This window comes from Cottoperca gobio, chromosome 1, assembly GCF_900634415.1.
Source record: "Cottoperca gobio chromosome 1, fCotGob3.1, whole genome shotgun sequence".
Taxonomy (NCBI): Eukaryota; Metazoa; Chordata; class Actinopteri; order Perciformes; family Bovichtidae; genus Cottoperca; species Cottoperca gobio.
The window spans coordinates 11708713-11766522 of NC_041355.1; the positions used below are offsets into that span (position 1 = coordinate 11708713).

At 41.4% G+C, this 57810-nt stretch overlaps 4 protein-coding genes across 4 annotated transcripts; 1 reads left to right on the top strand and 3 right to left on the bottom strand.

Moving 5' to 3' along the window:
- Positions 1-5627: 5627 nt before the first annotated feature.
- pane1 (proliferation associated nuclear element) lies at positions 5628-10849 on the bottom strand. The gene is made up of 6 exons (XM_029435186.1): positions 10695-10849; positions 9454-9530; positions 8752-8850; positions 7927-8006; positions 7653-7744; positions 5628-6635 (listed from the first exon to the last, which is right to left on the bottom strand). The coding sequence occupies exons 1-6, from the start codon at positions 10749-10751 to the stop codon at positions 6486-6488; spliced, it is 555 nt and encodes a 184-aa protein (XP_029291046.1). The 5' UTR covers positions 10752-10849; the 3' UTR covers positions 5628-6485.
- Positions 10850-11716: 867 nt separating this feature from the next.
- On the bottom strand, positions 11717-20053 carry LOC115014469 (putative RNA-binding protein Luc7-like 2). The gene is made up of 10 exons (XM_029441331.1): positions 19416-20053; positions 18856-18950; positions 17897-17995; positions 17117-17227; positions 16861-17004; positions 15465-15641; positions 15085-15275; positions 14966-14995; positions 14114-14269; positions 11717-12869 (listed from the first exon to the last, which is right to left on the bottom strand). Exons 1-10 carry the CDS (start codon positions 19474-19476, stop codon positions 12620-12622), a joined length of 1314 nt encoding a protein of 437 aa, XP_029297191.1. The 5' UTR covers positions 19477-20053; the 3' UTR covers positions 11717-12619.
- Positions 20054-32960: 12907 nt separating this feature from the next.
- Positions 32961-35261, top strand: smdt1b (single-pass membrane protein with aspartate-rich tail 1b). The gene is made up of 3 exons (XM_029443483.1): positions 32961-33151; positions 34654-34812; positions 35007-35261. Exons 1-2 carry the CDS (start codon positions 32990-32992, stop codon positions 34789-34791), a joined length of 300 nt encoding a protein of 99 aa, XP_029299343.1. The 5' UTR covers positions 32961-32989; the 3' UTR covers positions 34792-34812; positions 35007-35261.
- On the bottom strand, positions 35262-42849 carry LOC115015862 (TRIO and F-actin-binding protein-like). The gene is made up of 14 exons (XM_029443472.1): positions 42716-42849; positions 42231-42384; positions 41810-41887; positions 40978-41010; positions 40740-40808; positions 40465-40554; positions 40166-40260; positions 38512-39148; positions 37692-37926; positions 37364-37475; positions 37030-37189; positions 36734-36850; positions 35749-35835; positions 35262-35625 (listed from the first exon to the last, which is right to left on the bottom strand). The coding sequence occupies exons 1-14, from the start codon at positions 42847-42849 to the stop codon at positions 35479-35481; spliced, it is 2148 nt and encodes a 715-aa protein (XP_029299332.1). The 3' UTR covers positions 35262-35478.
- Between the last annotated feature and the right edge of the window lie 14961 nt (positions 42850-57810).

Here is a 57810-nt window from a genome sequence, read left to right on the forward strand (position 1 = left end):
GTTTTTCAAAGATTCTTTTGTTTCCTGTGACAAAGAGCCTACGAAATTATATTACGTCAGTGTTATTGATATATGATAGAGGCTGCATATCTATTGTGAAATGTGCCATATATATATATTTAATATTGATGTATTCGTAACAAATCACGATCATAACAGCATAAAAATGACTTCCGCTAACAAAAATCGATCGCTGCGGAGAGAGCATCCACTTCGGCAATGTTCGGGCGATGACGTCACAAGTAGAATACAGCCGCCGCCAGTGTTCGTCTGCGTTACAGCCGCCGCCAGTGTTCGTCTGCGTTGAAGCATCCAGCAAAGACTGCTGTCAATTATTACGAGAAAGAATGGACAACAATCGATCGCCAAGGATAATTGTGAAGCGATGTGTTGTATGGGGATGTGGGGCCGTCTCCAAATCTAGCTTTCTGTGGCCAAAAGATGATAAAATGTCGCGTTTATGGACAAGACCAGTGTGTCGATGAAACCGACGATTTGTGGGCAGCACAGATCGTGTTTCGAACAAACTATGCTCGCCAAGGAAATGAGATTCAAAAAGAATTTAAAACTGAAAGCAGATGCTGTGCCTACAATACTGCCGAGACCCCAGCCAGCACAAGCCAGCACGCCGACTCAAACATGTCCGCCGGTGCAGAGTCCTCCATCAAAGAGACGACGAAATGCATTCACCAAAAGGGAGAGAGCGAAGGTAAGTCGTGCTACTTGTTTACTGTATTTATTGCTTCAAGCATAAAGCCATAATCGGTCTAGGCCTACTGTATGTAACGAGTTTACAGCAGGCCCTAGCCCAGGGGTCGGGAACCTATGGCTCGCGAGCCATATATGGCTCTTTCGATAATGCAATATGGCTCGTTTAACATTTTTTAACATGATTGTCGCTGCAAATAATTATATTGTGTCATTTTAAAGTAAAAACATTTTGCAGCGGATTTGTTTTTAGTTCTCCCCTCTCTTTCCTCCGCTTTGTCTCTGGCTGTAGGTTAAGGTGTGTTAACACGTGTGTGCGTAGGGGGCGGAGCCCGCCCTTCGCGAAACCGAGCAGAGGAGAAACTGCACAAAGCAAAGCAGTAGACCGGGGGTCAAACTCAATCACAGGGAGAGACAAACACGGTCCACATGTATTGAAGAGGATAGACATATTGGATAAAGTGCAAAAAGATATGGAACATATTTAAGTCAACTGCAAACGGATTGCTGAGCAGTTCAATTTAAATATCTGAGCTGCAAAGTCGGCAAATGCGCTCAGTTTATGAGCAGAATGCTGTCGGGAACACAGCGGTGGAGATGGTTTGTCAGTGTTTGGAAACACGCTCGTTATTCTTAAAAAATGCACGCATAAAGTTGCATTCAAATTTATATATTTTTATATATGGCTCTCAAGGAAATACATAAAAAAATATTTCGCTTTTATGGCTCTCCCAGCCAAAAAGGTTCCCGACCCCTGCCCTAGCCGATATGCGTGTTATTGTTTGTAGTATTAATAACTTTAGCTAATTACACTTCATTAGCTTAATTAAGTATAGATTCAATGTTTATAACAGGCTTCCCCATTTTATTCTGTAGTTTGAGTAAAAGCGTGAGTCTATTTAACTTTTAACTATCACCCTATTATTACAGAGGTATTGAAACATTGGTGAATGAAGCCACTGACAGAACTGAGGATACCTGTATGATCAGCGACCATCTATTAGACATCCACACTGGGGAGGATGCTGTGTGTACACCAGTAAGTATACAGACTGTACGTCATCTGTACATTACAGTTGTAGTACCAGTAGACCTGCACATGACGTGTTAAACATACAATCACATGTACATAATTCATATATGTGTTTAATTTGATATCATTGCTCTCTCAATCAATTCAACCACATCTTTTATTATGAATGTTATTAGATATTTTCTTTACGCAGACATATAAACATGCAATACAATTTCAAGCTGGTTTGAAAGATTTATTAGTAAAGTTGTGTTTTGTACATTTCAGACATGTCAGAAAGAAACATATATATATATATATATATATATATACATATTATATATAATGCTTGATTATAAAACATATTTTTTGCAGAGTATGTTACTGAACTCTTGACCGAGACTCAATGCTTTGTGCCAAGACAATGTTGATGAGGAACCTTTCGAAGTCCCAGCTCCACTCAGCAGTCGGTGGAAGAACCAAACAAGAGAGATGCTGCTGTGCTGTATAGAAGCAGATTCAATCACTGAACTGACATTGTGTTTTGTTATTGACTCTAATAAAGTGCTGATACTTGAACGACGTGTAGTTGTCAGATGGAAATGTAGCACAGATCTTTTGAATGGCACATGATGGCACTCTGTGGTTCTTACCAAGTATTCCCCAACAAAATCTCACCAGCTGGTGGTATGCCACATAGCGATACATTCTGTAACATACAAGATAATACATGTCAATGGTAATCACTTCAACCTTATTTATCTATTTATTCTGTGACTGTGCCAGAGTGACCATTCGACTTCCCATAAATACATCAAAGTTTCTGAGCTCTACACATTTGTGCACACAAGTAACTTATTCATTACGTGGCTGATCACCTGCTTGTTGTCTGTCCCTCTTCCTCTTCGAATACCTTTGGTAGGCTGTCTGCAACACCCAAACATCCAGACACTTTGATTTGAATCCTGGGTGATCTGTTATGCAGGTTATGTTTGCACCATGTCCCTCATATTCATTGAATTCCTCCATGACATCCTTTTCTTGGCAGCAGCTCTTCAATTGCTTCCATAATTGTACAGTTTTCACATGTACACCTAAATGTACAAAGAAGAGTGGTAAGGACATGTACACAATATGCAATATCCAGAAAAAAGGCCAATATTAACGTCTTCTTAAGTTCATACTATGTATAGGCCTGTGTTTCACGACAGGCTCGTAAGCAGCTCATAAGCCTGTTATGGTCGTACGGAGGTCGGATCTATCTAGTAGCAACTCTTTACCCGTTTCACGTAAGTCTCGTAAAGTTACGACATCGTAACTTCCATGAACATCTGGTAAGTGTTCCGGCTACTATAGGCTATAGTGACCGTCTATATATATATATATATATATATATATAGACCGTCTCACCTCAGTATACAGACTATACTTTATAAACCAGCGCTCTTCCTCCGGTCTGTTTGTGAGCTAATAGCTAATGTTTTATATACAGCCTCGTAATATATGACGTTTGACATCAGACACAACGATAGAACCTCAACCGCAGAAACTGTGAGAAAGAATCAAGTTATCAAGTTATCCAGCTTTACAGACGTCGATGTGTCCAAGTGAATATTTAGGGATCGAGCAATTTGCGGACAACTAGTCGGGTTCATAACAATTCAAGGAAACCAAGCTATCGATAGCTTGCGATCTATTTACGATCGAGGCTCATGTTACGTTTTATTATGATGTATTTACTATATATTGAGAAGTTCTATTAATTATAGTCAGATGTATATATCTGTCTGTGTTCTGTTGTCGCACAGGATCGCCGCCAAATCCAGGATCACCAGTCACCATCATCCGCATGTTTCGCTCCCGTCTGTGTCTCCATCTTGAACACTGTGTCTCGCGCTGCTCTGTTTCCACCACGTTAAACTCGCCCGCATGATCTAAATCCACGACACCGGCATCCTCTTCAATAAACTCCTCTTCTTGAAGGTGCAACGAGTCTATTGACGACTCACTGTTACTCGATTCTGTCAAAATATCCGAGCCAGAGTCCGACTTCGCCACGTCTGCCTGTGCTGTCTGTGTATTCAACTGGTGGACTGTATTCTACTTGTGACGTCAGAACACGGCGTTGGGTGTTTCCGGTAGCGGCGATGTAAACATCGGTGGTCGACATACTAAATCATGATTTATTAAATACTGCAATCATTGTGTCATAAATAACACATCATTTTAGAACACAAATAGCATTTACTATCATCAGTAGAAATTCATGTTTATCATTTCGTAGGCCCTTTAAATCCCAAAATCAGAGTTTTTTGTGACACGTTTCTTCATTTCTTCAGATCATGGCTGACTTTGACATGGTGCTGAAGTATTGGGGTCCAGTGGAGGCAGACTACGTGGGAGTCTGGTCCTCAACCGGTCAGTGGCTCTGACAAGATAAGATTACTCTGTCCTGTAGGTCAGCTGGTCATATTCTCACATTGGAAAATAAAACGCAGTGAAAATATGATTGAAGAGTTAAGTGAAATAAATAAAAATATCCCTAGTAGTGTTTACAAAATACTGTCTACATTCCAGAACCAGCTGACCTACAGGACAGAGTAATCTTAAATCTAAAACCAGATTCTGTCACAAGAAGCAAACGAATCTTTGAAAAACAAAGTTCCCTGATACATTTTCACACCTACTGCTCCTGCTTTGTTTATAATCACTGTTGCGTTGATGGGCAAGTCATAACTAGAAAGAGGCGTCAAAATCACCTCAGAAGCCCTCACTGACTGTGTGAAGTAACCTCAGTGTAGCAAGTGAAATCCAACTGTTGGTGTTGATGCTCTTGAAGCTGTCACCTGGTAATAAAGAAAATGTTTGTATTTATTGTTTTATATGTTTTACTTCATAGACAGTTATCTACCAGCTTCGGATGCTGGACTGGCTTTCAGACTTCATGTTGTAACAAACACCTCGTATCTCTCTCTCTTTTTTATTATTATTTATATGTGTATCATGGTTTTAACAGATTTGATGTACAACTCTATTACCCTTAGCACTGAGGACACAGCAGGGGACTAATAAAACAGGCTCATCCAGTGTGTTTTAATATTAAGCAAAGAAATACAACTTGGAAGTTTGCCTAAAAAAAACGAGTAGAGCAAAATAAATGCAATGGTAAAATGTGAAGAGTTTATAGATAAATTATGTCAGTATTCACCTACATTCAGTCAGAGGCTACCATACAAGGACAATTTGGGGTTCAGTATCTTGCCCAAGGACACTTCAACATGTTGACTACTGACCTCCTGAGCCACAGCTGCCAGATTGTTCTTAGTCAAGAATCGTGGACAAGATTAATTTCATTCAACTGAATCACAATCCATGTTTATTTACTGCGGAGTTACAGGAGTGCACACAACAACATATAAACATACACCATTAAACACAATCCAACACAATAGTGCTGCAAATAAAGATTCATTATGCTGCCTATGATCTTATAGTAATGTTTAAATGAATGGTGGTACTGCAATGATTCTCCTTTCATTGCAAATGTTGTTTGTTCATGTTTACAGAAGATCAAACCCACCCCCTTATATAACTCCTTAACCGTTTGTTGTAGACGCTTGCGGCAGGCATCGGCAGTTTGTTTCATTAGTGACGATGTTGCCCGCCCCTATACGTTTACACGAATTTGAAAGGTTTGCAGTCAAGAAACAAAGCTCTTAGTCGTTCGGAAATCACTGTAAACCAGGGCCTCTAGTGGCGAATTGCTTAAATATAATTTCTATCAATTGAAAGTATTAGTCCAACCAAGATAAATGACAAGTCTTGCTTTTATTGATCTTAGACTTCTTTAATTTCCTTGTATTGAAACTCAGTTTTCCTGTTAAAAGCATCCAATAGATGGTTCAAATGTCTGTAAACCATAAACAAACAAACACACACGCTACAAAGTATATACATAGAAAGCAAACTGTACTATATTATAATTAAATATACTATGAAATACAGAAATATTCTGTAATTTTAAATGAAACCTTTTTCTTTTTTTGCCGATATACAACCAGCAGACTGAGATTTGTTGATACAGCACAGTATAATTTACCTAATCAGCCAGAAATAATTATAACCACGTGTGGGTACACAATGAGTGTGCAGTATTTAATGAATCAAACACAAAACAAATGGACATTTAATGTAGCTCTAAGCCAGTCCGTAAGATGACTGTTTGAAGTTCAAAAGGTCACTGTATTGGTTTAAATACTTAATGTCAAACTATAATTAAAAACAGAAACAGAGAGTTTAGTTAAAGTGATCCTCTGCTGCAGAGAAGCCTTTTGACTAAACCACAGGTGTTACGAATCACAATAACGACGTCTCTATTTTAAGTGTCTGAGTGAGTCATGAGACAGTGTGCCAGTATGAATACCATGACACTGAAGCAGCTAATATTATTCTATCATTTGTACCCGCTTTACAACTGTGACATGTCAAAATGTCTTCTGTGTTCTTCACAGATCGGGAAAGATGCTGAGTTACAATACATTTGTCTCCAATATTAAATACAAGACATATTCATTATAACCCAGACTCCACAAAAGCCCTCAGTTCTGATGATCCGCAGGGAGAAGACAGAAAGTGCCGCAGCTGAAAACCACGGCACAAACATGTAATCTAAAGCGAATGAAGGAAACAACATGCTGCCGTGTTGTGGACTACCACAAATAAATATACACATGACTTCCCAGTTTTCCTCCAGAGGAAACAGCAGCTAATCGAAGCTCGGCTGGTCGATGTCTGGGGGCACAGTGCAGCGCGTCAGGCTGGACAGGTAGAGAGCAGTAGTCATGGGAACAAGGCCGGCCGCCACCTTCAGGATGCTCAGCAGCCGCTCTGTAGCATTGGTCACACCATCTGGTGTCTGGAGGGGAAAAGCATCACACAAGATGGATTTTTAAAGAAACAGAAAAACCCACTACAGAGACATTTGGTGTTCACAGAGACCCCCTAACTAAGAAACACTCTGCGACATAATCCACGTTCACAAATAGCTTCAGCTTCAGGGTTCAATTTGAGACCTTTTTAATACAACAAAAAGTGCAATTTAGTACCTTATGGTGAGGGCTGCACAATATATTGCTTCAGCATTGACATTGCGTCACATAGTCACACAGCAGCGCGTGTGATGTTGGCAAATTAACTCAAACTTTTGCTGCTTGATACAAAATGGAAAATCCACACAGTTCTCATTTTCCATTACTAATTTACAAAAGAAGTCCGTCTGTTAGAGCATAATTCACTAGGATTTAAGGGTTCTGGGATACACACTTTGTTGCTAGTGAGACATGCAGGCGCTGCACTGTTGTGAAGTTGTATGGAAATATTCCGGATACATAAAGGATGATGTTGACCAAAAACAGGCACTGTGTTTTCATCTGGTGTAAAGTATATATATCGCAATGTCAGTTTTTTCTAAATCGTGCAGCCCTACATGTAGCCCCTTTTATGATCATACATATCATTTTGTGATAAATTGATTAATAATCCAATAACCATTTATGTGCTTTTCTAAGCAAACAATGTACAGATTCTCTAATGTGAGGATTTGATGCTTCTTCTTCTTTGTTGTATATGATAGTAAACACAGTAGCATTGGGTTTTAGACTGTTGCTAGGGCAAAACAAGATATGAGAAAATTACAACAGCCAACAGCCATTTCTCAATATTGTCTGACATTTTGTAGATGAATCTAGATCAACAATGGAAATCACTAGTTGCAGCCCTAATACCTAACATTACCTTCTAAGGCTTTTTTTTGTTGAGGAATCGTTCCTACTGCGCCATCAATAGCAAAAAGCCATGTCTAGCCCTCATGCTTCACATAAATGTGTCTTATGTTAAACCATCGTCAATGTTTGTGACAAACGTTTATACAGACCTGGTCCTCTGCAAACAGCAAGGGGCAGTGCAGCGATGCAGCCAGCTTTCTGACAGCATCCAGGCGCTCTGTGGGGACCGCCGTGTTACGAGCTACGAGAGACAGATTCATTAGAGGGCAGCAAGTCAGAGAGAGACACACAGGGTGCTAAGTTGGTCATTTGAAAAATGTATGCTCAGTTTCATCCCTTTGCTCCTGTTGTGTCCTCCTTCATGCGATTCAAGAAGCTGAGGAGAGCAAACAAATACTTAAAGAAAGGAACCCGCTGCCATACCGTTAGTGACCATGAAGCAGACCTTTCCAAGGAAATATCCAGGGTCCAAAAATTTCAGGGAAGCTTCTGCTGACTGGAAACTGAAAAAATCATAGATGTCACACAATTAACTATTTATGTCGTATATTCAGGGTTCGTACAGCTTGTTAAGAGTACAATTCAAGCACTATCAAGGTAACTAAACCAAAATCTTCCAGACTCTCCAGCCTTTATCATCACATCTAAATTGTTACTATAGTTGCAATTGTAAAAAATAAAGTTTACAGAAATCCTATACACCCACAGGAATCAATGTATAATGTCAATTTGTATGTTTTACCAGCTGTTGGTTTAGTGATTGTGTGTGAAACATCAAATTAAGCATGTTTTAAGTAGTATATTCAAATTCAAGCTTATTCCTAACGGTTCAAAATGAGCATTTCCCAAACTGTCAAGACGTTGTACGAACCCTGTTTATTTTTAAAATGTCTTAATATTTAGAAAGCCCAGTAATTAGTTACTGATAAAACATAAAATACATAATCCAAACCCAGTCTGAGAGGTTAAGAGCCATTTTTCAACAGAACGCTAGAATCAGGCCTTGCAGTGTAATACTGTAAAAGTGTTGACATCACATTTTGATTTGTAGACAGAGTAATTAAGAAACACTGAATAGTTTGTAGTAAACATAGCAGTAGATTCTAGTTCAAATTTCTCTCATAAATAAATGACACACTCCTATGTGTCACATACAAGTGGAATTCATTGAGTTTTATTCAGGCAAACTAAAACTACAATGCAGAGGACATATTTTACCTGTGTAAAATTTGAAGGTTTGAAGGTTACCTGAGCTCTGAGGTCAGGTTGATGATAAACGCCACGAGGTCTATCCTCGGACGGTCCTCCTCATTCTCCAAGGGCAGAGGCAGACTCTTAGCTAGTCTCCTGATGGGTACAATATGAATATGGTCACTGACATGTAGCAAACAGAGGCGATGTTCACATCACATCAAAGATTCCCATGTTTACAACATGCATGTGTTCATGTCATCAGGCAACTCAAGACGTTGTTTTAAAGGTTTAAAAATACTATGCATTGACAATATAACACTTTATGTGTAATATTAAGCTGTATTATTAAGTACTAAGTCCAATATTGGAGCTCTCAGAAAAAGTGTCCCAGCTGGAAATGGAGGATTTTGAATCTCTTATTTCTTTTTTACATATGTCACACATACTGTATGTACACAGTACAACACAGACAGTGAAATGTAGACTCTGCATTTAACCCATCTACGTATTAGTGGGCAGCTACTATACAGTGCTGGGGAGCAGTGGGGGGTCCGGAACTTGGCAATGAACACAGCAGAACAGTCTTGAGCTGAAATTGTTAGTGAATAATTTTGTACTGTTGCATGGTTAAACATCAGTATTACAAAATACAACAAGCTTAGTTCCAATACCAGGATAGCAGATGGTGTGCTTAATGACCATTTCCTGTAGCAAACAGCTGACCCCAGCTATTTTAAAGGACGGAGCAGTACTCACACATTCACAGTGGCAGCGGTCTCCTCCACCAGAGCGTCGGCTAAACTCTGCTGAAACTGCTCCTCACTCTCCACCAGCTGGAGGAGAAACACTCCAAGTCAGCACAAAACTGGATGATAACACTTTACTGCACCATAACACACTGCCATAAAAAATAAAAGAATACTCTTAACTCCATACAAAGATGCATTTTAAATGAATTTGAACATGTGGTTGAAATGAACAGCCTAATTGTACTCAATTAGGTACTGGTACTTTGCTTCAGTGTTTACATTGTGTGCAATTTCTACTCCACTATATTTCAGATAAATTATTTTTCAAACAGCATACGTCTTCATTAAATATAATGTAATGTATTGTAACAGAAACGTTGTCACTCAGATCAAGTACAACATTAAAATGTCACACATTAATGCATAAAGCGCTGACCCCAAGGTTGGGAACCACTGCTTTAGGGAACAGGTGAATGGTTTTGTTTTGTATCTTTACTTGGGTAAAAGTAGCAAAACTCCTGCATTAAAAAGCTTAAGTAAAAGCAACACAATATACTTAAAGTACTCATTATGGTGATATGGTCATATTACTTAATTATAATTATTGATGCATTCATGTGTACATCACTTTAATATTGCAGCTGATAAAAGGTGGGGCTGATTTTAATTACTTTAGATGCTGCTGGGTAGCTATAATATATCGTAATTTATTAGTGATTTATATGTTATATTAACAATCTAAATCTGCAAAGTAATTGGTAATTAAAGTTAAAGTTGGAGCAAAAAGTACAACGTTTGCCTCCAACATGTAGTGGAGTAACTAGAAGTAATAAAGTAGCAGAAAATGGAAATACTCAAGTAAATTAAAAGTTAAAGTCTTTGTCAAAATTGTACTTAAGTACAATACGTGTACTTAAGTTACTTTTCACCACTAACAATTTAAGTGTTTTAAACGTGGGTACATCAATTAAGTGAGATAGTCAGATATAGCCTCCGTATAATAGACTACAAGCATTATAACTGTGCTTTGTTTAGATACAAGTAGGTCTTTATGTCAAGTTAAAGTAAAATATCTATCCAGAACAGACCATTAATAGTAAATGTTCATTTGAACAGTAGCTAGTCCACTTAAATGACTTTAACACTTCTATTCTCCTTCAGCTCAGCCTGAGAGCAGCTAAACAGACCCGGCATCGTACCCTCTCTGTAGCTTTCTGCAGTTAAAGCTGTAATAAAACATAAACTCACCAAGATGTTCGCTGTGTTCAAACCAGGCAGCTTACTAAACGGATTCAGCACCGACATTGTGATAAGAGAAACACTTAAACAATCCCCGTGTCGTAGTAAAAAGTAAACAAACCCTGGCTGGTCATTTCATGTTCACTCGCGCTCCTTTTCAAAACGTGCGTCTGACGTCATGACGTTTTCCCTTGACGTCATGACGCTTTCACTTGACGTCATGACTCTTTCACTTCATAGCCAGTTGTTTTCTGCCCCCTACAGGCTGCTGGGTGTTTTGCAGATCACTCATGTAGTGCTGCATCAGTAATTCAGGACTTGAATGCAGCTGGTCTTCCTCTCCACAGGGAATTATTAGCTAAAAAGAAACCGCAACTGTACTAGAGTACAATTTTAAATGACGTGTCCATTTTGTACTTGTGTGTGTGTGTGTATATATATATATATATATATATATATATATATATATATATATATATATATATATATATATATATATATATATATATATATATATATATATATATATATATATATATATATATATATATATATATACACACATATACATATATATATATATATATATATATATACACACATATACATATACACACACACACACACCATTTACTATACTGAACTACATTTGGAGGCACATACTTTGCAGATTCTTAATGCAAAATATGATCGACTGAGTTATAAAGGTATTTTATGAATTAAGCCACCCAACAGCACAGAAATTAGGCCCACCTTTACCAGCTGCAGCATTAGCAATGCATACACAATATTGCATCAATAATTATAATGCAATATTATCCTGAAAAGGGCAGTTCTGCAAAATAACTTTGAAATGCAGGACTTTTACTTTTAGCCACGAACCTACAATGAAAACAATTGGTTGGTCTAACAAATATTTTTAACAAGCCAAAAACACATATTTAAGTATATTTCCGTACTAGTGATAAATGATAGGAGCAAATAGCAAAAAATAAATGTAACCTTTAAAAAAACAACATATGAATAGAATATTTGAATAGAAGCAGAACATTTTATTCACTTAATGGTGGCACAGCAAAGTAGATTCATTCCCCCAGTACATCCAGCTTGTATCACAACAAACAGGACACAAGTCCCAGGGCCTTTAAGTGTCATTATGTAAATATGCACATTATCTATATGCATTCACATGTCAGGAACTGAGTGGAAATATTTGGATGACTTCTTTTGGGGGGGGGGGGGGGGGGCAAATGGGCAAATGAATTTATTTTCAAAGTATGAACTCATCACTGCAAGTTAAAGGCAGGCTCGGGGATGTGTGTCGGATTTCCCAAATGAGATTGTTATAGTTTGAAGGCAGCAAATAAAACACAAACATTAGAAGTGCCTTCAGTCATTCACAGCTCATTTCAAACATTACTGCAAGGGATGCCACATGAATGAGGTTAACCCGCGTAAATGAATCCACAGCTACTGAAACCGATTGATTCCTAATGGAACAGGAAAAACATTATCAACATTGAAGGTCCAACTAATAATAAAAAAATAACAGCACTTCATGTGTGTAAAATAAAAACAGACTCAAAAGTAGGACTGCTGTATCTTCACTCACTCGTCACTGTCAAAAATAACTGTACATAAGATAGACAAGATGGCATAAAAAATGACTGCTTCCAGGTCACACCAGCCTCATATTTCAGTCTTATAAAAGTTGGATTTGCATCTCTCCTTGACCACCACCACAGAAGTTGTTCCCTCATCCCCATGTTAAGTTTCCACCATCCACCCCGGCTAATGTACATGTCCCACGTTTAACATGAACACATACCAACACACATTCTCGCGCACACACACACACACACACACATCTCTCCATGCTCCTTTTTAGTAATTCATATATCCAAATCAAAGACTTTGGAGGCGTCCACTCCCGTTCATATCTCGCCGGACTCTCGCTCCTCGGAGCTGGAGCGTCGGTCCCGTTCCAACGACAGGGATCTCTCTCGTTCCCTGCCCCTGGCTGTGTCCGCGGAAGGGGACTTCTCCCTTTCCTCCCTGTCCTCCCACTCTCCACACTCCGCCCTGTCCTCGCGCCAATTCTCTCCGGCGGCACCCTCTTTTCCCTTCTCTTGGGACGGCGAGGGCTCTTTGTCACGAGTGTGAGATGATCTGTCTCCGGAGGACCTGAGGAAAAACAAACAGCCACAGATGAATCATTATGAATACTTTTGATTCGAGTTTGACATGTTTTTTGCAACAGGGAGGGAAAGCTAAGAGTTATCGGGTGCGTTTCCATTTCCTGTTTTTATGAATCCATGATCGCAATGTTAATTTATCGAAACAGATGAGGTGAAGTGAACATAACGCTGCCGGTACCAAACAGCCTTGGCAAACGACACTCAAACGTGCAGAGGGATTTTTTTATTTTTTATAAAGCTCAGCTAGCCCAGAGAATATTCAGCTAAAAACAGATCTGACATGGTTTTGCCCTCATTGTTCTCTGTGAAGTTTGCTGGAACTGATGCCTGATGTAGCCCTGGTGCCTTTTTCGTGGAGTGGTCACTGCGCCGGACTCGTCAGCAACCTGGTCATATGGTAATTTGCTCTGCTTAATTTGCCGTGCAGTTAACAAACCAGTCATAATGTTGTTTTAATGAAACCTCAACTCCTTGCATTTGCTCCGGGTGTTCTTCACCACTGTTTTGGAAGGAAAAAACGAGTGTTTTGTTGACTCTGCTGCTATCAATCACACTACTGTCCCTTTTTCTGCAGCACTGTTGCTTCACTTGTCTTCAAATGTTCTTGTAAAGTTCATATGTCCATTCTCCTTTTGTTTATGATTATGTACCTCCTATTATATTTAATGTTAATTTCTATCCTTATAATGCTACTACAAACAAATTTCCCCACTGGCGATCAATAAAAGATGTATATCATGTCAGTTCAGGGCACCGAACAAGTTTGCCAATTTGCACCCTTGATATACAGAGAAGCCTAAAATCCGCACATTTGAATAGCTGGAAGTAGTGACTGTTGAACATACCTTAGGGATTAGTTAATTATCTAAATAGCAGTTTGTTACGGTTCTTGACGATCGACGGAGTAAATAATCAATTATTGTTTCAGAAATTAACTAATTAATAAGCACCTGAATAGAGTCCTGCTGGAAGCTGACTCCATTTTGCTTTTCACGTCAGGTGAATGTCAACAAACTGGAATCTAAATATTCACATTAATTGACACTGCTGAGAGCAGAGACGTTGTATTCATGAGTTTTGAAGGTAAGGTAAGAATAGGACAGCTGATATCTAAACACTGGTTACATAAAGTCACTCGTATGTAGTTGAAGTTATTGTTAGTAAAGGAGGTCCCTCATCCCATGCTGATGATGCGTTATGTAAGTTTCAGTGATGGATAAAAAGCAACACCTCTTGCTTTTGCGCCTGTGAGAGTGAGAGCGTGAGCGATGCCTGTCCTTGTGCCGATGTTTCCTCTCTCGCTCCCGATCCCGATCCCCACCTTCTTCTCTGGAACGAGAGGAGCGGTGCCGTCTTGAATGATGGGAAGACGAAGTGCCGCCGTCCCTAGAAAAACATTTTGATGGGAGAACAAAACCGGTTTTACGGTTAGAGTTAATAAATAAAATAAACAGGTAGGATGCATATATAAAAGCTATAGCTTCTCAGAAAAAGGCTTTATACTGAAGCATCCTGATGCGTCTTGTCTTGTTATTCATTTAGTTGGTAGATGACGGCCTTCACAGCAGCTAGTCACTAAAGACATGGCACTTCTTTTTCAGTTCAGGTTTTTTTTAAACAAAAACAATATTTTATATTTTGTTAGTGGTGGTCTTAATTTCAGGCAAGGGAACCCAGAAGTTAATTTCTTTCAGAGCCACAACTGCGACTGCTTTTCATAAGTGAAACCCACCAACACTACGACCACACGCAGTACTCAGTTTTGATTTACCAGATGTGGTGCATTAGTGAGTGTTCTGTACTCGAGTAAAATTTGAAAAATATCTCACAATGTTTCAAATATCAACACATGCTGCGTCACAGCTGGCGTAGTATACCATTACACTTGTCAATATTTTGTAATACTAAAAGTACTTCATAAAATGAAAGTGTATGAATATTACAATGGACACACACTAAAAAACATTACAAGCTGATGTCTGAGAAGTTTCTACGTATAACTACAGTTTACAGCCGTATGTTGCACCGCGAGTCTGTATATTTTGTGACAAAATCAAGTTATTCTGGTGAAAGCAGACATACCTGTATCGTTCTCCACTTCTAGATCTCGACCTAAGACAGACAGAAACACATCAGTTTCCCGATTACACCAAACCTTTTCTTTGTAAGCAATAACAAAAGGAAGTCAGACTGTTTCTTACCTCCTACGCTCCCGCTCCCTTTCTCGTTCTCTCTCCCAAGTTTGCTCTCTTTCACGCTCTCTTTCGCGCTCTCTTTCGCTCTCCCTTTCTTGTTCTCGCTCCAACTCCCACTCTCGCTCTCTTTCGTCATCTCTTTCACGTTCCTCTCGTCTTCTCGTTCGCATTCTTTCTTGTTTCTCTATTACTGCTTTCTGGATAAAACAAATAAACAAATAAATATAAGTATATATGTATTAGCACATAACTCAAAAATATCATCAGCTGATTCTGTTCCATGTTCAGTTCAACACAAATATTGGAACATAACTGAAATTTCTTATTAACAATAATCATGCAAATTAAAGTAGTTGTGGGCGTGCTAGTTCCAGTTCTCCCCTTACCCTTAGCTTTTCAAGCTTCTCGCGGATTTCAATGAAGCCGATGTGCAGTTTCCCTCCAAAGTGGTCAGCTAGACGACGATCGTTGTCGTGAAGACCCAAGTATGCAGAGCACACCTCGCACACCCGGAGTTTTTGTTGTTGAAAGCTGGAGGCTGGCATTGAGTTTCTGTACACATCCTGCAACACAAAAGGTTATGAGAATGTGGAGCATGAAATAAAAAGGGACTAAAAGATATTCATTTGTATTTCATCACGTCTGCATGATGGAGCCTGAACTTGATTGTAAGCTTTGTTAGGGAATACGACACCTATTAAAAACCAAGGCACACTTTGTCAACTCAAAGTATTGATTTCTGTCATTATCTATTTTGGGAAAACCGCCTTTGATACCATTAGGTTAATAAAAAAATAAAAAAATCGACAGCGCGACACTGATGTAATGAGGGGTGAATCGATTCCCCGAGTAACTCCATTACTAAAAAATCATCGTTTATCAACACCGGGGCACGGGTTTGCGGTGGCGTTATCAACTGTGCGCAGATTGATTTTGCGAGTGAAACTGAAGGTGTCACAAGCAATCCCAAAACAACTATTTATTTTCGATACTCGTCATTGTGTGTTTCGCTGGACAGCACGCATCCAAGAGAGAGAAATGCAGAGAGTGAACATGTGGAGAAAAAAAAAGACAACAAAAAAAGTGGAGAGAAAAACACACTTACACCTACAGTTTATGGAACGCACTTATTTCTGACGAAATAATGTCACTATTGATAAGACAACAGACATCCTTGTATTTGTAATAGTGGCTATAACTCCTGTAGCGGGTTTTGTGCCGACATGGTTTTATCAGTTTGGATGAGTCATGCAGCCCCAGTCCGCAGCAGCGCGGCACAGAGGAGAGACAGATCTATGTGCTGCGAACATTTTAATACGTCGTCACAGTCCGATCAGTTAAAGTTATAGTACATTTACAGGAGTAGCCCATAAGACGTGTACCGCTTTAAAAAGTCATTCGAAATTATTAGTTTTTATTAATAAAATGTTTTATCTTTGGAAAATGTTTGTTTTAAACCCCAGAATGTTTTGACAGATAATATTACTGTATGCCATTTAGGCAATGAAAATGTTGATTTTTCTAAAAGGAAATGTTTTAGTTTTTACAACATTAGAAGAGACCCATTTTGTTTTCTCTTTTCTATATTTACTATTGCTTTTTAATAAAAGCAAAAGTATTTCTTATTTAATTAATTGATGGAATAATCGGTAGAATACTCTATTACTAAAATTATTGATAACTGTACGGTCTGAAACTAATATTTCAGGTCAAGTTGGTGACATGCAAGTAAAAATATGCATCTATCCTAACACAATAAACTAGTCACAACTAAGCTCTGACCTCTGCTTCTTTCTTCAAGCCCCGGGTCTTCTCCACCATTTCCAGCACTTCCTGGGCTTCGTCTACGTTCCCCTCGCCCCCGAGCTGCTCTGCCCGGGCCAGCAGCTTCCCAATCTCTTCGTTCAGCTCGTGGACACGTTCAGCCTTTTTATAGCAGGAGAAACAGACAAAATATAAGTTATAAGTTATAAAGAGCACAGCATTCATAAAGACCTGATGATAATCTCAAGAGCAATGTCAACAGTGAGTTTGTCACCTTTGCAGCCACTTCAGCGCTGATTTCATCCTGCGTCTCCGCTAGTCTCTTCTTGGCCAGCTCGGTCCTGCGGTCGCAGTCAGCGATGAAAGACTGAAGGTGTTCAGCAGCCTGTGAGAAAACACAGATAGTGTTAAAATAAGTGAGTTTTCCTGTGTGTAAAATACACATGTTTAACAGAATAAACTTTAGTAAGTTCATCTTAAAACAAATCTGATATGCATGCATAATTTCCTTTATACCAAACAATAAACAAACTGAAATCTCATCAGAACTTTGTAAAATGTCAACTTGTTTATTGCTAGTACTAAAAATATAAAACGTAGTCACTGCCTGCTATTGTGTGTGAAAAGAGTTAATCTGCTATGCTCATCCGGCTCTCAATCATCCTTTAAATTAGACCACCAACTTTTTCTGCAGTCAGTCACAATTCAAAAGCACCACTTAGATCAAACTTTGACATGCTTGGAAACGAGCATAGCACAAATAGAGAGCGTAGCAAAAGTTTGTCTCAATTATAAGTTGGACACCTAGTCAAATCAATTTAATTGCCAAATACCAAAGTTTGTCACAGACTGCTTTACAGTGAATCATACGACTAAATAAATTCCACGACAGAAACTAGTCTGATGTGCCATGCTTCATAACATGAAATCTACTTCATCAGCTGCTCTGGAAAACAGTCCAGGGACTGACTGAATTGGGTGGGAGTGATCAACAACTACAACTTTATCGAGAGCTATACATGAAGGTGTGTGCGTGTGTGTGTATACTACTCACATCAAGTTCGAAGAAGTACTCCTGCTCCTTAGATGCAATCTCGTAGTCTGCTCTGAGGGCCAAGTCATGGACTTTCATACACTCTCCCAGATCCATTCTCTGCAGAAATCAGAAAGACAGACAGACATGTACTGTTTGTATGCATCATCAATTCATCATTAATTCCCTACTGTTAAAATGCCTGTGTTAAAATCAAAGTAGGGATTGCACATCCTTTGAAGCAATGTGCTGCAGCTTTACGTCTTTGACACAGACTGGTTTTCTTTACAGTGTATACTATATGGTTATGTACAGTGTTGTCACAAGCACCTTTTTGCGTTTGTTTGTTCTCCAGCATATCGAATTTAAACTTGAATAGTCATTTTGAGGTTAAAAAGCTGACTCTGCTTTAATTCAAAGCTGTTTGCATTCACATTAGTTGAATTTACAGTCTCAGTTTGAGGGGACAGAAAGTAATTGGACAAGTTAAAAGTTATATCCAATTTTTTACAGGACAAATCTGGCTGTAGTCAGTGATCCAAGCAGCAGCTAACATTTGGTACAGCTCCTAGTGATGTAGTGACAGTGATGCCTGTACTGCAGCTATCTTTCTCACTTTCAGGGATTTTTAGCTTCAATCTGACCACAATGAAAAGTAGCCTCTTGCCTGTGTGTTTACGATCACGGACATGCTGCATGGTCATGAAATTAGAAGAGATCATTCCTAAAAAGATACGTCCTATACTGTTCAGTGCACTGCTAACACACAAATAAAAGTCACATGTGTGTAGCCTTAAAGCTCAAAGGCAGCACTTAAAGCTTGTAGTCATTGTACCAGTTGAAGTTAAATGTGATTGAGTATAGCCAAAAACAATGACAGCAGCTGTCCAAATACTGACTGCAGTGTAGATGATAGATGATCATGCTCTCTGTGCACATGTATGTGTGTGCACATGTATGTATATCAAAATGATACTCACAGTTCCAGACAGTATATCATGAGGACATGAATCCAGGAGATGACTTTTGCAGACTCGCTCATCTGAAAATTTGATTCTCTGCCGCATGGAATCACCTAAATACAAAATAAAACCACACAAGCAGAAAGAGGTGTTGACTAGTCAGCCAGTCCCCAGAATAAAACATAGCACAATACGTACTAAATCTAAGACCTGCGATGAATGAGTCCCACAACTGATACCAGTAAATCCTAAAAGTTAGCTGCTCGGATAGTCTGTTAAAATGACAACAGCTGGTGGCAAGAAAAGAGCCCACTGACCTTGATTAAACACAATGCTAACAGGTTATTCATGTTTTTTTTTAAGGAGGAAGATATTACCAACAACTTAACTTGCCATGTACACTCAAACACAACAGGTAGCTAGCCGCCTGGCTATCCTCATGTTAGCTAGCGTGGTTCGCAAAGCATGCCTCACTGTCACTGACTGGCAAATCGGTTAGCTTCCCGGCTAATGGCTAGCAACAACACAAACTCCTGTCCTGATCCGATCAGACACCGAGCTCATACGCAGCTGCTCACCGTCTCTCCCCGTCCCCATGAGCTGGTCCAGCATCGCTCGCATCTGAGCCTGGGCCGACATGTTTCTGAGTGTTTAGCTAACTCCCCGCCAGCAACAGTCTTCACACATGCAGCCTCCTCGAAGCAGGCCTCGGCGGCTCCACCACCAGCAACCGAACCACGGACAACTTTTCCCACGAGGAGAAACAGCCCGAGTCCCGCTGAGGCGGTGAGCTAGTTGTGTGTAATGTTAGTATAATATACGGGTTATCAGAGCACTTTAACAACCGATAAATGTGACTTTGTAACGGTGGACGGCTCCGGGTCGGTTGAACAACGTCTGTTTGAAAACTGCTGGAGTCCCGTGGTGGTGTCGCGTGTCGAGTTGAGAGAGCGGTGACTGGATGTAGACAGGCCGGTGGGTGAGCTAACTAAATATCTGTAAAGAAATAAGAAACCAGTTTTTCTGTAACATTATAGTCTCTGGCTGAATGTCTAGCCAGTCGGCTAGAAGCATAGGTTTGAAGTTGGCAAGTTTATTAAACGTCCTTTCTTCCGCCTTTCCACTTCCCCCCTGTGCGCGTCGCCGCGGAGCGCGCTCTAGTCATTCCGCCTCGAGGAAGTGCTGCAGTCAGCCTCGGCTCGCGCACAGTGCCGTTGAAAGAGTTACGACACTCCTTGATCTCACCGCCACCCGGTCACGTGGTTCATGTAGCGCCATGTAGTTCCATAGTTATATTCGTTGCAATTTTCGGTGAATATTAATGCAAAATGTGCATTGATTAGTAATCAATGATTACTACGCTGAATTCACTTGATAGATATATAATATAAGGAACAGCACCACTTTTTTTCCAGGAAGTGGCGGAGAGACATTTAATCCGTTTTAAATTTACATTTACAGTAGTTTATGTATCCATTAATATGTTTCTAGTGCTTATATGGTCATAATGTATCACCTCCTAATGTTGGTTGTTCCTTGCTCCTTGTTACGTGCACGATAAGTGAATATAAACATTCAACTTTAGTGTCATTGTACAACGTACAGGTAGTGTGACAACGAAATGCAGTTAGCGTCCAAAGGTTAACCAGAAGTGCGAAAACACTAGAGTGCAGAGCAATGTACAGAGTATAGAATGAACTGTAAAATATAGAATAAATATATAATGTCGAATAAAAGGTAAGTGGAAGATATGAGCCTCTCTGGGAACCATCACCTTATCGTGGTGGAGAGGTTTGTGTGTCCCTATGAACCTGAGAGCTGTGTTGAAGCTACGTGGTGCCTCCCATCCATCCATCCTGTGGGCCCACCACTCATGGGAAAAACCGCTGGGGTCGGGTGCGCTGTCACATGGGTGGCAGTGATGGTCAGGGACCTCGACGGACCAGACCTAGTAAGGATGCCACCTGGGCGCCTCCCTAGGGAGGTGTTCCAGGCACGTCCAGCTGGGAGGAGACCCCGGGGAAGACCCAGGACTCGGTGGAGAGATTATATCTCCTCACTGGCCTGGGAGCGCCTCAGGATCCCCCAGTCGGAGCTGGAGGATGTGGCCCGGAGAAGGGAAGATTGGGGTTCCTTACTGGAGCTGCTGCCCCCGCGACCTGATCCCGGATAAGCGGTAGACGATGGATGGATGGATGAAAGATATGAATCAGCAACGGCACGGATATGAAAATGCTACGCTAGATATTATACCATTACAGTATTACAGAATATTACTGAATATTAATATATGAAAGATATACATAGTATGAAACGTGCAGCAATTACAGTGGGCAGTGCAGGTAAAAGTAAAACATATTTATTGTGCAGGTGCAAGTGAACAAAATCTGGAGGTAGAGGAATACAGTCCGCGATAGTATATAGAGGGGTAAATATGCAATGGTGGAAAGTAACAAAGTACTTTAACTCGAGTACTCTACTTCAGTACAAATTTGAGGTACTTGTACTTTACTTGATTGTTTCTATTGTCTGCTACTTTATACCTCTACATCTCAGAAGGGAAATATTGTGCTGATTTTGAATGTTTGTGATAAACTGAAGTGTTCCTTTTATTTGTTGAAAAAATTATTCTACGGCCAATAACATTTTAGCTAACTGTCACTATAATCTCTCTGGGAACCATCACCTTATCGTGGTGGAGAGGTTTGTGTGTCCCTATGAACCTGAGAGCTGTGTTGTCTGGAGCCTAGTGCTCCTGGTAGGGTCTCCCAAGGCAAATTGGTCTCAGGCGAGGGGCCAGACTAAGAATGGTTCAAAAACGACTTCATGAAAGAAAGGGAAAGGAAAGGAGAGACCCTGCCCGGAGGAAGCCCGGGGCCCCCGTCTGGAGCCAGGCCCAGAGGGAGGGCCCGACAGCGAGCGCCTGGTGGCCGGGTTTGCCACGGAGCCCGGTCGGGCACAGCCCGAAGAAGCTACGTGGTGCCTCCCATCCATCCATCCTGTGGGCCCACCACTCATGGGAAAAACCGCTGGGGTCGGGTGCGCTGTCACACGGGTGGCAGTGATGGTCAGGGACCTCGACGGACCAGACCCGGGCAGCAGAGGCTGGCTCTGGGGACGTGGAACGTCACCTCTCTGTGGGGGAAGGAGCCGGAACTAGTGCGGGAGGTGGATCGCTACCAGTTGGATCTGGTGGGGCTTACCTCCACGCACAGTCTTGGCTCTGGAACCGTACTCCTGGATAGGGGTTGGACTCTATTCTTCTCCGGAGTTGCCCAAGGTGTGAGGCCTCGGGCCGGGGTGGGGATACTCACTAGCCCCCGGCTGAGCGCCGCCACGTTGGAGTTTATCCCGGTGGACGAGAGGGTCGCCTCCCTACGCCTTCGGGTTATGGGGGGGAAAACTCTGACTGTTGTTTGTGCCTATGCCCCAAACCGCAGATTCTGAGTATTCGGCCTTCTTGGAGACCCTGAATGGAGCCCTGCAGGTGGCTCCAGTAGGGGACTCCGTAGTCTTGCTGGGAGACTTCAACGCACACGTGGGAAACGATGGAGACACCTGGAGAGGCGTGATTGGGAGGAAGGGCCTCCCTGATCTAAACCCGAACGGTCGTTTGTTGTTGGACTTCTGTGCTAGTCATGTTATGGCCATAACAAACACCATGTATAACATAAGGATGCTCATAAGTGCACGTGGTACCAGAGCACCCTAGGCCAAAGGTCAATGATCGATTTCGTAATCGTATCATCTGATCTGAGGCCGCATGTTTTGGACACTCGGGTGAAGAGAGGGGCGGAGCTGTCGACTGATCACCATCTGGTGGTGAGTTGGATCAAGGGGTGGGGGAAGACTCTGGACAGACCTGGTAAACCCAAACGGGTAGTGCGGGTGAACTGGGAACGTCTGGAGGAAGCCCCTGTCCTGGGGATCTTTAACTCACACCTCCGGCGGAGCTTTTCAGCCATCCCTGTGGAGGTTGGGGGCATTGAACCTGAGTGGGCGATGTTCAAAACCTCTATTGCTGAAGCTGCGGTGATGAGCTGTGGTCTCAAGGTCTTAGGTGCCTCAAGGGGCGGTAACCCTCGAACACCGTGGTGGACCCCGGTGGTCAGGGAAGCCGTCCGACTGAAGAAGGAGTCCTTCCGGGTTATGTTATCCGGGAGGACTCCGGAAACAGTTGCAGGGTATCGAAGGACTAGAAGGGCGGCAGCTTCTGCCGTGTCAGAGGCAAAGCAGCGGGTGTGGGAGAAGTTCGGAGAAGCTATGGAGAAGGACTTTCGGTCGGCACCAAGGTGCTTCTGGAAAACCATCCGGCACCTCAGGAGGGGGAAGCGAGGAACCATCCAAGCTGTGTACAGCAAGGGTGGGACCCTGCTGACTTCAACTGAGAAGGTTATCGGCCGCTGGAAGGAGCACTTTGAGGAACTCCTGAATCCGACTAACACGCCCTCTATGGTTGAGGCAGAGCTGGAAGCTGATGGGGGATCATCGTCAATTTCCCTGATGGAAGTCACTGAGGTAGTCAAACAACTCCACAGTGGCAAAGCCGCAGGGGTTGATGAGATCCGTCCAGAAATGCTGAAGGCTTTGGGTGTTGAGGGGCTGTCTTGGTTGACACGCCTCGTCAACATTGCGTGGAAGTCTGGGACAGTGCCTAGGGGTTGGCAGACCGGGGTGGTGGTTCCCCTATTTAAAAAGGGGGACCAGAGAGTGTGTGCCAACTACAGGGGTATCACACTTCTCAGCCTCCCTGGTAAAGTCTACTCCAAGGTACTGGAAAGAAGGGTTCGGCCGGTAGTCGAACCTCTGATTGAAGAGGAACAATGCGGATTCCGTCCTGGTCGTGGAACAACAGACCAACTCTTTGCTCTTGCAAGGATCCTGGAGGGGGCCTGGGAGTACGCCCATCCGGTCTACATGTGTTTTGTGGATCTGGAGAAGGCGTATGACCGGGTCCCCCGGGTGATACTGTGGGAGGTGCTGCGGGAGTATGGGGTGAGGGGGTCACTTTTGAGGGCCATCCAATCCCTGTACGGCCAAAGCGAGAGTTGTGTCCGGATACTCGGCAGTAAGTCAGACTCGTTTCCCGTGAATGTTGGCCTCCGCCAGGGCTGCGCTTTATCACCAATCCTGTTCGTGATTTTCATGGATAGGATATCGAGGCGTAGTCGTGGAGGAGAGGGGTTGCAGTTCGTGACCTGAGGATCTCATCGCTGCTCTTTGCAGATGATGTGGTCCTTATGGCATCATCGGTCTGTGACCTTCAACACTCACTGGATCGGTTCGCAGCCGAGTGTGCAGCGGTTGGGATGAGGATCAGCACCTCCAAATCTGAGGCCATGGCTCTCAGCAGGAAACCGGTGGATTGCCTACTCCGGGTAGGGAATGAGCCATTACCCCAAGTGAAGGAGTTCAAGTACCTCGGGGTCTTGTTCGCGAGTGAGGGGACAATGGAGCGAGAGATTGGCCGGAGAATCGGCGCAGCGGGGGCGGTATTACAGTCACTTTACCGCACCGTTGTGACGAAAAGAGAGCTGAGCCAGAAGGCAAAGCTCTCAATATACCGGTCGATCTTCGTTCCTACCCTCACCTATGGTCATGAAGGCTGGGTCATGACCGAAAGAACGAGATCACGGGTACAAGCGGCCGAAATGGGTTTTCTCAGACGGGTGGCTGGCGTCTCCCTTAGAGATAGGGTGAGAAGCTCAGCCATCCGTGAGAGACTCGGAGTAGAGCCGCTGCTCCTTTACGTTGAAAGGAGCCAGTTGAGGTGGTTCGGGCATCTAGTAAGGATGCCACCTGGGCGCCTCCCTAGGGAGGTGTTCCAGGCACGTCCAGCTGGGAGGAGACCCCGGGGAAGACCCAGGACTCGGTGGAGAGATTATATCTCCTCACTGGCCTGGGAACGCCTCAGGATCCCCCAGTCGGAGCTGGAGGATGTGGCCCGGAGAAGGGAAGATTGGGGTTCCTTACTGGAGCTGCTGCCCCCGCGACCCGATCCCGGATAAGCGGTGGACGATGGATGGATGGATGGATGTCACTATAATCTAACTACTAGATCTTAAAGATGGATTTAGATTAATGAGATTTCAGCAAATGCGTTAACATGTCAGAAAATGCAGTCATTTCATTAACTCACCAGTGTGCTTGTGAAACATTGAAAATGAATGGGGTCCAAAGTTGGAACTATCAGTGTTTGGAGCTCCACGACACGCGTTACTTCCGGCTTTCCATACTTTCCCGATTACAACTGAAGTCGTACTCCTCCCTTTCAACGGCACTGCTCGTGCACAACCATGGTTTGGTGACGTTACTAAAAACGTATTTCTATGATAAGAATGATATGATTGTAAAATAGTTTTTAACCTCTTTATTTTATATGGACAATACTACATTCACACATGCAAATGGTCTTAAGGAAAACACACATACAACATCTCAAAATAGAAGACGCTTATTGACACATGTTTTTAGTTGAACTAAAATTGAACTAAAATTCTAAGAGGTCCAGTTAGAGACAATTTCTGCGAGCAAAGGTCCAGAGTATCATAATGTCTAACTTCCATTATGAATTAGTGTGAGATATATATTGAAGAAGCCTAGTAGCTCTATCAACGTCTGCACGTCATCAACAGCTGACTGTCAAATCTAATAAAGAAAGTACAATTTTAAAACATGTCGACAATATTTCACTTAATATTTCACTATACAGATATATAATACTGTAGATATGTATAATGTTCTTCTCGGGCTGCATTTAAAAATAACATTGAGAAAATAAATAAAATAGCTTTTTGTGCATCTTAAAATAAAGTGCTTAATCTTAAAAACATAAAATAAAGTGTAGCAGCAGCTTGAGTTTCCCTTTTTCTTTAATTGTTTCAGATAGATGGATAGATGGATACTTTATTCATCCCGAGGGAAATTTAGGCATCCAGTAGCTTAAAATACATTATACATTTATTAACATTACACCCCCCCCCCCCCTCCATTAAAAAGTAAGTACAAATAATGAATGTGCTGTGCAGAGGGTGGTGGGCGTTGTTCAGGATGGATGACAGTTTATCAAGGGTCCTTCTCTCTGCTACTGTCACCAGGGAGTCCAGCTCTGTGCCCACTACAGAGCCAGCCCTCCTCACCAGTCTGTCCAGCCGCCCAGCGTCCCTCTTCTTGCTGCTTCCTCCCCAACACACCACAGCATAGAAGAGAGCGCTGGCACCACAGACTGGTAGAACATCAAGAGTAGTTTTTTGCAGATTTTGAAGGACCCCAGCCTTCTCAGGAAGTACAGGTGACTGCCCTTTCTTATGAAGAGTGTCCATATTTGCCGTCTAGTCCAGCTTGTCGTCCAGCTGCAGGCCCAGATATTTGTAGGACCTGACCACCTCCACGTCGACCCCCTCGATGGACAGGTGTGGCCTGATCCTTTGGAAATTCACCACCATTTCCTTGGTCTTGGAGGTGTTCAGCTGCAGATGGTTCGACTTGGACCACCTCCACCAGGCTCCTGTACTCCCCCTCTTGTCCATTCCTGACACAGCTGACGATCACAGTGTCATCTGAGTATTTCTGCAAGTGACAGAGCTCAGAGTTGTGCTGGAAGTCAGAAGTGTCGAGGGTGAACAAGACAGGGGAGAGTACCGTCCCCTGTGGCGCTCCAGTGCTGCTGACCACAGTGTCGGACGTGCAGCCTTTCAGCCTGACGTACTGTGGTCTCTCTGTGAGGTAGTCCGTGATCCATCTCACCAGATGTGAGTCCACCTTCATCTCTGTTAGCTTATCTCTCAGGAGTAGGGGCTGGATGGTTTTAAAGGCGCTGGAGAAATCAAAAAACATAATTCTCACCGCGCCACTCCCCTTGTCCAGATGAGAGTAAGCCCTGTGTAGCAGATAGAGGATGGAGTCATCCACACCCACCTTCGCCTGGTATGCAAACTCCAGAGGATCTTGTGCATGGCGGAAACTGGGGTCTGAGGTGATGGGGCAACAGCCGCTCCATGGTCTTCATCATGTGTGAAGTCAGTGCAACCGGTCGGAAGTCATCTGGTTCCCTAGGGTGTTTCTTTTTGGGGACAGGGATGAGACATGAAGTCTTCCAGAGCACTGGGACCCTCCCCAGCCGCAAGCTCAGGTTGAACATACACTGAAGGGGCTCCCCGAGTTCAGCAGAACAGGCCTTTAGCATCCATGGACACACTCCATCCGGGCCAGCTGCTTTACTGGGACGCAGTCTCTTCAGCTCTCTGCTCACCTGATCTCTGGTGATGGTGGGGGGAGGGGTGTTACATTATCCATGGAGATGATGGGGGGGAGGGGGGTTGCAAAGTCCCTGGAGGCAGCCTGGGTGTCGGTGTTGGGGGAGGTGAGGGCAGGGGCGGTGGTGTGTAGGGAGGTGCTGGGTAGGCCGCTGCAACAGCTGGGCTATCAAACCTGTTATAGAACAGGTTGAGCTGGTTTGCTCTCACAGCATCCCCTTCTGTTGTGTTGCTGCCCTTCTTCTTGCAGCCTGTGATGGTTTTCATGCCGTCCCAGACCTCCCTCATGTTGTTGTCCCGCAGCTCTGCTCTACTTTCCTTGTATATTCCTCCTTTGCCTCTCTCAGTTGAACCTTGAGCTCCCCCTGCACGCGCTTCAGCTCTTCTCGGTCTCCCTCCTTGAATGCCCTCTTCTTCCTGTTAAGGATGTCCTTGACATTGCTGGTAATCCAGGGCTTATTGTTAGGGAAGCAGCGTACAGTTTTTATGGGAACCACAACATCCATACAGAAGTTCAGGTAGTCAGTGATACAGTGCGACACCCCCTCAATGTCCTCACCATGTGGCTCTTGCAGGACGTTCCAGTCAGTAGACTCAAAACAGTCTCTCAGAGCCTCCTATGCCTCCGGAGAACACTTCCTAAAGGAACGTGTGGTTGTAGGTTGTGTCTGGATCCTTGGTTTGTATTGTGGTTTCAGCAGCACTAGGTTGTCATCAGACTTTCCCAGTGGGGGAAGGGGGGTTGCAGTGTAAGCACCCTTTACATTAGCATACAGGAGGTCTAATGTCCTGTTCTTCCTGGTGGGGCAGATTACAAACTGATGAAAGTATGGTAGTGTGGAGTTTAGTGTCTCCTGAGATGGCAATGAAAGCTTCTCGGTGTTGGGTTTGCAGTCTAGCGATGGTACAGTGAATGACGTCACACGCGGTCTCTGCGTGTGCACGTGGAGGGATGTAAACACAACACGCCCGTCTCATCTCCTCCGGTATGGGGTGGGCTATGCCGGCTTGCGCCATTGTGCGAAGTGAAAGCAGCTTCTCCCTTGAAAAAACAAGTTTCCCGCCGCTTTGTTGCTTATCGTAAAATACAATATCCATAGGATATATAGAGTTCTGTACTACATCCATCCATCCATCCATCGTCTACCGCTTATCCGGGATCGGGTCGCGGGGGCAGCAGCTCCAGTAAGGAACCCCAATCTTCCCTTCTCCGGGCCACATCCTCCAGCTCCGACTGGGGGATCCTGAGGCGCTCCCAGGCCAGTGAGGAGATATAATCTCTCCACCGAGTCCTGGGTCTTCCCCGGGGTCTCCTCCCAGCTGGACGTGCCTGGAACACCTCCCTAGGGAGGCGCCCAGGTGGCATCCTTACTAGATGCCCGAACCACCTCAACTGGCTCCTTTCAACGTAAAGGAGCAGCGGCTCTACTCCGAGTCTCTCACGGATGGCTGAGCTTCTCACCCTATCTCTAAGGGAGACGCCAGCCACCCGTCTGAGAAAACCCATTTCGGCCGCTTGTACCCGTGATCTCGTTCTTTCGGTCATGACCCAGCCTTCATGACCATAGGTGAGGGTAGGAACGAAGATCGACCGGTATATTGAGAGCTTTGCCTTCTGGCTCAGCTCTCTTTTCGTCACAACGGTGCGGTAAAGTGACTGTAATACAGCCCCCGCTGCTCCGATTCTCCGGCCAATCTCTTGCTCCATCGTCCCCTCACTCGCGAACAAGACCCCGAGGTACTTGAACTCCTTCACTTGGGGTAATGGCTCATTCCCTACCCGTAGTAGGCAATCCACCGGTTTCCTGCTGAGAGCCATGGCCTCAGATTTAGAGGGGCTGATCCTCATCCCAACTGCTGCACACTCGGCTGCGAACTGATCCAGTGACTGTTGAAGGTTACAGACCGATGATGCCATAAGGACCACATCATCTGCAAAGAGCAGCGATGAGATCCTCAGGTCACGAACTGCAACCCCTCTCCTCCACGACTACGCCTCGATATCCTGTCCATGAAAATCACGAACAGGATTGGTGATAAAGCGCAGCCCTGGCGGAGCCCAACATTCACTGGAAACAAGTCCGACTTACTGCCGAGTATCTGGACACAACTCTCGCTTTGGGCGTACAGGGATTGGATGGCCCTCAAAAGTGACCCCCTCACCTCATACACCCGCAGCACCTCCCACAGTATCACCCGGTCATACGCCTTCTCCAGATCCACAAAACACATGTAGACCGGATGGGCGTACTCCCAGGCCCCCTCCAGGATCCTTGCGAGAGTGAAGAGTTGGTCCTGTTGTTCCACGACCAGGACGGAATCCGCATTGTTCCTCTTCAATCAGAGGTTCGACTACCGGCCGAACCCTCCTTTCCAGTACCTTGGAGTAGACTTTACCAGGGAGGCTGAGAAGTGTGATACCCCTGTAGTTGGCACACACTCTCTGGTCCCCCTTTTTAAATAGGGGAACCACCACCCCGGTCTGTCAACCCCTAGGCACTGTCCCAGGCTTCCACGCAATGTTGACGAGGCGTGTCAACCAAGACAGCCCCTCAACACCCAAAGCCTTCAGCATTTCTGGACGGATCTCATCAACCCCTGCGGCTTTGCCATTGTGGAGTTGTTTGACTACCTCAGTGACTTCCATCAGGGAAATTGACGATGATCCCCCATCAACTTCCAGCTCTGCCTCAACCATAGAGGGCGTGTTAGTCGGATTCAGGAGTTCCTCAAAGTGCTCCTTCCAGCGGCCGATAACCTTCTCAGTCGAAGTCAGCAGGGTCCCACCCTTGCTGTACACAGCTTGGATGGTTCCTCGCTTCCCCCTCCTGAGGTGCCGGATGGTTTTCCAGAAGCACCTTGGTGCCGACCGAAAGTCCTTCTCCATAGCTTCTCCGAACTTCTCCCACACCCGCAGCTTTGCCTCTGACACGGCAGAAGCTGCTGCCCTTCTAATCCTTCGATACCCTGCAACTGTTTCCGGAGTCTTCCCGGATAACATAACCCGGAAGGACACCTTCTTCAGTCGGACGGCTTCCCTGACCACCGGGATCCACCACGGTGTTCGAGGGTTACCGCCCCTTGAGGCACCTAAGACCTTGAGAGAGTTCTGTACTACAGAAAATTCAAATTAACTAAATCAACTAAAGTGCTAAAACAACACGAAAAACACGGAGCTACTGGAGAGGCTGCCACTCGCGTCGGCGCCAACTACTACTTGGCGCCATTGGTGTACATCTTGATTTAACAGTCACAACCAAAATCAGTCTCAACACATTATAACAATTGAACAGTTTAATTGTACTGTTCTCTGTGGCTGATGATGCTTACAGGTGGCCTATTTGCTTTATTTGGGTCACAAATCAAAATCATATTGGGCTTATTTTCTGTGCCTTCAGTTCAGACTTGAGTGGGTATGTTTGGTCAAAAACGTTGTGCTTTGTCTCAGTGGCGTTTCACATCACCACTGTTAATGAGCACCACGGTCTCTGAGCATATGAGACACTGGTGTTGTGCTCCAGTGGGAAGGATGAACATGAATGAGTCCATTCTGGGTTGAAAGCTGTTGACTTTTCTCTTCTTGGAGAGCGCCATGAGTAGTTATTGTTCTCTCCCTGTCTGCCGCTCACTCGTCTCTTCGTCAGTGTTTCTCTCCCTTTCTCCGTCTTCTCTCCCTGTATCGCTAACTCGTCTTTCCGTCTGTCACTCGCCTCTCGCTTGTCTGTATTATTCAGAGTCGCAATGTTTTCCAGTTGGAATGCACAGATTTGATTGGCTGCGTAGCATCACGTGAGATGGCTTAACTCGCATGTAATTGGTCTGTGAGTTTCCTGAACCGCTAAACTAGTTCACTCCTCTCCTTTTCTCCCCTCTGTTTGTGTGTGTAGGTGTGTGCGAAGCGCCGCCCTTCGTGATACAGAGCGGAGCGAATGTGAATGCGCAAAGCTAAAAAAATAAAATAAAATGCGCCGTTCAAATAGAAGTACCGGTCCGGGTCCGTATAGGTCGGCGTCTGGGTCCGGACTCGGACCGCGGTCCGCCTGTCAGTGACCCCTGCATTACATGGACGAAAGAACATTAGCAAGGAAACAGTATACATTTGCTAAGCCTTAAATATTTTTTCTTTAATGTTTTTATTGCGTACTATCCATATCATTTTGTCATGTCATTTCTTTTTGTCGAATTGCATACCTACGTACGTTTCGTTTGAAGATAATTGTATGGGTTAAACATGATAACATTTTAAAAATGTATACTTATTGCATTTAAATAGGCCTACCTAATCAAATTTTAGAAATGTGTTTTGGAACTAAAAGAGGTAGCCTAAATATAGGAAAGAAGATGCTCCTTTTTAGGTTAAGATTAGGACAGACAAGACTCAATTATACTTTATACACAATGAAAAAACTGATAAATGTGAGACTTGTAACTTGCTCTACATGTGCTGATAGGGTGTAGGAAGTTCAGTGGAGAAAGATTGAAGGGTGGTAGATATGTGAAGTGAGTGGAGCATCAAAGGTCTGTTGGAGACGTGGGACAAAAAATACAAGTTTAAAGGGCTTTATTCAAACAGGTTTTATATCCAGTATATAATTATAAAATACTATTATATATAATTATATTGTAGTCTGCCAGTAAAATCAAAGAAGAAGTATTTGAATGCCTTGCATATAAGAACAAATTAATTGTGGAATGTATAAAAACCCCAGCGGTATTTGTAATTGTATTTATTACAGATATATATTTATTAAAATGTAATGTTTTAATTGTAGATTTTCTGTTGACACTTTCCTATTCAATTTGCCTTAAATCACAGGCAAGTTCTGTAAGCCTGGACCTTGGTAAACAACATTCCTGCCCAAAACTTTATCTGGAATAACAATGATATTATACATAAACACAGCATTTTGCTCAGTGTTGCAAGTAAGTTATTGCAAACATACAATCAAATGTCTGATAGTGTAGGTAGATCAATTTTGCAAACAGAAATGTGTGAATTCCTTGACAAATATTAGGTAGCAATCAAACCCAAGTCAATAGACAGGATTTTAGAAATACTTGAGTCTTGAGTTCAAGCAACCCCATGCAACCCCTTCACCATTCTATACATTATTTGAATGTTTAACAGTGCATTTTTCCCCGTTAATTGTATTACAAATCTCTAAATGCTGTTTCAAAACGGTGATAGATGAATATGGTGATACAGTCTGCTTGCTGTGTTTAATATAAATACTGTGTTAATAAAGTTAAATAAATAGCTTGTCCTTCACATCAAATTCAGCCTGAAAAGAAAATGTTAGAAAAATTTAGGCTAAATATATATGCTTGTTTTTGATTTGTTTTTGTCTCTTTAAAACTTTGCACTGTTTTTAATTATGTTTTTGTTGCACCTCTTCATTGTTATTTTGTGTTTTAAAAATAAATAAATAATAATAACACACATAAACCCACACAAGAGGTCTACTTAATCAGGTATGATATTGAAGAGTTTGCATTAATGAAAATATGCAAACATTTTGTAGAGTATACAAATATTTTGTAGAGATCTTTTTATTACAGAATTTTAATGTGATAGTGTTTGAAGATTTGTGCTCAATAACAAATTGTATTTGTTACTGTAAGTTACATTTCCTTACCAAAATATGTTATAAGATCCAACTGAAAATCAGACCAACACATTGTCCCATACACTATGAATAAACAAATGTTACAGTACCGTATAAATACAGAAATAAATCGTGTCTTCTATACAAGAAATGTATTTACAAATAATGGATCGTTACAAGTAACTGCATATATAGATCTTTATATACAGTATATGGTTAAGACGCGCCCATAAGAGTCAACACAGTCCCGCCCACAGACGTCCCACCCTGTCTATTACATTACTGGAAAAAATGGCGACGAGTGCACTGCGGCTCTCGCTGCGACTTTTCACCCAAAATGCGGGTAAAATGAGCCGTAACATCGGCCCGAAAACACCTAACATATCCAGGTCGACTCTGAACAGGACCGTAGTATCAACAGCGTCGGGGGCAATCTTACCGAAACCAGATAAAGTGAGTTTTATTCCGCTTTGGTTACCGAGTGAAAACCGACAAGAAATATGACTGACAGCGTAGGCGGGATTTAATTCTGGATTGACATAAACTGCAGCCAATAGAAAGGCAGGAGACACACTGGTTAGGCAAGTCAGCCAATGAGTGCATATTTACAGGAAGTAATTACCCATTATTTATTTTGTGAATTCAAGTAGACATTTTATGTTAGCAATTTAAATAATGTGTATTTAGAACATTTCTCTCTGATTAATTGTTTCGTTTGAGCTAGTTGGGAACTATACTTCTTGGTGTGTGTTGTTGTCAAGGCAAGAACGATTGAGATTAATGAAGGATAAGACCATAGCCAAGGGCCAAATTGAAAGAAATATGTGGTCCGAAATAAGAATTGCTCCACCCATGGCTGGATAAAGCTGCAGTGGGGTTGGGCCCCCATTCCTCCCATTCTCAATGCAAGTGTATCTATCTTTTTTTCTGCTACTGGTACCTGGGTCAATATTTGCAGTAGGTAATTTGATTATTATTTCATAGTTCACCTCTTCAAAACAGGGCCTCAAGTTAGTAATTAGCTTATAAAGCAGGACCCACCATAAAGTCCTAACTATATCAGTTGATATTGTGCTTTAATTCAAAGCTTTTCCAATTAAAAATACTTTGAGATACTGTTTTGAACCTGAACATTTATGTAAATGCAGAACACTACCTTTGGAACATGTTTTGAGTAGCCTGCAGGGCAATCTATCGTTATTATATCGATATCGTCATATGAGAATAAATATCGTCTTAGATTTTGGATATCATAATATGGCATAATTGTTGTCTTTTCCTAGTATTAAGGGCTGCATTACAGTAAAGTGATGTGATTTTCTGAACTTCCTAGACAGGTCCAGCTGTTTATATTATTTGCTTTTCATTATATCCACATTAACAAAATCTCATTGTGTAAATATTTTGTGAAAGCACCAATACTGAACCCTAGAATATCGTCGCAATAACGATATTGAGGTAGTTGGTCAAAAATATTGTGATATTTGATTTTCTCTAATCTCCTTATCTCCCAGCCCTACCTGCTACTGAAAAATCACAACTATTTCTCAATGGGTGTTACTATCTGTACAGCATACAACACCCTCTGTTCTTAGATCCTTGATTCAGATTAGGAAAAACTCCCCCGAACAAACCTTTTAATGGGGAAAAATTAAAACTTCAGGAAGATCAACCGAAGAGACTTCCGGATCCGGCTGTATCGCAGCTGCCAGAGATGATCCACTGACAGTTTAGGCAATACCCTCCACCCCTTTGATCAGGTCATTTTTTCTCTGCTATAGTAACTCTGGAGATTAGATTTTTTGTATTTGGTTTAAGGAGAAATGCTTATCCATAATCCCAAATTTGGACCAAAATACCCTAGAGCAAACTGAGGTGGGGATTATTGTGGTTAGTAATCTGAAAAGTTAATCTAAATTTCATGTCACTTGACTACATCTCCTTATGTTTTACAGACACCATTTGGTCTTATTCGCATGACAGTCGTGGTGGTGCCTTTCCTGTACGTGGGAACTCTGATCAGCAAGAACTTTGCCGCTCTCTTGGAGGAGCATGACATCTTTGTCCCTGAAGACGACGATGACGATGACTGAGCTAACTCCAGAAAAGAAATGGTAAAGTCAAACTGTACATTGGCTGCATCTTCAACACTGTTGCTTCAACCTGTTTTATGCACATTCTTATCCATATGCAAATGGTGTGTAAGCTTTATGTTAAAGGGTGTAGTTTGTGTCATGTTTGCAGCGAAGACAAGTGGCAACAATAGAAAGCGGATGACAGTTAATTTCTTTTAAATTTACATCCACAGGGTGCTTTGCAATATTGACTGAGCAAACCAGCCAGCACAAGGAAGATGGGGAAAATGGGGCACATCCAAATACATCCCTCCACCTCCACCTCCATCTATCCTCCCTATCTCCTCTGCTATTTATGTTGCTTTGGCCAATTTTTGGTTTGTTTGAAATCTCATATCATGTGAGGCTATCAAAACTACAAGTTATGCCTTCACTCTTGTTTGCATGTTTGTCTGTCAACTCAATAAAGGGAGTCGATTACACATGAATAAACTGTTGTTATTATTTAATATGAACAGTGTTTGTACAGTGGTTTCCACGTACACAATAGTTTCCATAGTTCTTATTCTGACTCTTCTAAGTCCATAACACGCACATGTTTGTTATTGTCATGTGATGATTTTGTTGTAATATCTTGTAAATAGTGTATGTTGGCTTGCTGTCATTGGTCTTCAAGGCAGGATTTTTAACAGCTGTCCTCATTGGTTAAGTTTGTCTCGCTCCCTCCTGAAATGCAGTGTTGGCCAGCCTCAAGTGTTCGTTGAGTGAGCCCGTCTCCAACTGGCTACGACCCCTCATGTTACTCAGCTCCACATAGGCCTCCTTATAACGCTCATACGATGCTTCTTTCTCCTAGAGGAAGGTTTGGAACAAATATGGAAGACGCATCAAAGTGAAGCAGGAAGGAAAGTTACATGCTGTAAATGTTCGACATATAGAAGTCTTATTGTTGAGAGGTCAGATCTTAAAACAAACCTTTGTAAGAGACAGCACTTCATTCTGTAGACAGCTGATTTCTTTTTTAAGATACTGCACCTCATTGTCTTTTGCTCTTAGTAATATCTGGAAAACAAAATGTGACATCTTAACAGTTAAAAAAGATATACAATTCTTTACATATACATGGAAAGTCAAAATGTCTATGGGACCAAAATACCCATAATACCAATCTTAAAATGTTAAGATTTTTCATACAAGAGATCATCTTTTAAAATATGATGCATTGTTAGAGATAAAACTACCCAACTATATACCATGCAGTTAAAATTTGGTCCAGCGTGACCAGTAAAATGCTACTTGCACATTATTGCACCTGTAACAATAAACCAACAATAACACTTATATCAATTACAGGGAACTTTTGTCTGCATAACAAAAACTTATATTACTTACACAGTAATACATATAATACTTTCAATGCAGAACATTTACTTGTAATGGAGTATTATTACCCTAGTGTAAGTAAAAGATCTGAATATATCTTCCAGCGCTGGAAGTCCAGCTATAAAAATGTTCACTGCAGCTCCAGTGATGTTGCTGGACTGATATTCAGGCAGTAGAGGGCAGTATGCGCTGCACTATAATGTGACTAGCCATAGATGCTCAACACAAATGAGGCCACCAGAAAAAGAAAAAAAAAGTAACGAGTGACAATGTTGCTGCAGGGAGCCATTACTGGATTCACGAGACAAAACAATAAACATGTTTAGATCAATTAGTTTTTATTAAAGTGGGTTCAAAATCCCACAGCATATTCGTCGAATGTTGCTTTCTGCTTCCCTATGATTGACAGTAATGCCAACATTTGTCCTTTCAGCCCAAGTTAATACTCAGTGCATTAATGAAACTGTTGGGATGCAGCAGTTAAGCAGCAGTTAAGATGTTTTTAGTGTCACCTACTTTCAAATGGGTTGAGGTTATGTAGGATCTAATTTAGTCACAAACATATTGCTATCAATACCTCTACTTCTGACGCAGTGCGCTCAGTGTTGCCAAGAGATACCGCCGTGTCCGACCTCTGCCCTGTGATGAAATAACGCATGCGGCTGATCTCTTCCGCCAGTTTGTCCTTAAGCTCCTGAAAAGAGATTTTTAGATCAAATTATTACATTGAGACATAATGTGAACTAGTAGGCTTTTGAATGTTGTCGCTTCCTTAGAACAAAAAACAAACATATTTTGATGGCAATCACTTTACCAATCTACAAAGTGGTATGCTATTGTATTGAAACAATCAAATTAAACATGTATATAAACCTGGTTCTCTCTTCTGAGCTGCTCCAGCTCTCTCTCCTTGCGACAGAGCTCACTGTCTCGGCCCTGGCTGCTCTGCTCAGTACGGCTCAGCTCCAAGCACTTCTGAGAGTAGCGCTCTGACAGCACATCTAACTCACTGTGCAAGACGTCCGCCTGCGGCCTGACATGCACAGACATGCACAGACATGCACAGACACGGTTATGGAGTAAATTATAATGCACTATCATGCAAGGGGTCACGGTAGTAGTACACTGAGTGTAGAACATCTTAATCCTGCAGCGAGAGCCAGTGAGATGGAGAACACTCCCAGCAGAGGGACTATAATAAACTTACATGTGGCCTCTGTATGAAGCATCCATGTGTGCACCTCCTCCAGCCAACCTTCTGGCCTTCTCCACCTCTCTGTCCAGCTCCTCTCTGTGAGCTGCTCTCAGTGCCTCCATAGCTTTAATAAACCATTTTTTTAACTTGTTATTTAAATTGCCTTCCCAACACAGCATTAAAAACAACATAAGAATGTTAATTGAGAACAATCAAGAACACAGTATAAGTAAATAAAGTTAGAAATACAGAGTATACAGAGAGGGGCTGGTTGCAAGATGTATTTACTGAAAGAGGCATAAGGAAGAAATACAAACTGCTGCTGTACTTCCTGCCTTACCTTTAGCAGCTGCCTGGCTCTCCTCCTGCAGCATCCTGTCTCTCTGCTGCTCCCGCTCTCTGATCTCCCTCGCGTGTTTCTCCTGCAGCTCCTGCAGTGTTTTCTGATGGGCTACTTCCATGGCCTCTAGACTGGCCCTACAGGAGGCCCCAGGGCCACACGGGCTATCCACCTCTATCCTCATGGCTGCACGCTCCCTCTTAATGCTCTCCACTTGCTTTCGAAGGGAAAGGGCCTGGCAGATGAATATGTATAGGGGAGGAAAAAGATTGAGATGATCACTTCTGAATATAAAAACTGAAAACACTTTAGAGGAACATATTGCTGGTGTTCCTACTCATCACTTTTTAAAACTTTTTTAATGGACTGTCTTGACAGTTTCCATTAAATGCATCTCTAATTTTAACCAAATTCGGAGAAAATCGGCAGAGAAAATGCTAATTAATGCTTATTTCCATCCACTACCATTACAAGATTATTAGGATTTGTTCATCGAGGTAAGCAGTAGATGGCGCCAATTCGAAAGTCAGAAAACATTGCAGGCCGCAACAAGATGACGTAATATAAAGAGTGTCAGTCGAACCTCAAAAGTTCAGTGGACGTTGAATTCACATGGTTCATGTTCGTCATTATTTATTTGCTAAATCTGTTTTCATTGCACTTTGTCACAATTTTCTTTTATTGATACATCAACTTTAATCACCTCAGCCATGTAAAAACGTTTTTGCAATACTTTTGGTTTTTCCACATAGGATTTTTTAATTGATATGCACATCAAAACAAGTGAATGGAAATGCACCTACTGTAAGTTCTTTCTTACCTCCTTTTGAAGCGCTTCCGCTTTATTTGTTTGAATGGTCTGGGCTCCATTTATGGATGGAAGAGCCTCCTTTGGGCTCGATATATCAGTTTGTAAACCTGTGGCCGACTGTTCGGCCTCTTCAGGGCTCGATTGATACGTCTGGGAGCTAACGAGAGACTGTGATGCCTGTGGGGTGCTCGACTGATGAGCCTGGGCTCCAATGAGAGACTGCTCGCTCATTTCCGTAAATGAGAGCGTCTCAAATTCCACCCACTTCCTGTTGACCTCTGAGTCCATGGTTTCAATAACAGGAACAGGTACACTCCCCCTTTTCAGCTCCATGGAGTCCCACCTGCTGCCCATCTCCCTGAAGGGGACCCCCTCCTCAAACCACTTGTTCCTTTCCTCCAATCGCTTGGCTTGCTCGCGGTCCCAGCCCTCCCCCTCTTCTCTCTGACTGGATGGAGATAAGTCCAGATCCTCGTCTACATTTTGGTGGTGGTGGTCGGCCTGATGGGAGTTTGCAGCTGTGGCGTTGGAGGTGGAAGTGGTCGGTTCATAGCCAGAGTCCTTGCAGGTGAACCGAGCAGGGGGTTGGCATGACGACGGTCTCCGGGAGAGGGGGTTCTCTTTCTCGCTGCCGGTGTCTGATTGGCTGAGGTCAGAGTGAGGGAGAGACAGGAGGGTAGAGTTACACATCAGAAGAAAGATGATAGAGCGGATTTGCTACGGACGGACCACCCAATCACATTGTCTGCATGTCCTGACAGTGTTCAGGAGTTTTCAGGTCAATGAACATCTGTTTTTTAAAATTAGATTGAGGATAAACAAAGTATTCAGCATGAAGGATGCCCTGTTTTGTTGTTGTTCATTACTGTATATACACTTTTAATGTTTTTATTAGAGATATCAAATCATGACTAAAAGAAAAAACACAGTGTTTCACATCTAATACCCCTGTAGACATACCTGTATTTTGTGTATGTATTTTGTTTTCTTTTTCTCTTTGAACTTTTGCTTTTTAAAGTTCTTCTGTGGACACCAAACACACTGCATCTGGCCATTTTGCATAAATGTATGTTACAATTCTAATGCTACTGTGAAGTCGCATATAAAATTAAACTAACTAAGTTACTTAATAACTAAATAATATATTATTACAAATGGAATGATGACAGATTCAGTAAGTATTGTCAGCTGAAGTAAAAGTTTTATTAAGTATTTTACTTGAGATCAAAAGCTCCATAATAACTTCTAAAGTGAAGTGAAGTGAGATGAGTTAATCAACTGTTGTTTTCAAGACCAAGACCAAGAATGATAATTTTAATTTCATTTATTAACTATTTGGTGTGTTAACTAATGTTATTAAACAACCCGGCAGTAAATGACATTCTTAAAATTAGCTCCAACTTGACCAACTACAAAGGTGAAATGCACACATTAAGGCATCAGCAATAATAATGTAAACATTTTATATATAACACTATAACCTTTTACTTGATTCATTTTTTGACTTTAGGTACATTTAGCTAATAACACCTATGCACTTTTACCTTTTTTATTGCAGTACTTTCACTTGTAACTGAGTACATTTACAGTGTGCTATTGCTACTTAAGTAAAGGATCTAAATACTTCCTCCAACACTGTCTCCAAGTATAAAGTCGGACTCACTGCGTGTTGTTCTGGATCGCCTGTTTTAGTAACTTCATCCAGTTCCGCCGTATTCTCGAGGTCATAACAGAGAGAGTGAACACTGCTCTCTTTGTCTGGAGGAGATCAAAAGACACACACACACACACACACACACACACACACACACACACACACACACACACACACACACACACACACACGCACACACACACACGCACACACTGTTAAAGAGGAAGCAACCCAACGTGTAATTGATGTGGAAATGGGGGGAGGTGTTGTTGGTGTCTGACTGTCCATCTGTCTGATGGTGTACATACTTGTATTAGGAGTCCATAGTTCTTCTCTACATCACAGTCTGACACATTCACACAGGAAGTCAGTTTGATCTCTCCGTCCAGATCTTCTGACTGTTTTTAACCCAAACAACAAACACAAATTAATTGGTGACATAGAATCATTTAGAAAAACAGATGATATTGGTCATGTTATGATGACAACATCTGCATAAACCCTTTCAAATGTATATAGTTTGAAATGAATAAGGTTAACATCTAATACATGTTGTCACAAATCAGAAATGACCAGCTCTTACCTCCTCAGCCTCTGGGTCTCTGTAGTACCTCAGTGAAGTATCACCCAGAACACACCAATGTTTCCTCCACTGTGCAAAACACAGTAAACAAGGATCCGTCACATTTTCATTACTATAGTACATGGCCTTCTTTATAAATAGTTTAGTGTTTGAGTCTTGTTCTTGGTGTTTAGTGCGTTCTTTCTGGTGTAGAATTAGATTAGAAGATGAACAACTTTAAACAATAACTTTAATTTACCTTGGCCTGTTCATCCAGTCTGGACATCCACCCCTTCAAGTAACAACACCTGTAATTAAAGCATTACGATCAAGCTGTTTACAAACATTCTGCAGTGTTTCTGTCTCGTGGATTGTGAAACAAGAGGAAACGGAAACTGTCAGCCGCAGACAAACGTGTCTTCGTGAGATAGATAGGCAGGCTCAACTTTAAAGCACAAAAAATAGGAAACACAGCAGAATGGGAACGTAAAAAAAGGAAGAGGCGTAATTTTTTCAAACCGTGATCGTCATTGTTAAACAGTGAAAGAGGAACTGATGCAACATTATTAGACTGACTTGAAAGCAAGCAGGTGCTTTTAAAGAATGTTAGCTCAAAATAACACACTTACCACGCATTCATCATATTGTACAGATATTGTGAGGAGAAAGAAAGAGACAATATGCGTGATGTGAGGTGAATGTGAGATTACACTCTTTTTAATATAACATATGTCATGTCAGGTTTCTGAACTACAACACACTTTTACATGGTTGTATGTGATTCACAGCACTGAAATAACATTTTGAATGTTTTGTTTTGTAGTCATCCATCCCTCTCTAACCCTCCCACTTTCTCTTCCTATTAATATAAAAATGATAAATCACATGAACATGCTGCCCTAAAACATAGAGCGCTAACTAATGGCTTTTTTTCCCCCCTGCAAGGTGCTTCTGTGAGAGGGGCGCCTGAGGTAAAACAGCTGAAATAAATATCAGGGATCTACTTTAGAATGAATGTATGAATGACCCATTTTCCCCCAAACACTCGTGTGATTTATGCAGATGCAGGAAAGTCATGGGACCGTGCTCACCTGTGTCTGCAGGCATTCAGCAGGAGCTCGCTCCTTCATCTTTGAGGATCTGTGTTTTCCACCTTGATTATCTGAACTCTTTGATAGAAAAAACAGGCAGGTTCACAAGCTCTGTTGTTACATCGACGGCTGCGACTTACGGTTATTTTCATTATCGATTCTTTGATTAATCGTTTGGTCTATACAATGTCAGAAAATAGGAAAAAATGTCCCTCCCAGTTTCTAAAGGTCGAAGGTGATGTCTTTAAATGACTTGTATTGTCAGTCCAAAACCAAAAGATATTCAGTTTAATATGATATGAAACAGAGAAAAGCAGGAAACCTTTGAGAGGCTGATCAACTAATTGTTTAGTCCACAAATTGTCGCAGCTCTGTTGTTTCAACATGGATTTTATTGTGAACATGTGTTATTGCAGCGTACCTGTGAATGAAGAGATGTGACTGAGTGTCTTCGAGATGACCGTCCATTCTCAGAGTCCCGACATTTCTCTCGTCTGTCTCTGCCTCTCTCTCTGCCTCTTCCCCTCTCATCTGACTCAAGCCTTGAACTGTAGATGTCTATTTCATCTTGGCACCTTCAGAGCCAAATTAAAGTGCAGAGGAGTATTTGACAAACACAATTTACCTTTTTTTTTTCCTTCTTACTGAAATTTCCCATTCCTCTGCTAAAGCTTCCTGAGCCCTCCTCTTTTCTTTGGCCATAACTAAGGCAATTACTCATTGTCAGATCAAAAGAAGTTCAAAGTCTTTTTATACTTGCTACACTACTTTTTTTTTTAGTGATCTTCCAGCTACCAAAGGAATACTTACTCTGGGTGCAGAATAGATGCATGGCCATGGGGCTTCTATTTTCGGTAAAAAGATGCCATACAATGATACCGTACAGTATCACATGGTACCACCAACCTGTGAGTCCGAGGCCTCTGGTCCCTGCACGGGCTGGGACTCTGGTTCCTCCTCCTCATCCCCGGAAGCTCTTCCTCCGACTCCAGCTGGATTGTTGGAATGTCAGCCAGGACAATGTAGTCGCCCATGGTCATCCCCACCTCAGATTCATAAATATTGATCTTTACTTGACATGCAGCATGTAGTGTTGTCTCTGACACAAAGCACAGCCAGACTAAAGGTCTACAGTCATGCTAGCGGTTCACAGTTTAAATAGAAAAAGAACAAAGGGACATGGTCATTTCATATGCAGTTTTAATGGTAAAAATAATTTTTGTTTTTTTTATGAGTATACGTTAGCTAGCTAATAATGTTAACAATGCTGATTCAAATGGCTCTTATATACGCAATAATATTTTGGGACAAAACAACCTTATAGAGTAGATTGTGCTCTGTTTTCTGCGTTTTCTTTTTTTTAGACTAGTCAACTAGTTTTAGTCAAATTAGTTGTTAGGAACAGCCCTACTATTCACCAACTTATTTTAGCATGTTAGCGTGTTAGCATGCTAACATTAGCTAATTAACACCAAGCACATCGTACAGCTAAGGCTAATGGGAATGTCATTATTTTGCAGGAGAATAATCATAAACAAAGGTATTAAACAAATTGATATTTGAACGTGATGATGGTGCCAGATAAATGGTCAGCGGAAGAAGAGGATCACTAAAGTCTTTACATCTATCTAGCACACAAAGGTGTGAATAATCTTTCATGACAATCTATCCAATAGTAGTGGAAACATTTCCCTGAAGGCTTCATCCTTTGGGGACCATGAATGTCTTGACAAAATGTCATGACAATCCAACTCATAGTTGTTTAAATATTTCAGTCTGGACCAAAGAGGTTGGCTGAGTGACAGACAAACATCCACAGAGCCAGGACGCTGGCTTGGCTAAAACAAGTACTTCCTGAAATACGTACCTCTTCCACTTCCACTGCAGCCTTCTTGGGTTCAGGGATCAGTAAAGCCTCCATGCCTCGCCTAATGTTGCTCCTGCTTCTGTCACCGCTGACCTGATTATTATTCCTCTCATGGCCTTTGTCAGTTTCTGTGATGGCAACATGTGGCAGTGAACCACCAAGCATCTGAGAGTCCGTACCTCGTCTTGATGTGGAGGAACCACGAGAGCGCGGGAGGCTGAGTAAAGAGTGTGCTGACCCCTGCCAGGAGCCTTGAGAAGGACTCAGTTTGCTGTCTCTGGAGTGGGGCTCCCTGTGTGGGGTGTGGCTGTGTGTGCTGTAGCCGTTCCTGGACAGTGATACTTCACGGCTGTTGCGAGTGCGAGTGCCGGCCGAGCTGTTGATGGCTGTTCTGGTTCGAGGAGATGCTTGAGATCCCTCATATGAGTTTTGCTGGATGGCCGAGGATCCACGGCGAGATATAGACTCCAGATTCCTGTAGAGCTTCTCAGAGTCCAAACTGTGTTTGTTTGACGCTTGTGATGGACTCCTCAAGTCTTGGCTGCATCTCTTTTGAGCATCATATTCACCGTTCTGTACATGGAAAGAGTCTGTGTGCCTGTGAGAAGGGGGGTCTCTAGAGGGCGAGGCTGTCCGAGAGGCGATGGACCTTCTCCTGCGGGAGGGACTGGACCTGCCGGATGTATGACGAGAAAGACCTTGTGATGGAAGCGGAGAGGAGCCATGAGACGAGGCATGAGACCGAGCCTGAGTCCTGGTGATGGAGCTTTTTCTCTGGCTTTCCACAGGAGATTCAGTTAACTTGTAGCGATCTGGGCTCACCGAGCTGTGACGTGTCGGTGAATTATTCTGTGAATCAGCTCCTCGTCTAAAGTTGGAGTGGTACGTGTACCTCTCCGGGGATTCACTTCTCCACATTTCCTGCATATACGTCTCTGGGTTCCTCCTCTCAGAGGGCATGCCGAGGTTAACATTTCTGTAGGGGACGCAAGCTTTGGGCTCAGGAACATAGTTGCTGGGAAGAGGATGCCCCCTCTCGTAGTAACGATAAAACCGCTTTACTTCCTCCATCTGCCGCTCACCATCACCTCTTCTCTCTGGAGAGAAGTAGCCACTCTCTTGTTCCCTGTCTCCTCTGGACTCTGAAAATCATACAAGCCTCAGGTCATTGCCTTAATATGTAGCCTGTAAGAGAGGATGAGCACAAGGTCAAGATTGTCTTCTGTACATTTAAGGAAGCAACTCATTTTAAAATATTAAAGGGACAGTTAACACCAAAATCAAAAATACATATTTGTGCTTTTACCTGTAGTGCTATTTATAATTTCAGGTTGTTTTGGTGTGTGTTGCAGAGTGTTGGAGATATCGGCTGTAGAAGTATCTGCCTTCCCTCGACTATAATGGAACCAGATGGCACTCGGCAAATGCATTTTCAAAACTCAACAGCATCGTCTCTTTCCAGAAATAATGACCCTGTTACTCAAGATAATCCACAGAACTTGTTGTGAGCAGCTCATTCCTGCTCAGCCGTTCTCAGGTGTAGTTCGATAGAAAGAAAAATAGTTCCTACATGAAGCTGTTCCTAAAAAGGTCTGAGGATTATCCTGAGTAACTTGGGTCATGATGTCTGGAAAGAGACATTGAGTTTTTAAAAGTAATACACATTTTGAACACCATCTAGCTCCATTATATTGATTAGCTATAATTGAAGATTATATATTATAAATTAATAATTGGAGATTATCGGTAAAAGGAAAATATGTATTTTTTAAATGTTGGGGTGAACAGTCCCAGCTAGTTTTATGGGGCACTGTATTTCTGTGACTGTACCTGATGCCTGGCGGGACCTGTCCCTGCCCCTCCTCTCATCCATCCAGGAGCTTTCAGCTTTGGACGGGTCCAACCGGGTCATATCTCTTTGGGCCACACCGTGCCTCTCTGAGCTGAGGGATCTGCTCCTCTCTGGACAGTCCCACTGATGTGGAGAGCTGGAGGAGGGCAGTACAAGGTCATCACAGATATACAGACGAGGAAGTTGCTGCAAACATGGAGTTGTAGTGTGTTTACTGGACAGGGAGATTGACTACACATTTTATAAGGAGTTTGAAAGATGACAGTGTTAAGTTTTATCCTTGAAACTAATGTTGGGCAGCTCCTTCAGTGATATTCACAGACAACCCCTACAGGCTTAGGTGTCTTTCTGTGTGCTGTTTCACGGTATATACGTATATGTGCTCATTGATCTGTTCTTGGTAAAAACACATGGCTTCTAAAATCAGGATACAGGATACAGTCACCTGGATTGTATGTCAGTGTCACATATATTAAGTTCCCACTCAGGACTCAGACTGTGGACCAGACTCCACTTGTAGCTCCAACCACCACTGACGTCATCACTACTGGCACTTGTGGTCACCTCAGACAGGGCACGCGTATCATCATCTGCGTCCTAGTTGGTGCCCACAGAAACATATTTGGTAACACTTTATATTAAGGTCCTTGTAATAAGCGTAAGTTAATAGGTAATAAGGCCCTTATAGAGGCTTATTAACATTATTAAGTGTTAATAATAGCATCATAAACCAGTTATTGTTAGATTATAAGACATTGATAGGTATTTATAAGAAACGTGTTAACAGTTTATTTGGACTGCTTAAGAAGTTAATGAAAGTTTTATGAGTTTCTTAAAATTGTTTATTACAAACACATTTATTAAGTTGAACTTACTTTTGTCATTGTTAAACCTTCACTAAGCTTTTTTTCTTGCTTTATTAAGTTTAATTCATACTTTATTGCGCATATATTAGCAATAAACTGTGCTTTTTGCAGCTAAAGGGAGAACAATGCTTTGTTATGGTTAATAAACCTTTTATTATGCACTTCTTAACATTAAACTGTATTTTTTGCAGTAAGTACAACTGTTCTGCGACCTCGTAGTATTTGAAAAAAGAAATCAAATCAATTTGAAGAGTCAGAATTGTGAACTTCATAGAAGCAATTTAATTAGATTTTGTCTAAATTAGATACTTATTTATCACCTGTTTTCAAAAGAGAATATTTTGATGCTATTACAATTGATCATGTTTTATATTATGCAGAAACACAATTCCTTACTTTACATTATGAGCCAGACAAGTGCAAAGTCTGGTGTCTTTGATCCCATACATTTTAAAGAACAAACAACACGAACCGACATACATTTACCCTGTGGACACTAACACATAGCCAACTAACATCCCAAGTCTAAACATTAAGACATATTTCACTTACTGCGACTGCTCGCTGTCCTTCAGCTAATTCTGCTGTCAAGGCTTTCAGCAGCTCGCCTCCTTCCTTCCTTTCTTCTCTCCCTTCGTTCTAGCTAAACCAATACATTTAGACTGCCCAGGACGTAACTCAAGCTAGTCTCTGGTCATGCTCATCATTATTTCATTGCTCTAGTGCTTTTGCATTACCAGAACCGCCCACTCAGCTTCTTTCTCATCTTTATCTTGATCTCTCCTTCAGTTCTCCTCCATTAACAGACGGATGTTTAAGTTCTTGATCTCTCGACATGGATAAGGTTCAAAAAGTTTAGAGTGTCGTCGTTTGTTTTCAGATCAAAGTAGAGTCTGCATTACAGTAATAACTTCAATAGAAACTTTTTGGACTTTATTCCACTGTATAATTAAACTAAAGTGGGCCAGCGTTGTGTGAGGGGGCAAGTTTGCATCTGTCATTCGGGCATATCAGAATACAACCTATTCCCCAAAGGATTGTAATGAGCTTTCATTAATTAATGATACAGAATCAAATGCCACCTTGTTGTATTATCCTTCTCCCACCTCCACAGTAGTTTCACTTGGTGTTTGTGTTATACATTGACATCATCACTTCAGTGTGCAACTTGTGGGACAGTTTTAACACACCAGTTGTATTGAAAGGTAGCAAGACATCAAAAAGCACATGACCCTGTTATTTATAATGTCAATAGATACTGACCTCAATATGTAATGCACCTGTATTCATAAATGTTTAACAAAGATCACTGGTCACGTACATATGGCTGTTGCTGATTGTGAGCATCAGGGCCTGAATTTATCAAACTGCTACAGGTGACATTTTGGACGATGATAATGGACCTGTTTAATCCACATATTTATATATTATTACAGAATTAAATTCCACTCTACAGTATTTACATTCTGTTTTATATTATTCTATTGCATATGTATATGTTCTACTGCATTTTATTTTGTCTCTTGCACTGTTTAATTTATTGTCTGTTGCATCGTTGGAGTAGCTTGAGACTTAAGATTTTTATTATCAACAACTGCGCTGTAGCTTTTATACATATGACAACGCAGCTTTTGAATCTTAAATGGACAAATGTTAAAAGCAAAACCTTTTACTCATACTAAGACATTTTAGATTGAAAGCTCAATCAAAAAGCTCTACCCTGCAATACACAAACAATGTTGTTTCTTTATTTAACCATTAATCATCAGCAGGTAAAGATGACATTTTCTCTTGGACCTTTTTGCTTTAGCCTCGGTCTTTTAGCGTGATATTATATATGTAGCCAACAGTGGTGGAAGAAGTTGCTGATTTCAATCATTAAGGCTACAAGTAAGGGTTTTGCATTCACAGACGTATCAGCAGCAACAAGCCCTGCTGCCTGTTGATGGTTTGGGACACATTTTGTCACTACCTGTAGAACTGACTTTGTGTAGTCCCTGTTAGCGTTAATATCACTGCTACTAGCTGCTTTTTCCTACTGCATAGTGTCATGTTAGCTAGCCAGAGCTGAAAAATGTCTATCAAAGATGACATATGGTAAAACGTCATCCTTGAGTGACGCGTGTCAAACCGGTGTAGCAAAACTAAATGTACCTAGAATTTCAAAGTGATTTGCTTAATTTACTGTTTTAATCTTCACTTTTTTTTGGGTCTTTTTTATTTTTTATTTCCTAAATCGTTTTTTTAGACCATTCCTACGTGTAATTATTTCCTGTTTCATGACTACATTATTTCACTAAACTAATGAATGGTTCATGTACATACCCACTCCTGTGAGTCGTCCTCCTGTGCAGCAGCAGCAGCAGCAGCAGCATCAGTGTCGCTGCTGAGGTGCATGTGATCCGGCCGCAGGCAGGAGCTGCAGCGGGAGAGGTCAAAGGTGTTGGGCTGGAACTGACGGCAGTAGCGGTCCGCAGCAGGGGGCGCCATGTTGATCCTGCTGCTGGTGTTAGCCGGGTATTCTCAGGCACCTTAGCACTAAAATAGCCTTTATTTTCAATAGATCTGGTGTGGTTATTTCCCAGGAGACTCTTGGTCATTAGCACAGTAACTGAATAAATGAATAATAACTATCATTAAAACAGTTGAGCTCTTATTAGTTATGATTAGGCAGGCTCTAAGAGATTAAAGGTTAATTCTTCAGATATCTATATTGGAACAACAATATATAATACATGCAGAACAATACTAATGTGTATATATTGTGTATATGTGTATATTTCTTTTACTATAAATAGACCTCAGTGAGTCATGCCTCCTTGTCACTAACAATGTAATATATCTTAAGGAGTGTTTGTGAGCACTCTAATATCCTGTTGGCTGAAACACACACCATTATTGATGGGATACCTTTACAACTCTGAGCAGAAAACTGTGACAGTGTATGATATAACCATTACATAGAGGGAATCCACCAGCATAAGGTATCTATGACAAGGTGCACATACACATTTCTAAAAGCATATGACTCTCTACCTTATGAATGTGGTCCAAAGTCTTCATTTTCACAGAGAAAAGTGTTTTATTTCCAAGAGAAGATCCTTCATTGTAAGCTCAGTTTCTTCACACCAGGATAGAAATGCTCTGGCGTGACCATGGAGGCTACAGAGGTTGGGGTCTTTTATCCTGAAAACAAACATTCATTGGTTCTCTCATTGGCCCAATATGGTGACTGTGTCCTATCAAATATCATCATCTTTAGAAAGTGAAACCTATCATTGTCTCCTCCTGACAGGTGTCTTATGGACGGTGGTGGGCTTGCTGCACAGATGGTAACTCTTGCAGTGCAGCCACAAAGAGGACAGATAAAAGAGCAGAAAAGAGGGCTGCAAATCCTCATTTGAATGCTGATACAATAAAGAATAATACTACAAGCAACATCTGATCAACCTAAATAATTTTTTCAATCATTTGGGCAATAGGTTTATTTTCTTTCTTGCAGAAGGTGAGATGAAAGCATCGATCTTCTCATTTCACATTTGGCATGTAAGCAAGAAAGGTTAAGACCCTGTCACACATCCGTATGACAGAAACGTATGCCGCCGCATATGAAAATTTGTCAGAGTCCAAATACGTCCAACTTTTCATCCGATCGGAAAAGTGAACATATACAGATACGCATGTCTAACCTATTGATAGAGTATCACTTACTTGTGTATAGTAAACTTAAATGTATCAGACGAATGCATAACGTATACAAAATATCGGCAACACGCTGGTGTACGTTGATATAAGGTAAGGTATAAGTAGTATTCGTTAAGAGCTCACTGTGTTACGCTGGGGTGCGTTGTTGAACGCTGATGTTTTGAACATGTTCAAAATTACTGGACGTAACCGACGTGTGCTTCATAAGATATGCAGACTTTACACATAAGTTACGTAACGTTAGACATACGTGAATACGGAATACGTAGTTGAATACTTACCTACGTGAATACCTATGTGACTATGTTAGAGGTACGTTAGATATAGGCTATGTCGGCTGACGGTGAATCCTACAGCTAACTTATTGATAACGAGTGGATAACATTTTCCTACCCTATGTTAAGATGATGCCTGACGACGGAGTAACTTATTAAACGTGTTTCTACAGTACAGCTAGCGTTCAGCATGTTAGCCGTTCTCCAGCATCAGCATGACGTGAACCAGATGGCACTTTTCCAGCTCCGTTGAGCAGACGCTCTGATACGTTTTAAATAAGTAAGTGATACGATATCAAACACTGCTGTGGAAAAGTTGGACGTATTTGGACTCTGACAAATTTTGAGCTACTTTTCATATATGCCGGCATGTTTCTGCCTTACAGAACTGTGTGACAGGGCCGTATGTCTGGCGTGTTCGTCGTAACGTCTGCGTCCTTCAAACGATCACAACTTACCCTTAATTTATATCAACCTATTGCCGATATTTCGTATGGTCCGGCATACGTTTCTGCCATACGGATATGTGTGACAGGGCCTTTATTTCCCAAATTGTCAAACTTTTCGTTTGAGTCTGTTCACATATACCGTTTCTGGGAGACCAATATAAATGAAGGAAGGCCGTTTGTTAAAAAAAATATACTAAATATATTTTCATCCAAGTACAAAAACTGTGCGATGGTCAATAAAAAACAATTTGGGTGTTATATAAAAAAAAAGGCTGACAATAATGAGGTTGTATTAGTTTTCTGTTGCTTTGATATAAAGTGCTACTTAAATTCAAAAGTTCTACTTTATTTCTGTATCAAACTCCTCTGAGCAAGAGTCTCTGAAAGCTGTTGGCATCACTAGCTAGCAACAGGGGACAAAGTGCTGAGGCTGTCTTCTGTTTTTGAACGAGCCACAAGAGGGGGCCTTCTGTCTCAACAGAGCCTTTGATGTGTGTATGTGTGTGTGTGTGTGTGCGTGTGTGTGTGCGTGTGTGTGTGTGTGTGTGTGTGTGCAAACGTAGATACAGCACAAGGACACACACTGCACATTATCATCTCAGTTTTTCTCTCCATCTTTTCTTCACTTCCTCACACTCTCACTCTCACTCACACACACACACACACACACACACACACACACACACACACACACACACACACACACACACACACACACACACACACACACACACACACAGCCCTGACTGTGCACCCTCGGTTTGGAGCTCACACTCTGCTCATCAAACATCCACAGAGATGTTGTGTATTTATCTTTCAAGTGTACTTTACTCTATCGCTTCTTTAAAAATGATTGGTGAGTGTTAAGTGCTGAGGCCCAGTTTACTGTATGTGTGTATGTGTGTATGTGTTTAAACTTTTCATGTCCTAGATTTGTGATGATTAATTATGGTTGGTGAGCCTAAACTTTTGTCATGCACTGCTATCAAATGAAACTTCAAGACGTGGGAGTATAATTAAACATTTTTGGCAAGTAAAATGACAATTGAGGAATACATATGTTGTCTTCTGCTGTGTGTCACATGCTCTCTGTAGCTACATTCAGCTTCTCTGGCAGCCGTTGCTATAATGAGAGAGTTGAGCCAGTATCCATGGAAATGCAGTCAGAAAAGTTCAGCTGACACCAACCTTCAAACCAACAGGAATGTAAAGATTTTATTGACTGTTTTAAAGCTACTTCTTGGTCATTGTTAGTATTTTTTTTATGATTTGAATATTGTCAGAGCTGTACCTCTTTTCTTTTTTTGCTGATGTGAAAGTTTAATCCATCAAAATTGCTTTTATGTAACTAATAGACACCATACATTGACTTCATCAGGAGTACCTTCAAAACTGAGGTTGTGTCTGAAATCACTCCCTCGTTACACTGCTCCCTATATACTATAGACTAGGGGTGGGGAACCTTTTTCATGTCAAGGGCCATTTTATTTTTTACAACATCCTTCGAGTGCCATACTAATTATTGAACGCATAACCTCTGCACATTTTTTTAAGACGCAGCTCATTCATTTCACCTTTCTTTTATGCTGTGCAAAAACTCTTTCTGTTTTATCAGAAATCCTTTATTAGTCCCACAATGGGGACATTTATCTTGTCACAGCAAAAGATATGAAGTAAAAAGGCAGTACACAATAATTATATAGAATAAAAATAATATAAGTACCAAGTGGTTAAAAATAAAGTGAGTATTGCACAGCAGTGGTGGAACAGTCTGTTCTTGGTGTGGTGGTCTACCTCTCTATCTGTCCATGTTTGTATGTTACGCTCTGGAGAGAGCTGCTTGTTGGGCCAAACTCCGCCGAAGAGCGTTAACTTTATCCAAACGCACTCGTCCTTTCAGCTCGTGCAGTTCGGCATGTTTCGTGCAGTAATGACGCTCGAGATTGTTTTTTATCTACTATTAAAATGAAATGATTTCACACATGGACCAGCCCTTCAGGCTCACAGAGCCCTAAGGTGATCCTTCAACAAATCTTTTTATTTTTATTCATCATCATTGTTATCATTATCAAGCATGAGGGGCACCGATTGGTCAAACTCTTGGAGTATTCTATCGTCAACTGTATTATATCCCACAACCCCTTGAGGTGCCTGTACGGCCACTTGTGTAGCTCTGCGGAGGACTAATAAAAGATCAAGTGCCATTCTGTTCTGTAATGCTGCTGTTTTAACCTCTTGCAACTCCTTGTGTTTGGCTAGCATCGCTATGTTAGAAGCGTTGAGATGGTTCTTTATAACTTTGGATAAGTAGATTAGTTCTTGTTGGGAAACATAACTACCATACCAGGGCAGAAAAACTATAGCTACTTGTTGCCCTTTTGAAATGGCTCTCGCTTATCTGTGTACTGGTGATAGCAGTACTGGTGATACTGCGCAGCTATCTCTTTAGATTCTACCTCTCGGATTAAAGGAATTAGGTAAACTAGGTAATACGTTCCTTGTGAATTATCATAGGTTACGCAACTGTAAGCTTAGTCTCCACACACAAAATAAACTCTTTCGGGAAGCAGGGACAAATTTAACTAATTTACCGAATTACAATCACTATGTCCTTGTGGTGTCCGTTACACTTTGGAAACATAAAGAAACATTTCTTAATTTGTGTATTGCAAATGGAGGCACATATACTGAACAGTCACATAACGGTGTCTGTTTACTATGTAGTGGCTCTGAGCAGTCATGCACTTATATGTTAACTCTATGGTTCTGGTACCATACCATGGTTGGACCTGGACCATTTCCTCTGTCAAAAAGGTGGTTGTGTAAACATTTCTGATCCCCGAGAGGATTTGACCAATTAGTCTGGACTAAAACCTCAGTATTCGAAACCTAATTTCACGAATAGTTGTACATATATGGTACGCAAGTAGTACTGTAATTTAGTTGGATTGGCAAATGATGGCTATTAATGTTACGGGTTAAAATATTGTCAATACTCTGATATTCTTCGTGTTTTACTGAGTCCAATGGGTACGAAGGGGTGTAGCAATCGTCAGCTTCCTCCCCAATCTGAGAGGAGAGATCGTTCCAGTTGAATAACTTGTGATCTGCTTTGGGGAAGGGAATTGGGTGGAACTTGGGAACATTGACTGTGACTGTAACAAAACAGTTGCTGACAGCACACCTGGAAACAGGACATTCAAAGGTAATGGGATCTGCTTCTCTTCTGGTGCGAGTGGAGGCTAGGAGAATATGTGCATCAGTTCTTTCCAGCTCGCTCTCAACCCAGTCTGTTACCAGATCAGTGTATTTTCTCTGTGATGGTTTCACCTGTAAGCGATTCAGTTGGTTTGCACCCTTATAATAAGGTTGGTTGTTCTTGAGCATTCGTGTGGTGTGTAACAGTAGTCTTATATTGCTGCTGAGCACCTGAGTGCCCGTCGATTCATCCTCATCTCCTGAGAACAGAAGACAAAACACGAACAACTACAAAAAAATAGCAACTATAAACAGAACCACAACAAGCATCACTATTATATATATATATCATTTTTTTTGTTCTTACACCTATGATGCATACACACAACAGTACGCTTCTGGGGAAGCCAGTGGTTGTTGACATTTTTCTCTGCGCAGTAAGATGCAGGACAAAATACTCTTTTGCAATTTCTTCCCATTTTGTAGCACATATTTGCTCCAAATCAGCTTTTCACTGATTGACCTTTTTCTTTACATCTTAAATATTGTTCTTTTTTTTGTCAAATTTAGCTTTACTATTTACATTTTGGTGATTTAACTACAGCTTCATTTATTAAGCCTCTGCCGTGGACTGATGGTCAGACAAACACACATATAATTCCAACAAACACCGCAACATCAAATCAGTCTCAGCTGTATTCCATTGATGTATTTTTTTTAGTTTTATGGTCAGTGGAGACAATAAGAGATTCATCCTTTGCAAAACTTTGCAAGTTTACACATTTTGTGGACAACTTCTTTATTTTCGGTATACCCTCGGCATCTGCTGCCAGAAGCTCACCCAAACTCACTGACAGATTTTGATTACACCGAAACAATACTGTTTCAACCGTCACAAAACGTCTCTTCGATGCTGAAACCTCACTGCCGATCTTATCTGTGTCGAAAACAGCCAAGAAACTGTTCCCTGGAGCCAAACCCTAACCCAGATGTGGTTGCTATGGCACAAATTGCCAACTCTTGTATCCAGTAGTCTACACACTATAATCACCCAGGGATTAGACCTGTGTTATTCTCTATCCACTGAAATGTGAACACTTTTAAACGTTAATGTAATGGCTCAACTTATTCCTTCTATTTCTGCCAATCTTGAACATTACTCAATTTAATCGAATAACCCGAATAGACCTGGTAAGGCAATAGTAAAGTAGTAAAATTACACTTGGAATCCTGCTGACAACGGCAATTTGAGAAGTAAAATCTTAATGAGCAGAGTACTGGAAACCAAAGAAGCTGGGGGAGACCGAAGTGATGTCTTACACTGAAGGTTTATTAGATCTTGTACAAGAAGAACAGATAATGAACAGTACAAGTGAATACAGAGATGCAGTCACGTTGTCTGCCACCATCCATTTTGCTAAAGATGGATCACCTAGAGGGCTCCTCAAATCCTAGTCAATACATTCTAAGTAAGACAGTCATAGCATCTCCCTGACCTCGCCAGTCCAAGAGATGAGCGATATGTTTAGGTGAGACTAGAAAAAGAGACACTCAAGACGTTAGTGTTTGACCTGAGGCCTACTTAAATATCCTCTAACATGAGAGGGATAGTCTAGGATCAAACTATGTCTAGAGTCTAAGGTTTGAATATATTTTAATATATGTATATACTAACAGATAGGAATTCCTCCAAAAATGACTTAACACCAACAATGCAGCTACTCTCAGCATTTCAGAGAGTTTTAGTGTCTTTCAGCTCATTGTTCATCATAGAGATGTTTTTGACTATGGGTTTCGTATAGTGTTTGTAAATGTCCATGTATTAATCTATCTGGATGAAGTAAAAATGATCACATAACAGAATAAGTTACTTTTCATGCCAGCCAGAGAGGTCAGGCTTTTTCTTTCAGATGCTTAACTTGCTGGGGATTTTTAAGTGCAGCCGCACTTAATGATTGTTTTCCTTTCATTCCATGTTATTGTTATTATAATTCATATTTATGTAGAATAATTGTGTGAGCTATAGTGGAAAATTCATAGCAACTTGTGATTTTAAAGCTGGTACATGCTACTGCTTAATATTGAACTGACTATTGTTCACCTGTCCAGGTGTCTTTTTGAATTGAGTTATCTAAATGCCTGTTTTTCTTCGATTGAAAAGATTTTGTCCACCTCACAGAGATCCATGGACACGTGAGGTCACATGCCATGTGCTCAGCTTTTAGCTTTGTGGATTTTATGTTATCGACTGTCTCTAGAAATAACATGAAAATACTTGATTGAAAAACAGAGAAACAAACACTGTAACAAAGTCTCTCCTAATAAGACCAATAACAGATGACTAATTAAATCCCCATCAGCAATCACCTCAGTATAAAGGACAATAATTGATCCTAACCTTGATCCTACCCCTCGCCCTCACCCAGGGCAAGTATTGATTGTGACTCGTATTCCTGCTCTTTTTCACTGTCAGATCAACAAGCCCAAACATATTATAAATCTATACTTTATGTTTTCATTTGGAGTTCTGTAGCGGTTTGTCAACTCACATTTGATTGCGATATTACTTCAACCATCACATTTATATTTATAGTAAGTAATTATCTTTTTATAACACACCATAATGAGGTTGTAAACACAAGTAAGGACAGTTTTTCGTATTCATGTTTGTGTTTGTAAACAGTTTTTGTATGAGGTATCCACAACTTGTGTATAAACAGTTAACTAATGAATAGCCTTTGTGGTATAACATAGCTGCAACCATATCTATAATTACACACATTATTAAATCCTTTATTAACTTTTTGTTCTTATTCTGACTGACAGGTGTAGGCTTAAGCCTTAGCTCATTACAACTACCCTTTTTACATTAATTATGTTGTACAATTTCTGATTAAATGTGTACACTGAAAATGAAAGAAAGAAACAGCAGAACATATGTATATATACAATATGTATATTATATATAACTAAAAAAATCAATAAACAAACATTCACATACATACTACTGTTCATATCTCCGTTTCATATTTGTAAATCATTTTGTTTTCAAATATAAAAAAATAAACATATATGAAGTGAATTACACATTGTCGTAACTCTTTGACTGTTATACATGTTTGTCTTTGTAATCATGCAAATTCCTGTTAGTTCAGACTCACTAACTTTAATTTAGAACAACCTCTGGATACAGTGTGGAAGCATCTTTTCTTTTTAACTTTATACATTAATGTGCAGTTTAATGTGCAGTCCCACAAATCTCTACATTTGAGAGCAAATCATTCCCAGGCAGGTTTAAAACTGTTTCTGGACAGATGTGTTCAAAGAGATCTTCTTGTTTTAATTCATGAAACAGTAGTTTGGCAAATAAATTCTACTAGATTTATCCCGGAGCTTTCAGCTGCATCTCATGGTCTTCATCAGCAGAGTTTGCTTAGTTGTCATGGAGAGTGAAAAGAGTAAATTAGTTCATTAAAAAAATATGATACAAAGTACGTGTAGTTCAATTTAAAATATTAAGACATATTTTGTATGATTAGAACCGTTATATTTTAATGTCATTCATATATTTTCTGTTAAGGATGCTTCACAAAAGGAGTTTTGGACATTATACTGTGTTAGTTTCAGTTTCAGTTTCAGTTTTCAAGTTTTATTTGTCATATGCAAGTTAACACAGGGTCAACAGTACAATGAAATGTGTGCGAGAGAGACAGCATGTCAGCTCAGCAAAATCAGCAAAATCAAATTATATATATATAATATATATATATGAAATATTTTAAAATAAGT

What these genes read in the sequence shown, in the direction of transcription:
- smdt1b (XM_029443483.1), top strand. Translation starts at nt 32,990, where the DNA reads ATGGCGACGAGTGCACTGCGGCTCTCGCTGCGACTTTTCACCCAAAAT. An exon ending in TCTTACCGAAACCAGATAAA is followed by an intron (nt 33,152 to 34,653) that starts GTGAGTTTTATT and finishes TATGTTTTACAG; the next exon opens with ACACCATTTGGTCTTATTCG.
- pane1 (XM_029435186.1), bottom strand. Translation starts at nt 10,751, where the DNA reads ATGTCGGTGCTGAATCCGTTTAGTAAGCTGCCTGGTTTGAACACAGCG. An exon ending in ACCGCTGCCACTGTGAATGT is followed by an intron (nt 8,851 to 9,453) that starts GTGAGTACTGCT and finishes TGTACCCATCAG; the next exon opens with GAGACTAGCTAAGAGTCTGC. An exon ending in CTGCTTCATGGTCACTAACG is followed by an intron (nt 7,745 to 7,926) that starts GTATGGCAGCGG and finishes TGTCTCTCGTAG; the next exon opens with CTCGTAACACGGCGGTCCCC.
- LOC115015862 (XM_029443472.1), bottom strand. Translation starts at nt 42,849, where the DNA reads ATGACCATGGGCGACTACATTGTCCTGGCTGACATTCCAACAATCCAG. An exon ending in GAGACCCAGAGGCTGAGGAG is followed by an intron (nt 40,555 to 40,739) that starts GTAAGAGCTGGT and finishes GGTTAAAAACAG; the next exon opens with TCAGAAGATCTGGACGGAGA. An exon ending in ACTATGGACTCCTAATACAA is followed by an intron (nt 40,261 to 40,464) that starts GTATGTACACCA and finishes GATCTCCTCCAG; the next exon opens with ACAAAGAGAGCAGTGTTCAC.
- LOC115014469 (XM_029441331.1), bottom strand. Translation starts at nt 19,476, where the DNA reads ATGTCGGCCCAGGCTCAGATGCGAGCGATGCTGGACCAGCTCATGGGG. An exon ending in AGAAGCTTGAAAAGCTAAGG is followed by an intron (nt 15,276 to 15,464) that starts GTAAGGGGAGAA and finishes TGTTTTATCCAG; the next exon opens with AAAGCAGTAATAGAGAAACA. An exon ending in AGGGAGCGGGAGCGTAGGAG is followed by an intron (nt 14,996 to 15,084) that starts GTAAGAAACAGT and finishes TGTCTGTCTTAG; the next exon opens with GTCGAGATCTAGAAGTGGAG.